Source organism: Chlorocebus sabaeus, chromosome 27, assembly GCF_047675955.1.
Source record: "Chlorocebus sabaeus isolate Y175 chromosome 27, mChlSab1.0.hap1, whole genome shotgun sequence".
Classification (NCBI taxonomy): Eukaryota; Metazoa; Chordata; class Mammalia; order Primates; family Cercopithecidae; genus Chlorocebus; species Chlorocebus sabaeus.
The window spans coordinates 39,522,331-39,594,419 of NC_132930.1; positions in this window are offsets into that span (position 1 = coordinate 39,522,331).

A 72,089-nucleotide genomic window follows, 5' to 3' on the forward strand; every position below is an offset into this window, starting at 1 on the left:
GGCAATGCAGAGGCAGCAGCAACAGCAGCACCTACTCATGCCAAGCACTGTGTTAAATCCTTCACAAGGATTATGCCGTCTATGCAAAAACCCAATTAATTGATGTGGACGAAATAAGAGCCCCAAAGATGCCCACATCTTAAGTCCCCAAATGTATACATGGATTACCTTACATTTTAGAAAGAGACATTGAGAATGTGATTAAGTTAAAGATCTCGAGATGAAAGTGTTCTCTGGATTTTTCTGGGTGGGCCCAATTCATAAGGACACATGTCCTTATAAGAGAGAGGCAGGAGGGTCAGAGTCAGAGGCAGATATTGGGGTGAAGTGTGGTCATCAGCCAGGGGATGCTGGCAGCCTCTACAAGCTGGAAAAGAATAGTAGTAAATGGGTGAGCTTCCAGAAAAAACCAGCTCTGCCGATCCAGTGTAGACTTCTGACCTCCAGAACTGTAAGATAATACACTTGTATTTTTTTCAAGTCACTAAGTTGGTGGTAATTTGATATCGCAGCAATATAGTAAGCTAATACATGGTATGATAAAGTCATCTTCATTTTAGCAGTGAAGAAACTAAGTCTCAGTGGGGTTCATTTGTCAAGACCATAACAATGCTAAAAAAGTGGCAGAACTAGTATCACAATCAAATTGTTCAAATTCGCTGTCCAGTACTGCTACCGACAATTTTTGTTGGCTGAGTTGAAAGTAGGTTCCTGTCAATTCCTTTCCCTTTCCTTTCTTGGCAATCCCCTTTATGCCATAGTTATCCCCATAAATGTGTCACTCTTTACAAAATAAATGAGAACACAGAGATCTTTGACTTCTGCCAAAAAAAAAAAAAAGAAAAAAGAAAAAACCTAAAGGAAGGGGGGAAATCACAGGTTATTAACATCTCAATGAGATCAGAAAATTTGAGTTTAAAAATTAGATTGGGTGATAAAAAGCACATTCTTCATAAATATTTAACTTCCGTCAGCATGACAGTAATTAGAGAGTTGAGCTGAGCGCACTACTGGCAGCGGGCTGTCCCGGTTTCTAAAATGGAAGGCCTCCTTTTGCAGCTTCTATGAGAAACAAATGATAAGAGCTCAAGAAAACAAAACACTGCATCAGCCACCAACATTTTATTTGAAATGTCACCAAAATGATGCATTTTAAATTGTTGAACTCCTAGCAAATCTGCCTTCTATTTTAAGGCTATAATGGACCTGAGGACTATATATCACCATCTCAAACAGTTATCCTATCTCATTCTTCTATATTCATTCTCTATGCCTTTTAGGCAAATTGAATTCCATAATGGCCCTGATTTGTTCATGCCTCCCTGAGTGCACACCCTTTGCTAATGCCCTTCAACATCGACTCTGACTCCAGGTTTGGGCACGTGGTTTGCTTTGGTCAAAAAGTAGAAAGCCTGGACGAGCTTACGAGATGACAAAAGACATGTAGTCTAGTTGCCTGTTGACCCTAGATGGCAGCAAGCTAACTGCCACCCATGAAGGTCAACCATTATACACTATCCAGCCCCAGAAAACCACCCACTGACTGACTACTGACTGCAATGATAACGTGAGTAAGAACAGCTCAGACTAGCAGAATCATCTGACTGAACCCAGCCCAGACTGTCGATGTGCAGAATCAAGAACTAAACATACTTACAGTTTCAAGTCACCCAGTTTTAGATCCACTTGTTATGCAGCAAAGGTTAACTGATCTACTTCCCATTGCATTCAGGCAGCTCTTGTGTCTTCATTTTTAAAATTAACAAAATTAAATAATCCAAACAAAAGAAAACGAACTTACAGCTCATCTTTGCAAACAACTGCTTTGCAGCCACAAATCTATACCATTGCAGGGGAGTAACCTGGTCACAAGCCGTCTCTACCGCTCTCTCTCCATTCCACCATGTCCCCAGCTTCACTTTTACAGCCAGATCTGTTGAAATGGTTGCTATTCGACTTCTTCACTTCCTCCTCACTCTTTGCCTGCTCTAGTCTAGTTCCTGCTCCCACCTCCTCACATCACTATTTATACTGAGTTTTGTTAGAACTCTATTATTTGGTGACAATAATACAGCAGAAATCAGAACAGAAAGCAACAGGGACTCAAACTGAATAAACTAACAATCTAAAAAGGAACATTCTCATTAGGATATAGAGTGTGTCAAATAACCCAAGAATGGAGTCCAGATGAATCTAGCATTTCAGCCACCTCTAGAACCAAATTTTCTTCTCTCCATGTTTTACCTTTGGGTCTTTCCACATGTTTCCTTCCCTCTTTTCTCTTGCTGCACACTGTCTCTTTCTTAAACTGAAAAACAGAAAAAAAAAAATGATGTCAGTCAGTAACAGATGAATTGCATCATTCTAGTGCAAAAGAACAGCCAGACCTAACTGTCATCTTTTAATGGAATCCACATTCCCTGAAGACCTCTTCAGTTGGCCCAACTTGAGAAAGACACCCATCTCTGTACTGACCAGCTGTGACCAAGATTTGGAGTCATATTCTAATTACATGGAATCTCTCTTGATATCCCTATGGATAGAATTGGGGGAGGGAGGCATAGATCTTGGAAAAGCAAATCTCAGCAATGTGGTGGGTACTAAGTTGACAAAGGAATAGGTATCTACTGTCATTCACCTCTTGGTTCCCAGCCTTGTAGTCTTTCCATAGACATAGTTTCAAAACTTCCATACCCTATATGATCACATCTTCCCACTATAGGTTTTATTATAATAGCGGGTCTCAGAATTACAACTTTATTCTTATTTGTATAATTACACAATTAACGTCTCTCTGTCCCACTAGTTTATATTTACTCAAAAACAAGGGCAAGTTTGTTGCTTGGCTAAGGTCCTGGCCCATCATAAGAACCCAGTACATGTTTGCGAGTGACTAAACAAACAAAAAAGTGATTTTAAGATTTGGAATCCAAAATTATGTCATTCCTCAAAAAAGGGATAAAATATGGTGGATCTGGGCCATTGTATTCTGGCTCTACAATATATTATCTCTTTTGTGAGGAAAAGAGAGTGAGACATCAAAATATTGAATAATTCATCCAAGTTCACACAACTAATATGTGGTAGAGTTTGGACTTCCATCTCTATATTTTTACATAAGAATCTCTGCTTTTGACTATTCCGCTCTACAGATTTTTCTAAGCATACAATGGTGGGAGGAAAGCAAGATATGGCATTAAACTTCACCAAAAAAAAAAAAAAAAAAGAAAAAAAGTTGATGCAGCATGCACTGGTCATTGATCTGGAGAATAAATCACATTCTGTTAAACAAATATAGCAAGGTGAATAACAGGATGAATGGAGCACATGAAGATGAATTCTCAGAATCACCTCTTTGATTGCAGAGTGAAACTCATGGTCAGTCATGTGGTTGCACATGATTCTGCCCACGAAGAGGATTTTTTTTTATGTGTATACCTTTATATCCTTGTACTAGAAGTCTTTATTATCTAGCATAGAATCTTCCCCTGGTCTGAACCATATTCTAATTGAGTGTCCCTTAGAAAGAAGACTTAGGAAGAAAGACAAGTTGAGGGATATAAGCAGGAGTCTTTTGGAAAGACATGCTGGTTCACATTTTCTTAAGTCGTCTGATTTCTTCCGGCTAGCCCTAACCCACATTTCCGTCATCACCTCCAGTTACCTGGGGTCTCAGATAACAGCAGAAAATCCTTCTTTTTATAAATGTATGTTTCTGATATCCGATTAGCTTATAGCATCTAATTTAAAAATAACCATGCACATAGTATGATGAACTGATGAAATACCTTTAATCATTAGTGTCAATGCACACATCTGAGATGAAAAATCAGCAGGTTAGCTTCACCAATGAGTTCACTACAGTGGAACAATTGCAAACTCGCTAGTCCAGAGTGAATCCATTCTCATTGCTCTCACTACTCATGACATTGTGACTCTGAACATCTGCTACTTATAATACTGCCTGTGGCAAAGGTATGGTGCTGTGATTAAGAGCATGAAGTTTAGATGCAGAGTATGTGAGTTAAGTGCTAACTCTATGCTGGGGCTTAGAAACCAATAACCCAGGATACAGTGCTTGGTAGATGCTGAATTGTAAAAGAGACCTCAAGGTCTCTCTGGCTCTGCCCTTACTGCTCACCCACTGTCTCTCCCTAAGCATGGGATAAAGTTGTTATCTGAAGTTTTTGTGTTTACCTAAGGTCAGGATCTACTAAAGAAGAAAACAATTACCCCTGTCTCTTCCCTGAGTGTTCATTAACTGAACTGAGCTCGTTCACTCTGCAAGCCCAATAGACTTTGCCCCAGACCACTGTATGCTCTCAACCCATTGAATTCCCCTCAAAATCATTTACTATCATCCTAAAATCATTCACATTTCCCCATGTATCACAGAGGATATATCACCATCTGTACCCCATTGAAATATGAGGTAATTACCCTGTAATTCTCTTTGTGCACATGGTAGCAATATATGGTAAAGACTTTTCTCTTATTAATCTGTCTTACTGTGAGTTTGTTTTTCAGTGAACTTTCCAAGGGTGGAGGGGAAATTCTGTTGGCATCAACATCTAGTACCCACTGACTGTGTGACTTTAAATAAGTTACTTGACTGCTAGGTCAAGGTTCCCCATTTATAATATGGGTAATAATAGGATTATTGTCATGGTTAAAAGAGATTAAACAGTGTGTACCCTTTTCATAATGTGTGATATATGATAGTTATCAATTCATATATTTGTTCAAAATACTCTTATTACAAATAATAAAATCCAACTTTAGCTAGCTGAGACAAAAATGATTTATTGTAATGATACAGGTTTATAGAAACCAAGACTAGAAATAAGATAAAACATGGAAATAGTTGAATGTAGAAACTCATATACATTCTTCTTGCTGAAGACAGGCTTTCTCTTTGCGATGGTCTGGATGGAGCATAAATGGCCACAGTCAACCCTTTCTGGTATACTTCTCAATTCAAACAGCAGCCAGACTTAACTATAATATTCATTTAATTCTCAATTGCCAGTTAAGCTGTTTCATTGGCATGGTTTTGGGTCAGGTGCTTAGCCTTGTTTCAAGGCACAGTGGCCAAAGGATGGGATGCAGTTATACCAATGGACATCTCCCAGAGTAACCACATAGATGGAGTAGGGAGGAGAGGAGAGTTTCAAAAAGGCACAGAGGGAAGGAAACTGTTCCCAGTAAAGTGGAACATTAGTTTTCTACCAAGACTCTGATTTAATATCTTTGTGGCAGAATCTAAAAAACAGTTTTTAGTCTTCATTTATTTGGCTTATCAATAATGGCTGACAGGAACAAGTCTCCTCGAAATTTTGTCTTTCTTTGGAGGCTGTGACATCCATTCCTCGTTGTTTCTACTCTTTCATTGCCCTTTCTATGTCTACATTCTGTATACTTCTCTCGTTGATCCTATAGTTGAATATTGGAGTTTCTCTAGACATTTTTTACCCTGGGTATGTTCATCTTTGTGTATTTTTTTCTGGGTGATCTCAGTCACCACCAGTTTCAGAAACCATCTATATACTGATGACTCCAGCTTTAGATCCAGACCTTCACACTCTCCACTCAACCTTTCCACTTCTACATCCTCATAAGTATCTCAAACTTGACATGACTAGAACAGAACTCAGGGCTTCCCTTTTGAATTTGCTCCCGATCTGTTATTCTCTCACTTGGTATTTTATGCATGCCCTCTAGAAATAGAAATAGGCATAAAGGAGTATCACTGACTTTGTTTTTTGTTTGTTTGTTTGTTTTGGATCTGGTTGGACAATCAATTTTGCTTGATGAGCAGAAGCTATCCCTGGTAATGGATTATCTTTGTCTGTCTCAGTTAAAGACATTTTTGCATAGCCAGCACAATATTTTCTTGATTCATTTCTTAAATATGAGCCACCATTGAACCAAAGCAAGCCAGTGTTTTCTATTGGCATTTCTTGAAGATCTTGCCTAGAGGGAAGAAGTGGGATGGTCAAGGGTTACAATCATGAGGTATCTCATTACAAGGGAGAGGCAAAAGGAAAAAGGTAGTGAGGTTAAGGCTGCTACAGTGAGAGATGGTGACATGAGAGGGAGATCTTAAAAGAAGCTCATCAGAGGTGAATCTACTCAGAATAATGCTGAGAGTGATGAGAGTTTAGGAGAGCTTCTGCGGAATGTGGCACTTGAACAGTAAGCGGAGAACCCATAACAATTTCCTCAACTGTCCCTGAAAGCAGTGCTGGAGACGAAATCACTCTCGTACATGGGGGTAGGCTGCTAGCCACCATGTCTCGTCGCTGGCTGTAATATCCCACTGGTCTATTTTTATCTCCATGCTTTGGGACCAGGGCCTCCCAAGGCATTTTCTTTATTTTCATGTACAAAGAGGGAGAAGACCAAGTTGTAATTGAGATGTAAGACTTCTATTTTAATGAGACTCCCATTTAGAGTCATTTTAGAAAGATGAAAGGGAATTCCTTAAAATCACAATAATAGCTTAGCAGGGAAGAGTCCATCAAATGCCAAAGAGATTGTTCATTTGGGGTCTTTAAAGTGTATCTGTGTCTTCAAAGCTGAGTTGTTGGCTAATACTGTAAGTAAATGTGAGAGATGTGAAGTCTAGTTGAGTATGTATGGACTGTAAATTTACATGAAAATCCCTTCACAAATAAACGTTGAGCTGTGATGTTCAGAGGTGCTGAGGGACGTAAGTCACACAGCTAGTAAAGTTCAGAACTGGGATCCGAAGCACTGGCCATCTAACTGCAAGGGAGACATGTCCAACAAACACTGAGGTCAGAGGCAGGATATTCACAGGAATGTCTAAGCCATAGTTGAGAAAATTCTCCAGCCCCTGCACCTAGCAGAGTGTGTTTCTTAGTAGGAGTTCACTGCTTGTGTCCGGAGTGAATAGGAAACCACTGGATCCTGCAAGTCTCTGAAATCCACCATGGCCGCCCAGTGATCCCAGTGAAGATAGACATGGAGGATCCCACAGGCAGCTGTCAGTCTGGCGTCTGGAGGGAGCGATCAGTTAGAACTCTGGGTATGCCTCTTTTTTAACTTTTTAATTTTTAACTTTTTTATAAATTTGTGGAAAACAAAAAGGAAACCACTTTTGCATAGGAGATCTCAACACATTTTCTAAACGTGCCTAGAAAAATAGGCATGTGATTGTTGGGACCCCAGATGGATTTCTATTAGGGGAAATAAATATTAGTGCTTAAATCATACTATTTGAATTCTGGGGTGAGAGAGTTGGAAGGTATTCTGGAAATCATCTAATTGAACTATCTCCTTGTACATTTGTTAAAACAGGCCAGACAAGTGAGACCTTAGGACAAATGTGTGTAGAGAAGGTACTGTTGTGCCCAAACACCTTGTACCCCAGGAGATACGATGCAAATTTCACCCCTTCTATCAATTTTGTTGGAGCAAGTGATTTTTTTTTATATTCCCTCATATGCCTAGCAAAGAAATCAAGTTTTAAAGAGAGTTATATTTTCTTTAGTTTTGCTTATTTTAGTTTTGCTTATTTTCTCATAATACATCATAATAATTAATATATATTCATCAAATCAAAAGTAAAAATGTGTGAAGATAGGATGATAATGATGATGCTAATAATAAATTATCCTTAGTCCTTTCGCCCGAAGATAGTCATTATTATGATTTGGCTGTACATTTTCTTCGACTCCTTTTAAAGGCATAAGTCCAAAAGCATAGCTTAAGAGTATGGGCTTTGGTTTGAGGCAAACAAGACTCAAATCCTAGCCCCATACCTAGCAGCTGTCTGACTCTGCTGGAAGCATGTTTTGACAAGGTTAGGGTATTAACAGTACCTGTGCAATATGGCTGTCAGGATTAAATATTGAAATTTTATTTCAGTATGAGGTCAAAACATACAGAGTTCTTAGTTATAGATTTTGTATATATGCTATATAATCTACAATTAAAATATACAACACATTAATATCTATAATATAAAATCATATATCTCATTTATGCATGTCTAACAGTACAGTCAATTTGATGCTCTACTTCGAGTTGTCATTTTAGGATAAGAAATTTTCATAATGTAACATTCACATTCAAACATCATTTTTAGGGCTAAAAATAAAAGGATATGCGTAATCAACCCTCTTTGTTGACATTTAAGCTCTTTCAAGATTTTTGCAATTATAAATAATGTGATGAATATGTTTATATACTCTCTTTTTAAGGGTATATTTTAGAAATGGAACTATTGAATCAAATATTATGGATATTTATAAAGCTTATGATACATATTGCTGGATGCTCTCCCAAGGGGTTGCAACAATTTACACAAAAATTAGCAATGCATGAGATTTTATCATCTTTCAGCACACTTGAAAGCATTTCATACTGACATTTCAAAAAAATCTTTGCAAATGTATTTAAGCAATGAAATTTCATTGTGATGATTTTAATTTTGCATGACTTTGATTACTGGTAGATTTAAACATATTCTCATTGTTTTTTAAACAAATGCACTTCTACTACGGAAGAGCTATTCTTTTCTGATTTATCTGTAAACTTCCAAGTACATTTTCTTGATCTGTTTGAGCTGTCTATTCATTATTGATAAAGCTTTCTGCCATATTTGTTATAAATATGCTGTCTCAGTAATAAATTTGCATGATCATTTTATATACCATAGGTTTGTTTTGATTTACATTAAAAGTCTTCTTTATTTCATCCAACCCTTTTTATTTCATGCACCCCTTCTGGGATTAGAAGGAACTTCAGCCCCTACAGCAGTAATTTTCAAAGTATGATCTTTAGATTTCCATCATCAGAATGATCGGATGTTCTTGTCAAAATAGGCAGGAGTAACTCAGAATCTCTTAGGGTAAGCTAGAAACCTGTATTTCTGAAAGCTCTTTGTGATTCTTATTTTTGCTAAAGTTTAAAAACCACTGCTCTAGAGATTTGAACTGCTCTTCTCCCTTAGTTTTCAGAAAATATATTTAAAAATGTATTTAATGGTTATTATGTTAGTAGTTTTAAGGTGGTATGTGATTGGTGGGTGGTATGTGATTTTTTTATTCTGAAAAGAAGAGTTAGTTCATGAATACATGTAACTTTATAAATGAATTTAACAATTAAATTGTTAAATAAATATATTGATGTATTGATTACTAAATAAATATATTGAATATTTTTATATTACATGTAAAATTGTTAATGTTTAGGGAGCATATTTCTGATATTTATACTTTGCTTCATCTCTCTTTCTATACTTGGGTCAAAATCATACGGATTTTTTATTTTGTAGCTTTATAGTATTTTAATATCTGATAAGATTAATTCTCCCACATAAGACTTCTGTTTCAAAAAAATTCTTTGCTATTTTTGCATACTTATTTTTTACAAGATAAATTTGGATTAATCTTTTCCAGTTAAGTAGACAATCTGTCATGATTTTGATAGAAAAGCACTCTACTTTAGAGCTATCTGAAAAGAAATAACAGTTTACAGTCTTTAAGTCTTCTAACTCAGAAATATGATCTACATCCTAGTGATTCAAGTGTTATCTTTTATTTCTCAGTAATATTTTATAGTTTTCCACAAATGGCCCTGCATATTTCTTGTTAAAAATGCTCCTAAGTATTTCCTTCTTTTGGTTGTGGTTAATGGAATATTTTCTGATGAAATTTTTAAATACATTTTTTTTCTGAACATACATGTGTTATTTACTCAGTTTACTGAGTTTTCATTGATTATGGCAGTTCTTTGGATAATTCCTTTGGGTAAAAAGCATCTGTAATAGTAATCTATGGCTGCCTGGCTAGTCACTTCAAACTGTGTGACTTTAGACACAACATTTATTATCTCAAGATTTCTGTGGGTCAAGAATCTACACAGTGCTTAGCTGGGTTCTTTGGTCAATGTTTTCTTTTTGTTTTTAAACTTCACTCCTATGTTCATTGCAGCACTATTCACAATGACCAAGATCATTAATTTGCCCAAGTGTGTGTGTGTGTTTTTTTTAATTTTAGCTTTTATTTTAGAAAGAAGGGCTATATGTACAGACTTGCTACATAGGAGTATTCTATGATGCTGAGATTTGGAGTATGGGTCCTGTCACCCTGGTAGGTAGCTTGTTAACCCACTCTTCTCCTTTCACCCTCTACCGGTCAACTGTGCCTATTGTTCCCAAACTTATGTCCTTGAAAGGCTGTATTCAAGATGTAGAGAGGGCAGCTTGAGTCATCTTGAGGCTTACCTGGAGGATGAAGTTCTTCTAAGCTCATGCACGTGGCTTTTGGCAGTACTCAGTGCTTTATGGGCTGTTGGAAGCCCTTTGTAGCCTGCTAGCTGCTGACTGTGAGCCAGCTTCAGTTTCCTGACACGTGGACATCTCTGTAGGCAGCTTGCTTCATAAGACTGAAAAGAGTCAGAAAGAGCAAGAGAGAGAGAGAGAGATTGAAGTCACAAATTTTATAACTCAACCTTGCAAGTGGCATTCTATCATCCTTGCCATATTTTGGTTAGAAGTGAGTCACTGGGTTAAGTTCAGCCCATACTGAGGGGAAGTGATGCACAAGGAAGGAAAACCAAGAGAGTGAGAATCATTAGGTATCAATCCTGAAACTGTCTGCTGCAGTACATTTTGAATAATTTAACAAATCAACAATTCCTACTGTAATTTTAATTCCAATTAATTTACTACATCTACCACCAGGTAATCACAAAAGTAGTTCACTCTCTTAGCGAAGACTACAAAATTGGACACCTCCATATAAGAAGGCCACAACTGATTGTGTGAATTTTGGGTTGCTCTTGTAAAGCTTCTAGGCTGGACTGAGCATGACGTTCTCAGACCCAGAGGATGGTCAGTCATAAAGTTATCACTTTGGACCAGGCTAGTCCTATGTATTCATACCTTATTCCATCACACAGTCCCAGATAAGGAAAATGAAAGTCAGGGTACATGGATGGAGAATTATATATAAAATTATAGTGCATGTAAAGGAGAGAATGGTATTTTGCTCCCCAATCTCCAAACCAGAGTTGGATTTTACTTTATTAGTGAAGAATTAAGTTGCTGTCTCTTTCATTTATTTTGAAATAGAAAAATGAAAGTTCAAGGGGTCTCTCCAGCTTTCAAAAGTTTGCAATCCAGGACTCTATAGGCACTACAGGAAATGACACTAATCACTTAAGGGACTTCTTCGAAACTGAGTGCTTTATTCCATCTTCAAGGAGAAAGAAATGGAGTCAATGATTCCCTCTTGCAACAATAGACATTTTGTCCTGCACTCAGTTGAAAGGAGAAAATGAAAGAAGTGTTAAGTGAGAATTGACAAGTGCTTCTGCCGGACTACCAAAGGAAGGTGATAATGAACTCCCGAGTTTTTACAATGTCTCCCTCTATGATCATATCCATACTCTCAAGATGCATGTTTCCTCAACCAAACACAGACAATAAGCCCTAGATGTTTCTTTTTCTCTTGAAAATTAGGAGGTTGAGTTTAGAAATAATGAAAATGACTTGAGTTAGTAGCAAGACTGTGCACTGGAGGGAATACAACATAGGGTCTGAAATTTACACCAGGGCTTGAATCCAACTAATCCAACTACTTAACTCTAAAGTCACGGTGCATATGACCTTGAAAAAACTCTGCTTTTCTGACTTGGTGGCCCCCATATTCTTCAATGGTAATCCCTTGCTCTTATTGAGAACTAACTATGTGCCAGGCATTATTCCTTATTCTAGAGATATGGTAGTTAAAACACACACACACACACACACACACACACACACACACACACACACACAATGTCCTGTTAAAGAGACGTAAGTGATAAGATGTGTAAATAAATTCAGTAGTGATATGTGATAAACTGGGTTACTGTGATAGCCCTGGTGATCAAGAAAGGCTTCTCTAAGGAGCAGAGTAATCTGTATATTTTATAGATGGGGAGACGGAAGCCAGGAGAAGAGATAGGAAGAGGCTGAGGTAACACAACTGGATGTTAGTGTAGGATATTCCACATGCAGAGTTATCTGGGGGCTGTGTTGATGCATCAACCTCTGACCTGTACCACTGAATATATTACCGGCACTTTTGAGTCCAGCTTTGCCCAGTTCTGGATCCAAAGAAACCCTGATCTGGATGGACATTGCCTGACTCCCAGCGGAGCATTTTCTTATTCTTAGAGTTTTAACAACTCCCAGATCCTACAGAGCGCCAGTCCAGAGCATGCAGGAAGTAGAAAATGGAGTGAGGGCAGTGGAGAAATAGACTGGGGACAGTGGAGCCAGGCATGGGAAATCCTGCTGCCCTCAGCCCTCTCCCTTCTCATGCACTCTCCCCATTCATCATTCTGACTCTCAGACCTGATCCAGTCACCCTCCTGCATGGCTGGTTCCGCCTTCTCATCGAATAAAGCCAGACACCCTCCATGAAGAGGTAACTTCGTGACCTGCGCCTTGGTCACCACTCCATCTTTCACTACTGCTCTTATCCCAACTCCTCTTGTAACAGCCTGAAAAAAATTAAGCTTGTTACCATTTCATAAATAGGCCATGTTCTGTCAGCCTCTGAAATTTCACGCTTGTTTTTTCTATGTGGTTTCAATATCCTTTTATTCCCTGATCCACTCAAAACATGCCTATTTATCCTTTGATCATCAATGTTGACATCACCACCTCTGGTCAGCCAACAAGGATTTCCATGGCCCAGGCCAGGTGCTTAGCTCAGCTGTGTGTTTTTTGCTCACTGCATGCTTAGCTTCACCGTGGTGCCTGTCCCCTTGCACCCATGCACTGGCTTTTGTCTTTTCATGTCTCTCTTCCTCTCTCATTAGACCATAACAAAGTCTCCCAGAGCCAGGCACAGTGGCTTGTGCCTGTAATTTCAGCTACTCTGGAGACTGAAGCAGGAGGATCACTTGAGGCCAAGTGTTTAAGACAAACTTGGGCAAGATAGCAAGATGCTGTCTCTAAAATAATAATTAATTTAAAAGCCGAGCATGGTGACATGTTCCTGTAGTCTCAACTACTCTGGAGGCTGAGGTGTGAAGATCGCTTGAGCCCAGGGATTCGAGGCTGCAGTGAGCTATAATCACACCACTGAACTCCAGCCTGGGTGACAAAGCAAGCTCTTGTCTCTAAATAATAATAATAATAAAGTATCCTGAAGCAGGGACTATGTTTATTTCACTGTGGAATCCTTAGAGCCTTACACCGTACTGCAATGGAATGAGCACCAATACTTATTTGTTGAATAAACTGATGGATGAATGTTTGAATAGAAAACCATAGATGGAAATCATTAGGTCTCCTCAATATTTTAGGATTTTTCCCCTTTTTGAGATAAAATAAGCAATCAAAATTTGATATGTTTAAGGTGGAAAACATGATGTTTTGATATATGTATATATTGCAAAGTTATTACTACAAGCTGATTAACATATTGATCTACTCACATAAAAATTTATTTATTTTTTGGTGGTGAGAACATTTAAGATCTACTTTCTTAGCAAATTTCATGTACACAGTACATTATTATTAACTACAGTAACCATGCTATACATTAGATCTCCAGAACATATTTTTTATGGTTTGGATATTTGTTCTCTCAAAATCCATGTTGAAATGTAATCTTCAGTGTTGGAGGTGAGTCCTGGTGGGAAGTGCTTGAGTCATGGGGTGGATCCCTCATGAATGGCTTGGTGTCCTCCCGTTGGTAATGAATTCATGTGAGGGCTGGTGGTTTAAAAGAGCATGGCATCTTTATTAGTCTGGTCTTACATTGCTATAAATACCTGAGACTGGGTAAATTATAAAGAGATTCAATTGGTGTATTGTTCTTCAGGCTATACAGGATGCAGAGGCAACTTCTCCTTCTAAGGAAGCCTCAGGGAGCTTTTACTCATAGTGTCAGAGTAAAGGAGCAGGCATCTTAAATGGCAGGAGCAGGACTGAGAGAGAGAGGGTAGGTGCCCAGACTTTTAAGCAACAAGATTTCATAAGAACTCCCTATTGGTGATGACAGCACCAAGAGTGAATGTGTTAAACTATGAGAAATTGTCCCAGTGATTGAATCATCTCTGAGCAGGCCCCACCTATAGTATTGGGGATTACATTTCAGTATTACATTTGGGTGGGGACACAGATCCAAACAATATTATTTCACCCCTGACCCCTTCCAAAGCTCGTGTCCTACTCACATTGCAAAATACAATCTCCCAATGGTCCCCCCAAGTCTTAACTCATTCCAACATTAACTCAAAAGTCCACAGTCCAAAATCACACCTGAGACAGGGTAAGTCCCTTCTGCCTATATGCCTGTAAAATAAAAAACAAGTTAGTTACTTCCAAGATACAGTGGAAGTATAGGAATTGGGTAAATAGTCCCATTCCAAAAGAAAGATATCATACAAAAGAAAGGAGCTACAAACCCCATGCAAGTCTGAAACCTTAAAGCTCCAAAATAATCTCCATTGACTCCGTGTCTTTATCTAGGGCACACTGGTGTGAGGGATGGGCTCCTGTTAACCATCACAGCTCCCAAAGTCTTAGGCAGCTCTGCCCCTGTGGTTTTGCAGGGTTAAGCCCCTGTGGCTGCTCTCATGGGCAGGTTACAAGCTGCTGGCAAATCCACCATTCTGGGGTCTGGAGGATGTTGGCTCCCTTCTTAAAGATTTACTAGGCAGTGCCCCAGTGGGGGCACCAACCCCATATTTTCCCTTCATACTCCCCTAATAGAAGTCCTCCATGAGGGCTCTGTTCCTTTAGGGTGCTTCTGCCTGGTCACCCAGGCTTTACCATAATCCTCTGAAATCTCGTAATGCTATCCCTCCCCCCTGTCCCCACCACACTACAGGCTCCAGTGTGTGATGTTCCCCTTCCTGTGTCCAAGTGTTCTCATTGTTCAATTCTCACCTATGAGTGAGAACATGCAGTGTTTGGTTTTTTTGTCCTTTTGATAGTTTGCTGAGAATGATGGTTTCCAGCTGCATTCATGTCCCTACAAAGGACGTGAACTTATCATTTTTATGGCTGCATAGTATTCCATGGTGTACATGTGCTACATTTTCTTAATCCAGTCTATCACTGATGGACATTTGGGTTGGTTCCAAGTCTTTGCTTTTGTGAATAGTGCCACAGTAAACATAAGTGTGCATGTGTCTTTATAGCAGCATGATTTATAATCCTTTGGGTATATACCCAGTAATGGGATGGCTGGGTCAAATGGTATTTCTAGTTCTAGATCCTTGAGGAATCACCACACTGTCTTCCACAATGGTTGAACTAGTTTACAGTCCCACCAACAGTGTAAAAGTGTTCTTATTTCTCCACATCCTCTCCAGCACCTGTTGTTTCCTGACTTTTTAATGATCGCCATTCTAACTGGTGTGAGATGGTATCTCATTATGGTTTTGATTTGCGTTTCTCTGATGACCAGTGATGATGAACATTTTTTCATGTGTCTGTTGGCTGCATAAACGTCTTCTTTTGAGAAGTGTCTGTTCATATCCTTTGCCCACTTTTTGATGGGGTTGTTTGTTTTTCTCTTGTAAATTTGTTTGAGTTTTTTGTAGATTCTGGATATTAGCCCTTTGTCAGATGAGTAGATTGCAGAAAATTTCTCCCATTCTGTAGGTTGCCTGTTCACTCTGATGGTACTTTCTTTTGCTATGCAGAAGCTCTTTAGTTTCATTCGATCCCATTTGTCAATCTTGGCTTTTGTTGCTGTTGCTTTTGTTGTTTTAGACATGAAGACCTTGCCCATGCCTATGTCCTGAATGGTATTGCCTAGGTTTTCTTATGGGGTTTTTATGGTTTTAGGTCTAACATTTAAGTCTTTAATCCATCTTGAATTGATTTTTGTATAAGGGGTAAGGAAGGGATCCAGTTTCAGCTTTCTACGTATGGCTAGCCAGTTTTCCGAGCACCATTTATTAAATAGGAAATCCTTTCCCCATTTCTTGTTTTTGTCAGGTTTGCCAAAGACCAGATGGTTGTAGATGTGTGGTATTATTTCTGAGGGCTGTGTTCTGTTCCATTGATCTGTATCTCTGGTTTGGTACCAGTACCATGCTGTTTTGGTTACTGTAGCCTTGTAGTATAGTTTGAAGTCAGGTAGTGTGATGTTTCCAGCTTTGTTCTTTTGGCTTAGGATTATCTTGATAAAATATCTAGGAATCCAACTTACAAGGGATGTGAAGGACCTCTTCACAGAGAACTACAAACCACTTCTCAATGAAATAAAAGAGGACACAAACAAATGGAATAACATTCCATGCTCATGGATAGGAAGAATCAATATCATGAAAATGGTCATACTGCCTAAGGTAATTTATAGGTGCAATTCCATCCCCATCAACCTATCAATGACTTTCTTCACAGTATTGGAAAAAACTACTTTAAAGTTTATATGGAACCAAAAAAGAGCCCGCATTGCCAAGGTAGTCAGGGTTTAAAGATTGACTATCAGACCTAAGGGGAGAACGCAGAGACTAATAGTTAAAGTCTAGCTTTAGAGTTACAATGTTCGATGTTCATTTCCTAACTCCATCACATACAAAGTGGATGAATCTGAGAAAACAATTTAACCCCTCGGTGCTTCCATTTCCTGCTATGTCAAGTGAGGAAAACAGCTCCCTCCTTGCTAGGACTGAGTGAAGAATAAAAGAGTTGATTGTGTGTAAAATGATTAGCATGCTCTTGGCTCAAAGTAAATAAGGGATAGACACAGAACCTCCAACTCACCAAAGGCAGGCATAGATAAAGGTGTGTGTATGGAATCTGTAGCATGAGGCACATGTGAGCCCACTGGGCTCAGTCATTCCTGCACCAGGGGCAGAGTGACCCTCGGTCACATCCAGGTGTGAAAGAGCTCTTTGTAATAGCAGAAGGGTCAAACTTTTCTAGCTATGCTGGGAGGATAATGGGTGAATCTGAGTGTGAGCCAAATCCTTAAGAGGCTTCAATATTATCTGCTTCCAAGTAGCTCAGGATAGGCCTTAATCCTATCTTTCTTGAGCTCCTCATTCTCAGCCAACCAACAGAAGGGAAATTCCTAACCCTTACAAAACCAAAATCCATCATTTTGCCAGATTAATAATCTTTGTTTGTTTGTCTGAGTTCTAAATTCCCAGGACACACTATTTCCATGCACATCATTACCAAATGTAAACATAGCCTCTGTAGTAATGATGTTTCTGGGTCTGTGGTTCAAGCCCCTTTATCAGGGAGGATTTTCTCTTAGGCAAGATGTGGTCAGTTGTTACCATGTTCACGTGAATTACCTTCCCGTGTTTCTGCACCCTGGGATAGTCAAATGAATTATCAGGAAGTATCAGTTTATAAGGAAGATGTTGTTTGATTATTACATTATTTATTTTCTCTCTACTTTGATTGCATTTATCTGCAATTTTCTTTACCCCACTCCCCATCCCTATCTTCTAAGTAAAAAGACAAGACTTCAGGGAATATAGGAAATTACTTGATAATGTGGGAGGATTTGGTACCAAAATTTTACTTTTTGCCTTTAATATTACCCAAGTCAGCACTTGAAGGCTTTGCTGCTTAGAAATTCCTTCCACCAGATACCCTAAATCATCTCTCTCAAGTTCAAAGTTCCACAAGTCTCTAGGGCAGGGGCAAAATGCCACCAGTCTCTTTGCTGAAACATAACAAAAGTCACCTTTGCTCCAGTTCCCAACAAGTTCCTCATTTCCATCTGAGACCAACTCAGCCTGGATTTTATTGTTCATATCACTATCAGCATTTGTGTCAAAGACATTCAACAAGTCTCTAGGAAGTTCCAAACTTTCCTACATTTTTCTGCCTTCTTCTAAGCTCTCCAAAATGTTCCAACATCTGCCTGTTATCCAGTTCCAAAGTCACTTTCACATTTTCAGGTATCATTTCAGCAACACCCACTCCTGGTACCAATTTACTGTATTAGTCCATTTTCATGCTGAGAAGATGGGAGGGATTTGTACCAAAATTTTACTTTTTGAGAAATTTAGCTAACCATAAATTCCTCATCCAGTTGTGTAATAAGTTAAAATTGGTTCCATAGTCAACAGCCTTCATGGAGACAGCGCACAAGCTAGTCAAGGCAACATGTCAAGCAGTGTCATGAGGCTGCTCACTCACCCCTGGAAAAAATAATACTGAATGGGAAACTCATCCTGGGAAGCAAAGAGGCTCTCTCAAGGACCCCTAAAATCAGAGTTAATGACATCAAACAAACATAGTGTATTAGTCTGTTTTCACACTGCTGATAAAGACATACCCAAGACTGGGAAGAAAGAGGGGATTAATTGAACTTACAGTTCCACATGGCTGGAAAGGCCTCAGAATCGTGGTGGGAGGTGAAAGGCACTTTTTACATGGTGGTGAGAAGATAAAATGAAGAAGATGTAAAACTGGAAACCCCTGATAAAACCATCAGATTTCGTGTGACTTATTCACTACCATGATAACAGTATGGGGAAACCACCCCTATGATTCAAATTATCTCCCATCAGGTCCCTCCCCAAGTCTACGGACTTGGTGCCTGGCATCCCAGCTGTTCCAGCCAGAAAGGGGCCAACGTAGAGCGCAGGCCATGGCTTCAGAGGGTGCAAGCCTCAAGCCTTGGCAGCTTCCATATAGTGTTGAGCCTGCGATTGCATAAAAGTCAGAAATTGAGGTTTGAGAACCTCCACCTAGATTTCAGAGAATGTATGGAAATGCCTGGATGTTGAGGCAATGAATGAGGAAATGCCTGGATGTTGAGGAAATGCCTGGATGTTTGTTGTACAGGCAGGGCCCTCATGAAGAACCTTTGCTAGGACAGTGTGGAAGGTAAATGTGGGTTCTTAGCCCCAACACAGGGTCCCTACTGGGCCTCCTAGTGGAGCTGTGAGAAGAAGGTCACTATCCTCCAGACCCTAGCATAGTAGATCCACCAACAGCTTGCACCATACACCTGGAAAAGTCACAGACACTCAACACCAGCCTGTGAAAGCAGGCAGGAGTGGGGCTATACCCTGCAAAGCCTCAGGGATGAAGCTGTTCAAGGCCATGGGAGCCTACTTCTTTCATCGGCGTGATCTGGATGTGAGACATGGAGTCAAAGGAGATCTTTTTGGAGCTTTAAGATTTGACTACCTGGCTGGATTTTGGACTTGCATGGGTCCTGTGGCCCCTTTGTTTTGGCCAATTTCTCCCATTTGGAATGGCTGCATTTACCCAAAGCCTGTACCCTCTTTGTATCTAGGAAGCAACTAACCTGTTTTTGATTTTACAGGCTCGTAGGTGAAAGGGACTTCCCTTATCTCTGATGAGATGTTGGACTATGGACTTTTGAGCTAATGCTGAAATTAATTAAGACTTTGAAGGACTGTTGGGAAGACAGGATTGGTTTTGAAATGTGAAGATAAGAAATTTGGGAGAGGCTGGGTCAGAATGATATGGTTTGGCTCTGTTTCCATCCAAATCTCATCTTGAATTGTAACTCCCATAATTCCCACATGTCATGGGAGGAATCTAGTAGGAAGTGATTTGGATTATGGAGTTGAGCCTTTCCTGCACTGTTCTCGTGATGGTGAATGAGTCTCATGAGATCTGATGGTTTCAAAAAGAAGGGTTCCCCTATACAAACTCTCTCTTTGCCTTCTGCCATCATGTAAGATGTGACTTGCTCCTCCTTGCCTTTTGCCATGACGGTGAGGCTTTCCCAGCCACGTGGAACTGTAAGTTCAATTAAACCTCTTTCTTTTGTAAATATCCCAGTCTTGGGTGTGTCTCTATCAGTAGTGTGAAAACAGACTAATACAAACATGTAGGAATGGGAAGAAAGGAATATCGCAATATTATAGTCAGTGTCTCAGGAAGACTTCTTCAGCAGGGTGGCATTTTAGTCAAGGCATAGGGGGATATGGCAGTAAGTCCTGTAGATGTTTGTGGGAACAGCATTCTACTCAGAGGGAACAGTAAATGCACAGGAAGATACAGGGCATATTTGAGGAGAGCAGGGGGAGACCTGTGTGGCTAAGCTGAACAAACAAAGGGAAGGGGCTTGGAAATGGAATTGGAGATGGCAGCAAGAGTATCCAGAGCCTGCACAGTCATGAATTAACTGTTTTATTCATTCATTCATTCATTCATTCATTCATTCATTCATGTATCTATTTATTTTTGAGACAGGGTCTCACTCTGTCACCCAAGCAGGAATGCAGCGGTGCAATCATGGCTCACTGCAACCTCAACCTCCAGGGCTCAAGTGATCCTCTCACCTCCATCCTTGAGCAGCTGGGACTACTGGCTTGTGGTACCACACCCAGCTAATTTTTAATTTTTTGTAGAAATGGGGTCTCCCTGTGTTGCCCAGGCTGTTCTTGAACTCCAGGACTCAAGGGACCCTCCTGTCCTTGTCTCCTAAAGTGCTGGGATTACAGGCGTGAGCCACCATGAAATAACTGTTTTTCACAACAAGTAAGATAGGAGAACCACTGCAGTGTTTTAAAGGATGACTAAGATGATGTGGTTTGTATTTTCAAAGCATCACTCTGTCTCTTAGGTAGACTAGAGGAGAACAAGCTCAGGAGCAGGGACTTGCAGCCCTGATCCAAGCAAGAGACGACAGTGGCTTGGATGAAGGTGGTGGCAAGGGAGGAGCTCTGCAGTGGTCAAATTCTGGATATAATATAGTGACAATTCAATGCCCATTCACTGAGTTGTTGTTGCAAGGAGTACATGAGTAACTATGTAAAACATTTCCAGTAATGTCCTAAGTAAGTGTTACTTGTGTTTCTGCCTATGGATAGACGCACCATTATTGGTGATAACACACTACAAAATTTTCCTAGTACAAAACCAATAGTTTGATCTCCCTTTTTCCCTCTTAACCTTTCTCCCTCTTTCCCTTCCTTCATTCCTTTCTTTTTCTTTTTTTTTTGGGGGGGGCGACTCTTGTCACCCAGGCTGGAGTGCAGTGGCACCATCTTGGTTCACTGCAACCTCCGCCTCCTGGGTTCAAGTGATTCTCCTGCCTCAGCCTCCTGAGTAGCTGGGATTAAAGGCACCTGCTGCCATGCCTGGCTAATTTTTGCACTTTTAGTAGAGACGGGGGGTTTCGCTATGTTGGCCAGACTAGTCTCGAATGCCTGACCTCCGGTGATCCACCAGACTCAGTCTCCCAAAGTGCTGGGATTACATATTCCTTTCTTACTTTATTTACTTCTCCTTCTTTTCTTCCTTTCCTCTTTCTTCCCCTTTCCCTTCCATCTTTCATATGTTAATGTATCCATTCAAGGGCAGATAGTTATAATGATTGATCATGTGGGTGTGGAGTCATACAGACTTGGATTGGCCGTGCCATTTAACATCTGTGTTACCTTAAGTAAGATTAAGATTCTCAACTTCCAGGAGCCTTAGTCTCATTATTTCTAAAGTGAGTACAACAATGGCATCTACTGTAGGTGGTTGATTTGAAGATTGGGGTAATTCACAGAAAACCCATAGTCTGGGGCTTGATGCTATAAATTGTCATTAAAAGCTGACTTTATTATTTATTGTTGTATCAAGTCTGTATTGCCACTAATAACCATTCTGTTTCATATATATAAAGAAAGGGTGCAAAACATATTTACATAGCCCCAGCTCTCTACCAGCTCAGAACTAGAGGGGCCCAAGGAAGCAGCAGAGAGCAATAACAGATAAGTCATCTAGAACAGCAAAGCAGGTAAACATATGGTGTGCTATCCAGTGGTATCGAATCTAGCCCATGAATTTGTGGAAGCCTTTCTGCTGGAGGAAGTAATGTTTAAACTCAACCCTAAGGGATTAGTTGAAGTTAGGCAGAGGTTTCCCAGCAGTTTAGGCAGAAGAAGAAACGAGAACAAAGATTCTGAGGCAAAATATGGCATTATCCAGTCAGAAGCTGTAAGCTGTTCCAAGAGAGATTACTAGAAAATCCTTCTGACAATCAGGTAGTTTTTTTAAACTAGTGAAATGAATTAAGCATTTGAACATCTTAAAGCTGGATTTCTTCTTTCACAATTATTATCTTTGGCCTCAGAAGGAACTCATGATTATAACACCTGTCTTAGCTAACGTCCAAATAATGATATCAATTAGAGGGAAAGAAAAATAAATTCACCACTCTGCCCCACAGCCTCTCCTCCTGTGCCCCAAACCTTCACAATTTTTGTTAACAGCAGCAGTATCACCCAGCAGTGAATGAAACTTACTTTCTTTGACAGCTCCTTTTCCATGTTCCCTGGCTGTCCTTCCCATGCAAGTATGTGCTTGCATACACACACACAAGCAAACACACATAAATTCACCCAGCTAGACACAGAATTATGTCAATTGTGTCTCCACTGCATCTCCTTTTTCTAGCTCCTTTTAGTACTATTGCTGGATTCATATTATGACATCACTCAGCAAGAATATTGTAATAACCCAACAACTCATTTTCCCACACTCCTGCTCCTAGAACAGGCTAGTGGTTAGAAGGCCATTGCTACTAGATTAATCTTTAAATCAAGGGTCAGGAAACGTTTTCTATAAAGGGTCAGAAAGTAAATATCTTAGATTTTATGGGCCGTGGTTTCTGTGTTGCAACTACTCAACTCTATCATTTTATTGCTAAGGCAGCCACAAACCCGATATGAATGAGTGGGTGTGGCTATGTTCCAATAATAGTTTATTTACTAAAACAGAGGCTAGATTTGGCCCTGCTCTTAAGTAAAATTCTTAGCAACACCCCACAACGTCTTCCCACCCATACCTTCTGTAGTAATGTCCCCAACCTGAAAGTAAACATACTCACTACCATTTCTCAGTTATCATTTCAATCACTTTTCTTCTGGTGTCCCCCACCTTCTCACTATGTCTTTACCTTTCTGCTTCACTAAATATTCTCAATCTTCTCAACAACCCCTATTTGGGTGTCTCTCCTGCCAAGTTGCCTAATTACACTCTCATTGATCTTTCAGTTCCATATCTGACACTGTTTTCTTCTCCCAGGAATCTTCTTTATACTGGGAGTTCATCTCAGAAGGTCAGGAAAAAGCTTTTGGGCATGAATGTTCTTACTAGTAGATTTCAGTAGGAAAGACCATGTTGTCATCTTAACAGAGACTTAAGACCGCTGCTCTTGACCCACAAATTATTTGACTCTCTTTGCATTGAGAAGTGGGGTATTTGAATTGAGAAGTTGGGTACTTGATCTTCCCTCTTTGACCACAGGATATGGACAAAAGAATCTGTGACAGTTTCTAGGCTCTGGATTAAGAGAGTGGAATCTTTCACTTTCTGCCTCTTAGAACATTCTGTCTGGGAACTCTAGACACGTTTAAAGAGTCTGACTTTTCTGAGACTGGCTACCGCACTGGAGATGCTAGGTGTTATTGCTCAAGTCAGCAGTCTTAACTGAACCCAGCCTTCGAGCCAAGCCCATCAAAGCATGAGCCATGTGAGTAGAGTCACCTTGGACTCTATAGCCCATCCACCAGCCAAAGACATTGGAATAACCTCCATCAGCAGCACAGGGAGCGGGATAATCACCCCTGCCCAAATTCCTCACCAACACAATCATGAGATAAAACAAAATGGTTGTGTTATTAAGTCATTACATTTTTTTGGCTGGCTCATAACACACAATAAATGAGCACAATGTAGATTTCTAAATGAATGAACCTGTTGTCCTCAACACTTTCCCCAAGCCAGTAAGTTTTTCACATTCCTGTTTATTTTGTCATTGATCTCCCTCCTGCCCAGAATGTGCTTCTGCTGTGATTATTCCCATGTAGTTTTCTCTTTATTGTCTATTAAAAGGCTAATATTATTTTCTATCCATGTATAATATCACTTCCCCCATGAAGCCTTTTTTTATTTCTGCAGACAATTATTGACTGATTCTTTAAAGTTCTCCAGGTACATGATTTATAGATTCATCATTGTAGCAGCTGACTTGTTTTCTGAAATTTCTTTTAATGTAGCTGCCTTCCCTAGCTTAGGTTTTGATACAGTTGTTGAAAATTAGTAGCCACTTAATAAACCTTTATTGAATGATTCAGTGCCAAAGCTGGGATTTGCACTCTGGTAGTTGGCATATTAGGTTAAAGGTATTGAAGAAAACATAATCATTTACTTAAAAATCTAACAAAAACTATCCCTATCCCCATCTTAAAAGAAAAGATAAAATGGGTTTTGATATTTCCAACATATAATATATGTCAGAAAAAATATGGAAGCTAAGTTTTGCTGTAATAATAAGTAAACCCTAAATTTCATAGTTTAAGATGGCATAGGTTTAATTCTCACTCATGCAACAGTATAACACAGATTAGGCAGCTCTCTTGGGCAAAATATTCTTAAGTGATTACCCATGTATTCAGACTTGTATCTTACAACTCTGCCAATGTTGGAGCTATTTTCCTACAGACCAACAGACAGAAGAAAGGCAGTATGGAGAAACATGTACCACTGTGAATTGTCTGAGTCAGGGTGACATAGGGCTTCTGCTCACGTTCCATTTGGAAGACCCTTAATTACGTGGTCTCCACCTGCATAAAAAGAAATCTGGAAAATGTAGTCTTTCTGTGTAACCAGGAAGAGAAAATCATGTGGCAAACACATATTGTCTCTCTTGCAGAGGCTGTATTGGTTAGCTTGTGATGAGAAACAACCCCAAATGTAAAATAATCATGTATTTATTTTTCTTAAAATTATTTGAGTCCGCTGAGCGATCCTTCAGGTCTGTATTGCATCATCTGGGACTCGATGGTCTAGATTAGTAGTTTCCAAATGAGCCAATTTATATACTTTCTTTCAACACCACCAGGGGATATTTGGCAATACCTGGACACAGTTTTGTTTGTCACAACTGGGGGATTTTATTGGCATCTGGTGTATAAAGGCCAGGGATTCTGTTAGTCACTCTACAATGCACAGGACAAGACCCTGCAAAAAAAGAAACTTCCGGCTCAAGATGTTAATAGCAGGGAAGTCGAGAAACCCTAGTACAGGATGACCTAACTCAGATGTCATAGGCTGTTGAATCTAAGGAGGACTCAGCTGAGAGGGGTGGACTCTCTTCTGTGGGGCTTTCATCTTCCAGTATGATGACAAAGACTTCTTTACATCACAGTCTCAGTGCTCTAAAGAGCAGCAAGAAATAGCAGTTCTAATATGTACGCATTTTAAAACATCTATTTAGATCTACTTTTCAACATCTCATTGGCCAAGGCATTTAATTTCTTGAGGGGAAAAGCTGAAAATGTGGACCACTTTGCAAGCTAAAAGAAAGATCTTGTGTGAAAGTTGTAGTTCTGTACTGTACTCTTAAGCGCTGTATAATAAATATGTGAAATAATTCAATGCATTACAACAGTGTATAATTCTTATCTCCCCTTTACACAGAGCATTCATAGTAATTTGTAATGGTTTAGACTGTGAGGTATGATGTCAAACTGCCTGGGTTCAAATCCCAGCTCCATCATTTTGTATAGAACACAGGGTAAGCAGCATACTTTCTCTGTACTTCTATTTCCTCATCTGTAAGCCAGAAATAATGACAATAATAACTCCTTTTGAGAAGGTATCATGAGATATTATATGTAAACTACTGAGTACTCTCTGGGATATAGTAAGAGCTTAATAAATAGCATGTATTAATTGTTGGTAAGCCGTGTTATTTCTCTGATTTTGGAAGGGACCCCAGAGGGGTTCTAACTCCTTTGATAAAATGGCGGACTTTTTTCCTTTTCTCCTATTCTGTCCTAGATCACAGATGAAGAAGTGGCAATAATGACTCTTTATTTTTAGCTTGTGATGATGTGAGCACTGAGCCATCATTATCATTCAAGTCTCTTGTGATTGAAACAGACTAAAAGGCACCTATAGGCACCTATAGGCACTATTAACCATCTGAAAACCATACACGTGGATGGGAATTAGATGTGTACTCTGTCATGTTGGAGGACAGAATAGATCCATTGGGTTAGAGCTATTAGGAGTTTCAGTTTTACTAAATGTTAAGGACAAACTTGTTAACAAACGGCATCAACCAATGGATGTGCTGCTCTAGCATCTTAAGTTGGTTTCCCAGAAGCAGTTCCTGATATGACGACGTACATGTACATCATTCTCCATGTAAGTGGAGAATGGAGAAACAGAAAATAAAATGAAGACAGAAAAGAGACCAAGGAAATCTATCATATCAAGTATGCAGTATCAACCCCTGGAGAGTGACTTGGGCTCCATCCCAGAAGGGAGCCTTGGAAACAGTGAAAATAGTGATAGTCACTCTCAGAGTCTCTGAATCAGAGCAAGACAACTGGGATATTTATACTCCTGCCCTCATCATTGGTTAAGTCATGAGGAGGAGTTGGTATACATTCCCAGATACTTCTGGTTCTATGCATTGTTATGTATGCAGGCAATGAGGGTCCTGGTAATCTGAGGGCAGCCCTCTAATTGCTACTGTTGGGAGCAGAGGCACACCAGAAGCTGGTAGACGCCAAAAAATAGTGAAAGAGGTTTTCAGGAATATCCTTTCAGCACTGAAATCACCAGCTCTGCTTTGTCTGTTTGTTGTACTCAATTTCTGGAGAGATCCAGGCAGAAGCTACCAACTTCAACACCTATTTTGACACCGAGAGTCATTTAACAAAGGCTTTCTTTAGAATAATACATTACTATTGCTTGGTTTTGCTTGGCAACCTTTGAAAACAAAGTGCTTAAAGAAAACCTTCCCCTAAATACCTAAGCCTGGTCTCCAGTTGACTGTTGTCTGCCTGGGCCTTCTCTATGGTGATTCTGTGGGCTCTGACTTCAGACAGACTTGGCTTCTTAATCCTCCTTTGAGCTCTTTGGGCTGAAAAATTTTGAGTAAATCACCTAAAACCCTTGTTCTTCCATGACTTCACCTGTAAAATAGAACCAATAATACTTACCTCTTGGGTCTAATAAGATTTATCTACCTAGTTCACAATAGGCATTTTTGTAAACACTGTATGCATTTCTTTATTCTAAATTTGAAACAGGAAAATTGAAGACAGAAAGATTAAGTTGCCTCTCAAGTCACTTAGGGAGAATAGGGATTATGAGTGTTCTACTGACTGTTTCCCTAGCACAGTTTGTAATGTATCATTTTATATGGAAAATGAGATAAAGCCAACTAGAATGTAGAAAAACAATAGATGAAAACCTAGCACCATTGCTGATGTCACTACTGTTGTGGTGGTTGCTGTTGTTATCATCGATCTGTCCTACTTCCTAGCTATTGGACCTTAACGAATTGCTTACTTAGGTTATTTGTGCCTCGGTTCTCTCTGATACAAAACATGAGCGCTGGGCTACATGGGCATAATGTCCCTTCCAGTTCCAACTGCCCACCATTCTAAAAGGTTTATTAGTCCGTTTTCATGCTGCTGATAAAGACATACACAAGACTGAGCAATTTGCAAAAGAAAGAGGTTTTATTTTATTTTATTTTATTTCTTGAGAAGAAGTTTCACCCTTGTTGCTCATGCTGGAGTGCAATGGCGCAATCTCAGCTCACTGCAACCTCTGCCTCCCGGGTTCAAGTGATTTTCCTGCCTCAGCCTCCCGAGTAGCTGGGATTACAGGCACCTCCTACCATGTCCTGCTAATTTTTGTATTATTAGTAGAGATGAGGTTTTGCCATGTTAGCCAGGCTGGTCTCGATCTCCTGATCTCAGGTGATCTGCCCTCCTTGGCTTCCCAAAATGTTGGGATTACAAGCGTGAGTCACTGCACCCAGCCACAAAGAGGTTTTAATTGGTCTCACAATTCCACGTGGCTGAGGAGGTCTCACAATCACAGTGGAAAGCAAGGAGGAGCAAGTCACATCTTACGTGGAGAGCAGCAGGCAAAGAGAGAAGTTGTACAGAGAAACTGTGTTTTTTTAAACCATCAAATCTTGTGAGATTCATTTACTATCATGAGAACAGCATGGGAAAGACCCACCCTCATGATTCAATCATCTCCCACCAGGTTGTTCCCACAATGCATGGGAATTATGGGAGCTACAAGATGAGATTTGGGTGGGGACACAGAGCCAAACCATATCGGGGTAAAGATGAAAAGAAAGCATTTAGAGCTTAGGAGCCTAAGTGCAGTGATGTGAGTGGACTTATGCTTTTGTAACAGGTAGTGAGGCTCCAGTGTCCACAGGTGGAAGTGAGAAAACATAGCCGGTTGCCAGTGGAACTTGTATTCTCTGGTGACTAGTTGGATATAGTGTTTATTTGTTTCTTTTTAAGATTATTTTCAATCCTGAGGTTTGGAGATTTGGTAGTGATTTTAAAAATTATAATTCTAATGAAGGTTACCTGTCAGGTACTGAGTATATAAGAAGGAAAAGCAGCCACAAATCAAGCAGAATATTGTTCAGGAAGCTACTTTTCCCACAAACACCGGGAGGTTACAATACCACAACAGAATAGCTCTTTGAAATACTTCACTAAATTACTCTGTTGGGTACCCCTTATTAAGCAATCTGCTTCAGAAAGTTCTTTATTTTCCAGGACTGGCAAAGTCTCACAATTTCATTATGCTGGGAGACTTGGTGTTGTCTCTTTTGAGAGATTCATCTGCCTGGCGAGTGGCCCATATTACCTTCCTTGTTGGGCCTTGATAAGTGTCTCTGAACTAAGGGAAAACAATTTGTACAACTCTTCCAGTCAATTGGAGGCTGAACTGTGGGATGGAACAAAGCTCTGTTCCATCCCACAGTGCCAATTTGCCCTTATCAAGTGCAACAGAGAAAATGTGGTGGCGCGTTACTGTGAGAATAGGAAAGCACTCCCAACAAAACGACAAAACAGTTATTGGACTCGTTTTATCAACCCAGGGCTAGCTCTGCAGCAATTTTCATACAATTACGCCACGTTCGAATCGCCTCACCATATGGCCGGGCATCGATCATTTTGCTGTGATGATAATTTAATATGTAATGTGGACGTTTGCTTGTTTTGTTAATAAAATTTTCATTTTGGTGTTCTGATTTCATCATAGAATGTCATGAGCATTGACAGATTTTTTTAATAAAAATTGTTAGCATTTGTAGAATAAAAATCCCTTTCACAAATGTCATGCTATTTGCACTTTCATAGGAAGCCTGGAGAAGCTTGGGCTGGCATTATTTAACCACAGGAACGGAAAGACTCCCTGAGACTGAGCAGTTCCTAACTCGCCCGAAGTTCAAACCAGAGGTAACTTGAAGGCCAGGCTTCAGTCCAGGGCAGTTTTTCAGTGTGATATCCTTTCCATGCTGGGACTCAGTTATTCCTTAAGAAGTGTACTTTACAGGGATCCTATTGTTCAATATTCTTTTCAATACATCTCCACATATTGGGAAAACACAAGTGTAATTAATAACTAAAAGTCCTCCTGCCCATGTTATGAGCTCTTCAAGGCAAATCACATAGCCTGGAGGCCAGAGACCAGCTCATGTAGATAAAGATAAGACAGCCACTGATGAAACATAAAGAGGTTATACAAAAGGCTAAACTGGATGACAGAGATGCTTTTGTTTTTAAATTGTCTTTTCCAGAACTTCTAGGATTCCATGCAGTTATCTCAGAGCCCACTGCAGGTGCTGAGGAACAGGATTTGGGGCTTTCTACTCTCTCCCTCAGAGAATGTGGTTCCACTAACACCTGTTTTTAAACATAGGATTTGCATGAACATTTTCCACTGGTAAGAAGATCTACTATAGGACAAAATTTTTGCAACAACTGGTCTAATCCAATTAACTCTCTTTTTAAAAATGAAGAACTCAGATCTGCAGAGGCCGTGGGACCTGCCCAAGGAGAGAAATCTTTTTCCTGCAAGAATATCTCATCTCCTGACTCCCAGTTCCATTGACAGGGTTAGCATGGAGACCTAGCATCTCAATAACATTGATTTTAGGTGCACTTTGGTTTTGCACAACAGATTTATCTAGAGGACAGGAGTGCAGAGTTGCTGGAAAATACATAGTTCATAGTGAAGCAAAAGAATCTCTACTTTGAGGGTTGGAGGAGAGTAATTCCTAAGTACCAGTTATGTCTCTAAGGACATTTTCTTCACTAACCTTTTGTTATTAATTTTAATTTATTATTCCATGATTGATTTTCATCTGTCTGTCCATTCCTACTGTCCTTAAGTTACCTGGTCTCTCTGCCTTCTGTCTTGCTCACATCAAAATCATTTTACTTGCAATTACTAAAAATATCTTTCTGACATGCAAACCTGACTATGTTTCTTTTCTGCTTGGAACCTGTTTTTTCTTGGATATGGCAACATCCTAATATCTAGGATGGCTCTGCTCCCCTTATTTACAGGTCTCTGGCCAGGTCTCCTGCTCTCCAAGCTCTAGCTATAACCGTTGATGTTTTTCCTCTGCATGCTCATAACTGCTTCACACATAGACACTCTGGCATAAGCAATGTCTCCTGTCTAGAATGCCCTTGATGTTCTTTTTTTACCTGGAAAACTCAAGTTTCAAGATTTATCTTAAGAATTGCATATTTCAGGAAACTTTTTGTTCCCTATACCCAGCATGTGGTAGATATTCTTTAACACATCTTTATCTAGCAATTTCCAGATTCTAGTTAAATCTGCTCCTGGGAACATATCTCCCATTAGTGAACTTTTACAGGACAACGACTTTTTTTTTTTTTCTTTCTCAATCTTCATAGCACACAGTGCAGGGCTTGGCACATAATAGGCACTTAATAAATGATTGTTGAACTTATATACATCTAGTCCTCATCTAATATATTAGTTAAGACTCTTCAGTTTTAGGTTAATAATTTTTTTAAGAAATAGTAGCTGAAACAAAGTAAAGTCAAAAGAGCTCTCAGTGAGGGTGTGCAGGGGTATTTTGTAATATCCTTGAGGGGAAGTTTAATTGGGCTTTATGGGGGTCAGAATACCAACAGAATGAAGTCCCTTCCTCTCTTGGGGGCCTCAAGTTCTCTCAGTCCTGCTTCTTCCCAAGAATCTGATTAATCATTTGCTTGATTTCTCTCTGAGGGTCACCTTTATCTGCTTCTAAGTGCATATGGAGAGAAAGAATCCCAATAGCCCTAGCTCAACCTACCATCTGAGCTCAGCTTGAAACTTCTGAGTCTTGGTTTGAAAGGGAGAGAACATGACTCTTTCTACTAATCTAACTAAGCACTGCCTATGGGTCAGGGATGGCCTAATATGGTTACGAATGTGGAGGTTACATTTACCCACTGATTTGCTCTGTTTGAAGAGAAAGAGCTGCAGGCTGCACAGATATCTCCAAAACTAACAGCTCCAAGCAAGTGATATGGACCAAACGTAGGCATTCTAGAGCAAGACAAGCATTTCCCCAAGTATCTGCACAGAATATTAGTTCCACAGGGTGATAATAGTTGGTAGGAGAGAAACAATGGTGCAGTTCAGCAAGTCTGAAAAACGCTTAAACAAACTTAAATCTGTTTCTTTACTGAAAGGCTTCTCAATGACTTTGTCATGAAAATATGATTTATGAAATGGAAAAAAGAGAATATCATCTGTTGCATTCTCTGGACTTATTTGTCCAGAGAAACATTTTTTTTCTCCCCTGAGAAACACTTTGTAGCATTAGGGTTCTGTGGAATAGACTTGGGGAAGACTGAAGTAATCATATGCTAATTATCTCACTTCATTGGTGGATATACATACTAATCAATATGTTATACTTCACCAATTTAGAGTAATGGCATTTCCGGAACTGTGTTTAAGAGTCTTTGAGGGACTTTAAATTCGTCTTCCTGTTTCCTCCTTCCAGCAATTTGGAATCGTGATTTCCCCAGTGACGATCACTCAGGTGGAATTTTCTCTCTCCATTCAGCTGTATGCCTAATTAAGTGACTGCTATGTTTTTAACAGGTTTGACTTAGGATGTGAGCACTACTCCTTCTCCTGAAGTTGTTTTGGTAAATAGAATTGTATTGGGAAAACAGAAGCCATAGTTGTTTATAGGGACACATCTGAAGACATTTACATAATGTTTCCATGTTAATGATTGGTTCAGACCCATTCATTGAGTACTTATTGAGTATTTGCTTGATTCTGGGCTCCAGACTGGGCATTGCTGATTGCAAGACGAGTAAGTCTACAACCTAAGCTAGCATAGCTCAGCTTTTAGTAGAGGAGAGAGACATATCTGCAGATAACTTCTGAGTGTGATAAATGCCTTGGTAGATGAAAGAAAATGATAAAGAGCTAGCAGAGAGGAGAGAAGGATTTACTCTGGGAGAGGCTGCAGAAAACATTCTGCAAGGAAAATGACATCTATTCTCTGTTTTGATGAAAGAATGAGTGTTCTTGATGATAATAAGAAAGGAAAGCTTTTTATGCATGAGACAGAAGAAAAGTGAAAGACAAAACCCTCAGTTATGCTAACAATGAAGTGGCTGGCAGAGGAAGTTAATCCAGGCCAGGAGACTGAGAGGGAATGACCAGAAAGTTGGGAGAAGAACAAGGAAGAAGGATGTCCAAGTAGACAAGGTAGAAGAGGGTTTCAAGCAAAATAATAATAATAATAACAATGAAGACAGGGTCAAAAGGATCAAATACTGCTGTAGAAAATCCAACAGGATACCAAAATTGGTTCTAGGTTAATATTACCCAAACTTGAACTTGAGTACAAAGACAGCAATTTGGGCTCCCATCAACTGTTTCCATTATATGTCACCAATGAAAACCTCACATTTATCCGTGATAGAATAGTGTAGGCTGTTATTCCTGAGTACGTGCAAACTTACATGACACAAACATTTCAAAGCCTGAGAATAAAGGGAAGGGATGGAAATCAAAGGGGTCTTTGATTTGACCTTTGGTACTTGATCTTCCTTCAAAAAACACACACTGGGTGTTAGGAGACCTACAATTTATATTGGATCCTATGACGAAGCAACTGTGTGAATGTAGGAAAATTATTTCATCCTCTGGACCTGGGTTGCCTGTTCAGCACTGGAGTTTGGCTGGATCTCTATGGCTTCTTCCAGAGAATCAAAAGTCCCTGTGATGCCTTATGCGGAGTGATGGGGACTTTATACTCTGCTATATACCAACACTTACAATGTACTCTTTCTCCCTCCATCACAGTTCAAAGGGGAAGTAGAATTTCAGACAGATACTGAAGATATCTTTACACAAGGCTGAACCGAGTTGGGTATAACTAGTGACTGGAGAAAGGAGAAAAGGCAGGAGATTTTTTTTTTTCTCCCTTACTGATGAAGAGGCCACTGTGACTTGCTTACTTGCCTCAGGCAAGTTTCTTCAGTTTTGCATATTATGTACACATTGGTGCATAGCTGATTGCCCCAAAACTTCATGGCTCAAAGCAAAAATACATAGTTATTTTCTTTCACTACTTCAGAGGGTCAGGAATTTGAGATCAACTTTTCTAGCTCAGATTTTTCCTGAGTTTATCAGATCTTGGCCAGGGTAGTAGTCAAGGCTTAAGTGAGTCTAGAAATCCATTTTCAGTCTAGCTGTCTCATGTGGCCCCTGTTAGAGGGAAGACTGAAGTTTTTACTACTTGAACCTCTCCTCTAGGCTATTTGAGTGCATCCTCAGGACGCAGTGGCTGGCTTTTTCCAGAGTGAGCAATTGGAAAGATGACCTAGCCCCAGAAGTCACACGTTGACCTTTGCTGTATCCTATCAGTCACATGGGCCAGCCTGGATGCCCCATACACCAGCATGAGTATCCTCAGGAAAGCATCACTGGGGGTCACGACTGCCTACCACACTCTGTACACTTCACCTTTTCATGCTAAAATGAAGATGCTGACGCTTAGTTCTTTACATCCATGCTGCAGAGAATATGCCCATTCAGGAGGCATTAGTTGTTTGTCTCTTGTTGTCCCTCTCAAAGCAGTGTGGAATAACTGGTATTACAGAGATACAGGGACACTGCTCTAGGAACAAGCAGGAGGAATTCCCCTCTGGTTGGGGAATGGTTCCATGAAGAAGATGGAGTTTTTGCACTAGACCTTTGGGGATATGTAGAGTTTGAATAGTCAGAAAATATTGGGATGGAGTAGAGTGGTGGGAAAAGTCATTCTAACTAAACACTGGGATGGGCATGAACAGAGACTCAGAGGTAAAGGAATATAAAAATTGTTTGGGAAAGTTGAGCTTTCCTGAAATGGCGGGTCTGTGTGTTTGTGTCTTTACACAACATGCCAAGCCAGGCAGAAGAGGAAACAGGAGCATCAGGGCTGGAAATGCAGTTAAAAAAACCTACTACACAGTCAGGATTCTAAATGCCAGAGTCAGGATTAAAGGCAGAACTCGTTTTCTGAGCTAATCTTCCTTTTTGGAGATGATATGTTGAGTAAGTGCATTCCCAAACTTTAGTCATTTGCATGTAATGACTAGAATGTAATTGTAACTTTTCTCATATACAAGTGTGTGGTGGGCAGCCCGTAAGATGTCACCTATGACCCCTGCCTTTTGGTAACTCCCTCCTTCACGCGGGTGGGCTGGATTTAATGGCTCACTTCTCATGAATAGAATGAGCTGCATGTTGTGAGCTGCCTGATGGCGATGCCTATGTGGCAAGGTACTGACGTCTTCAGCCGACAGCCAGCAGAACACAGAGCCCTGCAAGCAACCATGTAGAGAGAGATTGGAAGCTGAGCTTGCAGGTCTCAGACTGGAGAAGAGGGCAGAGGGGGATGGGCAAGCCTTGGAAGGACAAAGGCCCATCCCAGTGGACACTGACACTTTGATACTAGCCCCATGAGAGACTCTGAACTAGAAACATCCACCAAGCCACGCCCCACACAGATTCCTGGCGCACATAAACTGAGACAATAAATGTGCGTGAAGTGGCTAAGTTTGGGGTAATTTGTTATGGAACAATCGATAACGAATACACATGTGCCACCCAGACAATGATTTACTTAAGACATCTGTCTTCAGATCATTTGACTTTTTAATATAAATGTATTTCTTTAAAAAGGAAACTTTATATTTCAAAGTAAGAGATTGATATCAATTTCCATAAACAGGTTAGTGTGTGAGACCTAAAATCAACTCTTTAATGCTAACTACTGTGTTTACTAACATTACTAATAGTCCTTGAGAGACATGAGCTGATTGAAAGACACTGGGTTTGAATTTCATGTTCCCCTCTTGTTAGCTGTGTGACATTAGAAATATTTCATTAATGACTTGAGGCTTTTCTTCTTCATTTCTAAAAGAGATAATTTGACTCGATTTTCTAGTATGTTTCAGGATTAAACAATTACTATGAAAGCACCTATAAATAATAATGATGATAGTAATGATAATTGCCATATTTTATAATCTTTAACAATGCACCAAGTGCCTCATTTTGCCGTTCAGGAGAAGTTTCAGAGAGGTTTAGTAACTTGCTCAGGATCACAGTTAGTGCAGTGGTGAATGAGAATTCGAATCCGGATCATTTTCATTGTGAAGCTCTTACTCGTTAGTGTTACAGATTAAACACCACACGCAGTGAGCAACATTCGAATCATGTTGGTTCTTTTTTCTGGCTTAGAAATGAAACTTTGCAGTTTTCCTGCCTCTACTTTCATGTAATATGGAACTTTTTTTTTTTCTTTTCTTTTTTTTTTTTTTTTTGAGACGGAGTCTCGCCCTGTCTCCCAGGCTGGAGTGCAGTGGCTGGATCTCGGCTCACTGCAAGCTCCGCCTCCCTGGTTCACGCCATTCTCCTGCCTCAGCCTCCCGAGTAGCTGGGACTACAGGCGCCCGCCACCTCGCCCGGCTAGTTTTTTGTATTTTTTAGTAGAGACGGGGTTTCACCGTGTTAGCCAGGATGGTCTCGATCTCCTGACCTCGTGATCCACCCGTCTCGGCCTCCCAAAGTGCTGGGATTACAGGCTTGAGCCACCGCGCCCGGCCGTAATATGGAACTTTTGTCTCTGTCAGGTTCAACTCTATTTCTGGGACCACTCACTGTTTACTAACGAGGTTGTTGTCAAGATCCAATTTTTCTAGGTTCATAGCAGCTAGTCAAACATCACTCTAGGTCAATTGGGGCTGTCTGTAGTAATGATAAAATCTATGCCTTCAATTTCTTAATTAACTAAATACAATGAAGTCTTAAAATTGATCAAAGCAGAGTCTCCTGTGGAATTAATTAGAAAATTATGGGGGAGGACTTGATGATTAATCCAGACTTCATAAACCTACTGGGAATTTTATAAAAGCTCCAAATAAAACACAGACTTGTGTTAAAAATTAATTTATAATGTGATAACCACTTCAGCCTTTTTCGTGACAGAGTGGGGGGTAGAGGCCGGCAGTGTTCCAGCCTACATCTCAGGATGCTGTCTGAGGAGTGCTGTCACTGACATTCTGGGATAACACTGAGTTTTGAAGAGTGTTCAGTGGCATTGCCATGGGCAGACAGATGGAGGTCTTTTATAAACTCCATTAGCAGCCTTCCCCCAACAATGCCTGCAAACATCACTACTGACACTATCATTTTCCACGAGCATTTTGAATTTTTTTCTATCTTACGGAAGTAGAAATAAAAGCATTTTTAGAAGACTTTGCCATGTATATGTCCTGTTACAAAGCAATATGCAAAATAAGAATGCTTAACATGGCTGCAAGAAACATCCCACAGCTTCTTCGCTGCAAGCCAAAAGCACCCATGCACACCCATTCCATACAGGACCCTGCATCTGGCCCTCTGGAGGGGTTATGGCTAAGGTACCTGTTTATGCCTTTGTATTAGTCCATTCTCACACTGCTGATAAAGACATACCCAAGACTGGATAATTTATAAGGAAAAAGAGGTTTAACGTGCTCGCAGTTGTACCTGGCTGGGGAGGCCTTGTGATGACGCAGAAGACAAAAGGCACATCTTACATGACCGCAGGGAAGAGAGAGAATGATAAGCAAGTGAAAGGGATTTCCCCTTCTCACTCAAACCATTAGATCTCATGAGACTCATTTGCTTCCATGAGAACAGTATGGGGAAAACCAAACCGCCCCCATGATTCAATTATCTCCCACCAGGTCCCTCCCACAACACGTGGGAATTATGGGAGCTACAGTTCAAAATGAGATTTGGGTGGGGACACAGCAAAACCATATCAGCCTTCCAGGAGCCCACGGGTAAGCAGAGGGTTTGGACATGCACAGATAAATCCAGGAAAGTGGGTTTGATGTTCAGACCAGCAATTGTGTGGAGCCATGGTAGCACGTAGAAAAATGTGATTATTTCTATCCAGGGGCCTGGAAATCTTCCCTGAGGGACTGAGGCTGGAGCTGAGTTGTGAAAGAGGAGAGACTGTCACCAGGCAAATTTAAGAAAGTGGCGTAAACCTTGGCTCTAGGACAAGGGCACATCCAGCACATTAAGGGAACTGTACGGGTCCATGATGTCTGGAGTGCCTTATTTTCTTGGGTCTTGACACATTAGAAGTGATAATTTTTCTATAATAGCACTTCTGTTATGTTGGCTAAGGCAGAATCTTTGTGATAGTGAATTAAAAATGCAATTAGTAAAAGAAACGCAATTAGCTATTTTACATTGTGTTCACATACGCAAATTAAAAAGGAGACTTGATGTAATTATGTAGAAGAAACAAAGGTTAATAAACAGCAGGTTGGGCTATCATTATCTGTATATTCCTAGGGAAAGGTAGTGTCTGCATCAGTAGGGTAAGAGAAAAGAAGGACTGCATGTCAGCTACTTGGCTATGTGACTGGATCACGTTTGGCTTGGTCAGATTCCAAAGCTCAAGTTTCTTCCTTTTCCCTCCACTTTGTTTTATTATTATTTGAGTTTTTGGTCATTTCAGGGCATTGTAATTCCTGGATTCGAATGCTAACATATGAAAATTTATTAATGGTTATTTTTGGTTTCATGTAATTTAGCTAACAACATACTTCAACAATATGACTGTCAACAGTCATAGTACAGTGTGTACAACTTAGATTATCTGATTTTCATAATCTTAGTTTTTAAACACCTGCCCATTAATTCAAAGCACAAAACTAAGCCTACTAATCATTACTTTTCAAAATTAGAAATTACCAACATTTACAATGGATGAAACTGAACAAATTATATTGTATTACTATCATGGAGAATTAAGCAGCAAATAAAAATATTGTATTAGAAGAATATTTAACTTACCCACCCCCAAAATAAAAGAATTTGCTATGAATGCCTTTTTTTGACTTTTTACATATCAGGCAAGCATTATTAATAGGAAATTTATTATTATTTTAACTAAGCAGATTTAATAAATACTCCACAAAATTTTTACATTCCTTCCTATTTGAAATAGGGGCCTTTTGCTTTAAGAACAAAGTACAATAAATAGTTCTAAATAATAATACCAATGCATGATTAATGATCCTCTCATTTATACACATTAGGTGAATAAATGCGAGGATGTTTGTAGCAAGAGTGGCAGTGCAGACGTGGGAATGAGCTCCGGAGCCAGCATTTACTCTGAGACACCTTTTATTTTCAGCCATGGTTTCTGCATTTACTTTTGTCACTTTTTCTTTGCCCTTTGTGGCTCATCTTTTTTTGCGCAGACTCGTGTGGTGCCCCATCTGCCGTGATTCACCCCATTCTAATTATGCAGCACACATCCTGTCGCTATGAACCACAATTTTATCGGTTTTTATAATTAATCAGAGCCTTGCAGATAAAAGATGCAAATGCAACATTTTAAAAAGAGATGTTATTGCTGAAAGCAACTCACACAGGCCTGAATGCATTCGATACTCATGATGATTTGGGAGAGAGGGAAAATTCACATATTTAACTATCTGGGTTTCCTGGAAGGCTGCTTGGCCCGAGGCAAGAACAGTAGCCTTAGAGTCAGGTCACTGCAGTTCTGCCCTTTACTAGCAAGGGGACTTCGGCATGTCCCTTAACCTTCCTGACTCTCAATTTTTTCTTCTTTATAATGAGAAATAATCCCTGGTCTTCCTCCCAGGTCTGTGAGCCTGTCACTTCCTACTTAACTGAGTCACTTATCCCTTTTGATTCAAATGAACCATCAGTTTGTTCAACAGCTATTAGTAAGCACCTATTTATATGAGGCCTGAGATTTGGAGACCTGGAGTCCAGTTATAGTTCTGTTACTGAGCAAGTAAGTCAGGCCTGATATTTCATTGTCCTATGTTTCTACTTTTGTAATTAGCAAACATTTATATAATATTTATAATGTATCAACCACTATTCCAAGCACCTTATAAACATTGATTTAGAATCTCCATTTTACAAATAAAAAGAAACTGAGGAAGAGGAAAGTTCAGGAACCTGCCCCAAGTCACATGACTAGCACGTGTTGGAGCTGGGATTCAGAGTCTATGCAGTTAACTATGGCACAATGCTATCTCTCAGTGATGTCAGTATACCTTCCTTATTGCCCCCAGTATGGGACAGTAGAATGAGCACACTGTTCGTGATGGAATACCTCAGGTACTAATTAATTCCTGCCTCGATAATCATTATTTGTGTGACCTTGGTCAAGAAACAGACATTTTTGGTACGGGCGCAGTGGCTCACGCCTGTAATCCCAGCACTTTGGGAGGCTGAGGTGGGCAGATCATCAGGTTGGGAGTTCAAGGCCAGCCTGAATTATAGTCACTGCATTATATTGTACACCTTCAGTTCAAATTAGCCTGGCACGGTGGCAGGTGCCTGTAATCCCAGCTACTCAGGAGGCTGAGGTAGGAGAATCACTTGAAACTGGAAGGCCAAGGTTGCGGGGAGCCAAGATCACGCCACTGCACTTCAGCCTGGGCAAAATAGTTAAATTCTGTCAAAAAAAAAAAAAAAATAAGAGGGAAAAGGAGAAAGAAAGAGAAAGGAAAGAAAGAAAGAAAGAAAGAAGAAAGGAAGGAAGGAAGGAAGGAAGGAAGGAAGGAAGGAAGGAAGGAAGGAAGGAAGGAAGAAAGAAAGAAAGAAAGAAAGAAAGAAAGAAAGAAAGAAAGAAAGAAAGAAAGAGAGAGAGAAAGAGAGAGAGAGAAAGAAAGGAAGGAAGGAAAGAAGGAAGGAAGGAAGGAATGAAAGAAGGAAGGAAAGAAGGAGAGAGGGAGAGAGAGACAGAGAAGGAAGGAAGGAAGGAAGGAAGGAAGGAAGGAAGGAAGGAAGGAAGGAAGGAAGGGAGGGAGGGAGGGAGGGAGGGAGGGAAGGATAGAAAGAAGAAAGAAGAAAGAGAGAAAGAGAAAGAGAGACATTCTCGGTCCTCAAATTTCTCACCTATGAACTTTAAATGATACCTCCCTCACTGAATTTCTAAGTGGATTAGAAAACATCATATCTTTGTAAAGTACCTGCTAGTGCAACCAAATCTATATTGGGCTGCTTGAAAACCCGGCTCGAGACAAAGACTGGTGGGAGGAAAGGCAGGTTTATTCTGAGAACCAGCAAACCAAGAAGATGGTGAACCAGCATTCTAAAGTACTGTCTTAAGTCAGCACAAAATTCAGGCTCTTTTAATGTTAAGGTCAGGGGGAAGAAAAGCGGGTTGGGATCAAGGGGTGACCGACAACCACAGATTATCTGGATGGCAGCGAGATCCAAGGAGGTTAGAAACTTCTTTGTCCTTGGTCAGGTCACAATGTTTCCATAAATCTTTAACAAACGTATTTGTTTACATGCTTCGGTGTTAATCTCAGACTTAGTTTTAAAAACTACATGATTGTTGTTTTTGCATAGTATCTCAGTGCCCTAAAATTACTGCAGCCTGTGTACAAGAATGGGTAAATCCCCTTAAACAAAAATGGAGGTAGTTATGTTCATTCTTTTGCTACGTCCGTTACACTAGGGTATTTGAAACATAGAGAAGACTCAAATGCCTCTCCCATTCCCCTTTCAGGGGATAATGGAGATGGAGGAGAGATAGGAACATTTCAGGGGAAGGTCTGCAGCATTGCTAATAGTCACTGCATTATATTGTACACCTTCCACCTGCCAGACACTTGCGTAGGCCATCTCCAATTTCCATGAGACAGCTCAGTAAGATTTGTACATGTACCCCCATTTACAGCTCAGAAGATGGAAGCTCAGAGAGGTTCAATAACTCACCAAGGTCATAGAGAGTACTGACAGAAGAATTTGTCCATGATGGTTCCTATGCTAAAGCCTCAACTCTTGCTGTTGTTCTGTTTTCTGTTAAATGCCGTGCTAATGGTGACCTAGCAAATCCATAAGCCTTCTGAGGCCAGAAACTGTATTTAATCATTTTTTTGTGTGTCTTCCATTCTAGACAGCATCATGAATGGGATAAACATGAAGATATTAATAGTTAAATAAATGAGTAGGCCAGGTTCGATGGCTCATACCTATAATCTCAACACGTTGGGAGGCTGAGGCGGGCAGATTACATGAGGTCAGGAGTTGAAGATCAGCCTGGCCAACATGGTAAGACCCTGTCTTTACTAAAAATACCAAAATTAGCTGGGGACATGCCTGTAGTCCCAGCTACTTGGGAGGCTGAGGCATGAGAATCTCTTGAACCTAAAAGGCAGAGGTTATAGTGAGCTGAGATCTTGCCCATGCACTCCAGCCTGAGCAACACAGCAAGACTCTGTCTCAAAATAAATAAATAAATAAAATAAATAATAAAGTGAGTAAGTAAACACATCAAAGACGCTGGGCACGCCCACCTTAGACTCTACTTGGTTTCTCAGGTGAGTAGAAGGCAGGGCCCTGAGCTGACCATAAACCTCTCTTGGGCCATCTGGAATGGGTGTGACTTCCACACCAGAATGACAAGCCCCACCAACTGCAATCTAGAAGCCACCTGATGCAGCAAACGAGAAGGGAGAGAGGGGCTGACTGACTGACTCCCAGCAAAGCTGGAGCCCCATCATATTCATGCTGCCCCCCAGCTCCCGGCTGTCAGATCCTCCAGATAAGTGATAAAATACGAAATTTCCGACTCTCCTTACCGCAACACCAAAACACTTATATTTTAATATTGAGGCCCTCTGGCCTCCCGCCAGATCAATACAGCGTGATCTCTCACAGAAAATCACTTCAAAATGATGCCCCACTGGCAAGGTAAGCAGCTGATCAAATTCTTTGAAGATCAATGGCTGTACCCTCGGGAAGGGAGGACGCCTCGTTTTCTTACTGCAATTTGAGGATTGTGCTTACCCTTGCAAGGAGGGTACCTTTGAATGCGTTTGTAGGTGACTTTTGATCTGGGTCAAAAAAGGAAGAACTTTGCAAGGGAAGGCAAAATAGGCTGGGAATTGCAAGAACAAGGAATACCATGTGCAAACACACAGGTGAGAGTCTGAGCACTGAGAGCAAAACTGGATTTACTGAGCATCTACTTTGTGCCAGATACTATGCAGGGAGGTTTACATCCTCAACATAATGCTGGAAGGTAACTATTTTTCATCCACATTTTATAGAAGAAAACATCTGAGGTGTAGAGAGTAATGTTAAGCAACTTCCCTGAGATGACTTATCTCTGCGTTGACAGAGTGCTCGCATGCTGGGTTAGCTGATTCATAGCGTGCCCTTTCCAGAAAGACAAGCCAAATACAGAGTCTGGCCTTTTAGCTCTCAAGTTCTGTTCTCAGACACTTCTTTATGGGAGGGCATTTTTGCTTGTTTCTTTGTTTGCTTTTTAAGTGACAGTTTTACAACTTGGTGAGTGGTGTGATCTGGAGTTACAAGTTACAGGAGATTTGGAAAGGTTTATTTATTTGTTCATTTATTTAATGTATTTGTAATTTTTGTAGAGACAGGGTTTCTCTATGTTGTCCAGGCTGGTCTTGAACTCTTGGGCTCAAGCAATCCTCTGCCTCAGCCTCCCAAAGTGCTGGGATTACAGATGTGAGCCACTGGGCCCAGCTAATTTAAAAATATTTTATTTAGTAGGAGAAGTGGTAGTGCCTATGTTCTGTTTGCAGCCCTTGGAGAAGATGGCTGCTTTTATGGGTATAGGAGGGGACAATGTCAGAGGTTGAGATGGAATTTTAGTAGGACACATCATATTAGATATCTGCCTCTGAGTGTGAACTATGTCTCCATCCAGTAGGACATTATTTTTTCATTTATTTATTTATTATTATTTTTGAGACAGAGTCTCACTCAGCAGCCCATGCTGGAATGCAGTGGTGTGATTTCAGTTCACAGCAACCACCGTCTCGCGGGTTCAAGTGATTCGCCCGTCTCAGCCTCCAAAGTCGCTGGGATTACAGGCACCCACCATCATGCCTCGCTAACTTTTGTGTTTTAGCAGAGACGGAGTTTCACCATGTTGGTCAAGCTGGTCTTGAACTCCTGACCTCAGGTCATCCGCCCACCTTGGACTCCCAAAGTGCTGGGATTACAGGCATGAGTCACTGTGCCCAGTCTGTTTATTCATTCTTTACTCTTCAAATAAGCATGTAGGCCAGGCACAGGGGCTCACGCCTGTAATGCCAGCACTTTGGGAAGCCGAGGCAGGCGAATCACTTGAGGTCAGGAGTTTGGGACCAGCCTGGATAACACAGCGAAACCCTGTCTCTACCAAAAATACAAAAATCCGCTGGGTGTGGTAGCATACACCTGTAATCCCAGCTACTTGGGAGACTGAGGCAGAAGAATCACTTCAACCCCAGTGGTGGAGGTTGCAGTGAGCTTGTTGCACTCCAGCCTGAGCAACAGAGCAAGACTCCATCATATACACACACAAAAGTCTTTTAATACACCCTCGGCACCAAATATGGTGCACTCACTGGGCACTCACCTGACAAGTGACCTTCTATCAATCCCTAAGAGGACTTACTCTCAAGAGTTTAGCGCAGCAGGCAGGAAAATGAGTCCACGAAAGTGAGAATGCCTGAGAGGGTCAGAGAAGGAAGTAAGTGATGGTGCCCTGGGTATGGTTTCAGCAAAGAGGAGCCCACAATGTGCCAGAAAGTTTTCGGAGGGAGTGATGGACTGCTTGCCATCTGGCTTCAGAGCTGGGACAAGGCCTGGGCAGCAGCCTGAGGACCTGGGAGTACATCAGAAGCTGGGGACAATGACTCCAGGCTGAGCGCCTGAAAAATGAAAGGTCACCCAGGGTGTTTCCGGGCGCAGAGGCCACCTTGGGCTTTCTGGTTTTGAAGAAATTGGCTTCTCTTGAGTAACAAAGTTCGGGCTTGTCAGTTATAATCCATCTTCTAAGGCACTGGTTCTGGTTAGGATTTAGGGACTCAAACAGATGCTCTATAATGTGGCTCCTCAAAATCAGTTCCAGTTCATTTAAAAATGTTTTTTATTAAGCGCCTATCCTTGTATGCAGGAGGCCTTTTGTAAATGCACACCCTGCGTGATACAAATTTGACTCTGTTCTCCAAGTTATTGCCTCAGTCTCTCCAACCTCCTTTCTTTGCTTCTGATTCTCTCTCTCTCTCCCTCCCACCTCTGTCTATCTGTCACACAAACACATACACACACACACTTATTTTCAAATCCAATTTTCTCTGTCTTTGTTTCTCTCTGACTCCCTCTGCCCCTCATAACCTTTCTCCTCATCAGTCTAATCCTAAAACCAATTTGCTAGGGCTACTAGGATCCCTGTGCCAGGCAATGGTCATAGCACAGTGGAAACACTCCTTTGCATGTGCACCGGGCTTTACAGTTTATAAGGCAATTCTTACTTTTGCATCAGTTTTCTCCATTAATTCTTGCTACAGCCCTGGGAGGGAGCGATTCAGCCCTCTTTCAATTCAATCTGTGCTTAGAGAGTCCACCAACCACGTTTCTTGAGGCCGCTGTCAACGTGGATATGCCTAATGAGTTAGACATAGTCTCCTCTCTTTAGGATGCCTTGACAACCATCCAGAAATTTGTGAAAATCCAGATTCCAGGACTCTTGCATGGGATTCTCAATTAGCAGATGCAAGGAATCTGCATTTTAAGGAACTCTCAGATTATTCCAATGAAGGTGACCTACACTTAGAGAAAAGTGCTTGTCTTAGTCTATTTTGCATTGTTAGAAGACCACAGACTGGGAAATTTATAAAGAAAAGAGATTTATTTGTCACAGTTCTGGAAAATGGGAAATCCAATATTAAGGTGCCAGGATCTTGCCAGAGCCTTTGAGCTGTGTTGTGCCGTGGCAGAAGGTGGAAAGGTGAGAGGGCACCCACATGAGAGTGCAAAAGGAAGGGGGTTGAACTCGTCCTGTTATCAGCAACCTACTCCTGTGAAAACTAACCCACTCCTGAAATAACAGCCATCATTCACTTATGTAGGCAGAGCCCTCATGACTTAAGGAGGATTAAGTTTCCAACACATGCTTTTTTGATGGAATACCTTCGAACCATAGCAGTGGTCTAATGCAACACTTCTGCAACCTTGACGTGCACAAGGGCTGCCTGGGATGTTGGTAAGATGCAGTTTCTGAATCAGCAGGTAGGACCTGCATTTCTGTGTTTCTAACAAATGCCCAGATGATATCAATGCTTCTGGTCTAGGGGCCACACTGGGTATAAGCAAGATCCAGTTATTATTTTTCTCCTATATTTGCAGATCTGGAAATCATAGCGATAAAGCTGAACTCAAGGGGTCATGTTGTTTTACTACATGGTGCAGGGATTCCTTATGGGAGATACAGGAAATGAGGAGAATCTGGGACTTTTGCATTTGAATCCTGTAAAAGACACAGGATGGAAACAGGGTCTAAATTTTTCAGCCTTTTGGAAGTCCTGCTCACTCATCTCTTCCAATTAGACTGGCCCACTCGCCTGCTATGTGGGCCCTCACCACTGTCTTCTTTCCCCGGGACTGGCCATCACTTCACTCCGTAGGAAGCCCAGGACCATGGAATGCTTACGGCAGATAGAAGCCCAAGGGCCAGAGTTAAAATACTGGTCCTGGCAATTCTAATCATGTGAATACAATATTGAGAATATTAGTGATTAAGTTTCATTGCATTTCCCTGAACCTTAGTTTTCTCTTCCATAAAGTGAAGATTATCTCTGCGTCTCAGAACAGCATAAACATAGACATGGAGTCAAGAAATAGGGTGGGTAGTAGGAAGCTCTTAACGTGTAGCTCTTACCCATGTAAGAGAGGTGAGGGCAGAGGTCAGAGCCCTGGCCAAGCTGCTGCTGGAGCCAGGAATCGAACTCAGACCCTCTGCTGTGGGTCTTTTGCTCTTTATTGTCACTTGTCCATTCACTGTTCTTCATGAGCTCTTGAAGGGCAGTGACTGTGAAGATTCATAATGATGAAAGCACTTAGCCAGTTTGGGGGCACATGAGAAATGATCCATAGAGTTAGAATCACCCTTGTCATCGTTACTAATATGACTTACCTAGTTTTCATATGTGGCACCTGGCACCCAGCTCCATGGAAGCCTGCTGCTGGGGCTTGTGTGGTAGCCATAGAATCAGATCAAAAGATGTCGAATGTCTTCAGGGCCTATTTCCATTTAATTTCTGGGCATTGAATGAATTGTCCTTGGAGCCGTGTATTACTATGTAGAATCTGATTATCAGAATCTGAGCAGCCTCTTTCCTGACACCCTGGAGACTTGCTTCTTTTCACTTACATCTGTACTGTCAGCCTCTTCCTCATGGCTGGGCAGCTCTGCCTGGGGCTTGGACCCGAGACTGCAGCTGTCCTGTTCCCAGAGAGTGGTTTCCTTTCCCTGGCTCCTCAGCAGGCAATCTTCTGGCCCAAGTGGAGCTGATGCCCTGCTCTCCATGTCTACTGAAATATACCTAGAATAGAAGCCACCTTTTTTCCCCTTTTTTAGCAACAGTGCAAATGCTCAGGCTGGAGTGCAGTGGAGCAATCATAGCTCATGGTAACCTCAAACATGGGCTTAAACAATCCTCTCACCTCAGCCTCCTGAGTAGCTAGGACTACAGGCACACACCACCATGCCCAGCTAATTCTTAAATATTTTTGTAGAGATGTGGTCTCATTATGTTGTTCAGATTGTTTTGAACTCCTAGCCTCAAGCAATCCTCCTTACTTAGCCTCCCAAAGCTTTGGGATTACAAGCATGAGGCACCATGACCAGCTTGGAAGTTACCTTTAGACACAGGTATAGAGGAAGCTGAAGAGAAGATTTCTGTGAATACTTCTATATTTTAACATCTTTCAATTGTATAGTGAGTGTCATTCTAGCTCCTTAGATACTCTTAGGTTCCCCTATGGCAAAATTCAGATGATCACACCCATCTACTAGGGTAATCATGGTGATCAAATTATAATGAAAAAAAAAGTAGCAGAGACTACCAGATGCTCAGACACTGTGCTAAACTCTGAGGATTCTGTCCATGATTTCTAGAAAGAAGGTCTTATAAATATCCGCATTAATAGATGGGGAAACTAAGGCAAGAAAAGTTATGTAACCTCCCCAGGAGCACACAAGTGCTAAATGCCTTTTGGCAATGATCTTCACTCATATTTTGCAGATAATCGGTCTCATTGCTCTTAGAACAAAAACGAAATTCTAGCTCTTTGGTGCCGCTTACAAGGTCCTGCGTAAGTTGGCCCATGCTTGTCCCTGTAGCACCGGCTTTTGGTATTTCTCCATTCTGCTTGAGCCATGATGTTCACTTGGGCTGGAACACTGGTTGTCCATTCTTCTCCATTCATCGTCACCCTTGGACTGGTCATACATCTTTTAGGAACTGTAGAAGCTTAGTTTGTTTTCCATGAAGTCTTTGCTTGAACCTCACTCTTCCAAGTAGAATGCTCCTGACAAGGAATTCTCATCCCCTTCCATGTTTGCCTTTCACTAAGTAGTGAGCTACGTGAGGAAAAGATCTTTATCCATTTTATTTGCAGTTTTACTCCTAGTGCCTAGCAAAGTGCTTGGCCCAAATAGGCATATTTTCAAAAAATAATTGAGTGTATAAATCCTCTGTTATTTTCTCTTCTTGACCCTGTCCCTGGGTACTAAGGTTATACTTCACTTAGGTTATGTGACATAACAGTATCATTCATATATTTGCATAGATGCCATTCATTTCTTCTGAGGATGCTAGAAAACAGATGCTTAGTGAATACATGCTTCAAATCAAATCAGAGAATATTAGATTTAAAAGACTCATTCATGATCATGGAGTTTAAAAATCTCTGTTCACAGATGGAGAGTTGAGACACATTTTTGAATTGATTGATTTTTAAATCTTGAGTATAGACACATAAACACACACGTAGAGAGAGCACAAGCTTTGCTGTCACACATTTCTGGGTATGAATTCTAAAACTGTCATTAATTAGTTTTATGACCTTGTATAATTTATTTAACTTCACTGAATCCCAATGTTCTCATCTGGAAAAGTGGGCTTATAATAAATATTTCAAGAGAGATTTGTGGGAGTTACAGATAGAAAGCATCAACTAGGAGGCTGCTTGTAAAGGTCCTTGAAACTAGCGTTAAGTGTGGTGCAGGCTCAGTCCTGTGGTCAGCCTGGGCAAGCCCTACCCTGCTCTACCCTGCATTAACTGGGTGATTGAACAAGTGACTTAACTCTCTGTGCCTCAACTTTTTCATCTGTCAAATGGAGGTTATAATAATTGTACCTACTTCATAGAATTTCTATGAAAATGAAAGGTCCTTATTGAAAGCACACCACACACACACAGAGAAAATAAACAGGACCTGCTACATTGGAATGCACAGCAGATGTTGGTTATCACCAGGAAAAGAAAAGGGCTTCTGAACTATCTTAGCTACAGGTCTGGCCACTTGGGCACTTGGATGGCTGAGTAGAGGAGTCATGATGAAATGACCCGGCCACCTCGGCTACCGGATTCTGGCCTATTGCAGGAGAAGGTGCATCATTTTTCAACCTGACACCCTTTGTTCATTGACCTAGCAGAAAAATTGTGACAGACGCACTCTCTCTGAGAGACTGATCCTGAAGGAGTCACAATATGTGGCCAGCAGTGGGGAGACTGGACTGCTATTTTGTTTGTGAGTGTTATTGCCATTTCTGTTTCTAACTCAGTGAGAAGGGAGATGCTCACAGAGAACCCCTTGCAGATTTTGGGAGATTGGCCATGTGGAGTCAGTGATGTGGGCCAGGGAGAGATAATGGCTTTAAACTGCTTCCTCCAAGTTGCCCAGTCGAATGCCTGCACCAGGACCACATATGCAGAAAATCCAGGGGTTCTAGATGCCCATTGACTCTCCCAGGCATTCTTTCTCGTCTTTGGGGCTTTCTTTATGTATCCATGTAGTCACACTTGGATTCATTCAGCAGAGATTTATTGGTAACTGCTACATTCTAGGCACTGGACTGCCATAGCAGCAAACAAGTGAGAGTCATCACCCTTGGGAAATTCACAACCAGAGGGACAGTTACAGAGGTGTGTAGGAAGGGCAGTTATAACTGCAAGAGAAAGGAGCACAGATGAGGAGCACAGAATCAGCCCAGGGAACAGGCTGGGAAAAGCTCCCTGGAGGAGGCAGAATGGAATAGAATTAGGTGCACCACCCACTCAAGACACAGGGTAGCCAAAAACCAGAGAAGTAAGTCTTGAAAATAACCTGCCTCAGTTCTCCCATTTAATGGACGAAGACAACAAAGGAAGTCAGAGCAGAGGGATGCTGAGCTGCATAGTGTAGAATATGTAGGTGTTTAGGTATCTAGACATCACAGTTTGAAGTAATTGTAAGTGACTTCCAATGTCAGTGACATTGGAATCTGTTGTCTATCACATCAATTTGATTCATATACAGTGAGTGGTTATTAAGCAGAAGTAAGCTAGTGAAAAGGTAACTATACAAGTTATGAAACACATCTGAGACACTTTTGAAAGTGAAAGGGGAAATCATAATTGTCAGGAAACAACAGGCAGCAAATAAGGCTTGTCTTTGTAAAAAAAAAAAAGAAAAACAAAAAAGATGTATGACCATCTGTGTAATGGTTAACAGTGGGAAGTTGGAAGTCGGAAACATGGGTTCAAAAACACATTTTCTCCACTCTGGATGTGATCTTAGAGGTCAGGCTCTGAATCTCTGGGGAATGTAAGGCTTAAGCATGATCATTTTTCTCCTGTGTTTAGCGTTGCCAGATTTAGTGAATAAAAGTAGACTGTTCAGTGTAATTCGAATTTCAGATAAACAATGAATAATTATTCTAATAAGTATATCCCAAATATTGCATATCATACTTACACAATCATCTCTTGGTGTCTGTGGGGAATTGGTTCCAGGATTCACCACAGACACCAAAACCTATGGATGCTCAAGTTCCTTGTATAAAATGGTGTAGAATTTACATATAACCTACACATATCCTCCAGTAAACTTTAAATCAACTCTAGATTACTTATACTACATAATACAGTGTAGATGTCTGGTAAATGGTTGTTTACTGTATTGTTTAGGTAATAATAACAAAGAATGTCTGTATATGCTTAGTACAAATTCAGTTTTGTCAAATATTTTCATTCTGTGGCTGGTTGAATCCACAAATGCTGAACTCATGGATGCTTGGGAACAATTGTTCTAAAAATATATACATATATATAATATGTGTGTGTATATATAAAAAGAGTTTACATAGAGAGAGTTTTATACTATACATACAGTTATATATATGTGTATAAATTAGTCTAGTTGGTTCTTAGTATCTGTCTATCTACACACACACACATATATGGGTCAACTGTATTAAAAATGCATACATACATACATATAATATGTGTGTATATAGAGTTTATATTATATATAGTTTTATACTATATATACTTATATACTTAATTTTTATGTATAGTTTTATAGTTATATATCTATGTATTTACATAGTTATATATTTATATGTTTATATATCTATATATAGTTAAATATTTGTACATAGTTCTATTTCTAGTTTCTAGTTTTATATATGTTATATATAAAACTATATATGTAAACTAGATATGTTACTATGTATAAAATAGTTGCAAATATATAAATATATATGGTTTTCATATAGTTTTATATAAAAACCATATATATTTTTAGATACATAGTTTATCTGGAATTCAAATTTAAATGGACAGCCTATATTTTACCTGACAACCCTAACTTGGTTCAAACCCTAGTTTTTCCATGTTTTAATTGTGTCACCTTAAAGAGGTACATTAGTTTCTGGTGGCCTTTAAGTTGCTGTGAGAGGATGGATATAAAATTTATAGTATAGTCCCTGACACATGTTATGCACTCAAAAATGTTAGACACTACTAGACAACACTGCTACTACTATGATTATTATTTATTTGACACATATTTTTGAGTACCTACTATGTGCCTCATCTCTAAAATGGAGGTGAGGTGAATCATCTCCTTGAGGAATTATCACTGGGCTTAAATATAATGTGATGAGTATATGATATGGGTTTAGATCTGCATCCGCACCCAAGTATCACCTTGTAGCTCCTATAATTCCCATGTGTTGTGGGACGGAGCAGATGGGAGATGGTTAAATTATGGGGCAGGTCTTTTCCAATGCTGTTCTTGTGATAGTGAATAAGTCTCATGAGATCTGATGGCTTAAAAATGGGGGTTCCCTGCACAAGCTGTCTCTTTGCCTGCTGCCATCCACGTAAGATGTGACTTGCTCCTCCTTGCTTTCTGCCATGATTGTGAGGCCTCCCCAGTCACATGGAACTGTGAGTTCTCCATTATACCTCTTTCTTTTGTAATTTACCCAGTCTCAGGTATGTCTTTATCAGCAGTGTTAAAACAGACTAATAGAGTAAATTAGTACCAGTAGAGTGAGGTATTGCTGAGAAGATACCTGAAAATGTGGAAATGACTTTGAAACTGGGTAACAGGCAGAGGTGGGAACAATTTGGAGGGCTCAGAATAAGACAGGAAAATGTGAGAAAGTTTGGAACTTCCTAGAGACTTATTGAATGACTTTGACAAAATGCTGATAATGATATGAATAATAAGGTCCAGGCTGAGTTGGTCTCAGAGAGAAATGAGGAACTTGTTGGGAACTGGAGCAAAAGTGACTCTTGTTACATTTTAGCAAAGACAATGGTGGCATTTGAACCTACCCTAGAGATCTGTGGAACTTTGAACTTGAGGGAGATGATCTAGGGTACCTAGCAGAATAAATTTCTAAGCAGCAAAGCATTAAAGACGTGACTTGGGTGCTGTTAAAAGCATTCAGTTATATAAGGTAATCAGAGCACAAAAGTTTGGAAAATTTGCAACAGGACAATGTGATAGAAAAGAAAATCACATTTTCCGATTTCATCAAAGTCACATTTCATGAGGAGAAATTCAAGCTGGCTGCAGAAATGTGCGTAAATAACAAGGAACCAAATGTTAATTCCCAAGACAGTGAGGAAAACGTATCCAGGGCGTGTCAAGGTCTTCACTGCAGCCCCTCCCATTACAGGCCTGGAGGCCTAGGAGGAAAAAGTGGTTTTGTGGGTTGGGCCCAGGGTCCTGTGCTGTGTGCAACCTAGGTACTTGGTGTCCTGTGTCCCAGCCACTTCAGCCATAGCTGAAAGGGGACAATGGAGACCTTGGGCCATGGCTTCAACCTTCAAGCCTCAAGCCTTGGCAACTTCCACGTGGTGTTGAGCCTGCCAGTGCATAGAAGTTGAGAATTGAGGTTTGGGAACCTCCACCTAGATTTCAGAGCATGTATGGAAACACCTGGATGTCCAGGCAGAAGTTTGCTATGGGAGTGGGGGTCTCATGGAGAACATCTGTTAGGGCAGTGCAGAAGGGAAATGTGGGGTTGAATCCCCACAGAGTCCCTATAGAGGGCACTGCTTAGTGAACCTGTGAGAAGAAGTCACCATCCTCCAGACCCCAGAATGCTAGACCCACCAACAGCTTGCCCTGTGTGCCTAGAAAAGCCACAGACACTCAATGCCAGCCCATGAAAGCAGCCAGAAGGGAGGCTGTACCCTGCAAAGCAACAGGAGTGAAACTGCTCAAGACCATGGGAGTCCACCTGTTGCATCAGCATGACCTGGATATAAGACATGGAGTCAAAGGAGATCATTTTGGAGTTTTAAGATTTGACTGCCCCACTGGATTTAGGACTTGTCTGGGACCTATAGCACCTTTGTTTTGGCCAGTTTCTCCCATTTGGAATGGTTATATTTACCAAATGCCTGTACTCCCATTGTATCTAGGAAGGAATTAACTTGCCTTTGATTTTATAAGCTCACAGGCAGAAAGGACTTGCCTTGTCTTGGATGAGACTTTGGACTATGGACTTTTGATTTAGTGCTGAAATGTGTTGAGACTTTAGGGGATGGTTGGAAAGGCATGATAGGTTTTGAAATGTGAAGATATGAAATTTGGGAGGGGTCAGAGGCAGAATGATATTGTTTGGCTCTGTGTCCCCACACAAATCTTATCTTGTAGCTCCTGTAATTCCCACATACTGTGGGAGAGACACAGTGGGAGATGATTGAACTATGGTAGTGGGTATTTCCCATGCTGTTCTCGTGATAGTGAATGACTCTCACAAGATCCGATAGTTTTAAAAGTGGGAGTTTCCCTGCACTAGCTCTGCCTTTCCTGCCCCCATCCACGTAAGGTGTGACTTGCTCCTCCTTGCCTTCCACCATGATTGTGAGGCCTCCCCAGCCACGTGAAACTGTGAGTCCAATTAAACCCCTGCCTTTTGTAAATTTCCCAGTCTTGGGTATGTCTTTATAAACAGTGTGAAAACACACTAATACAGGATACAATTTGCCTGGTGCAGCATCTATTCAGTTCGTTAGCATGTGAGTCCAACTCACTACTTGCTGTCTCTACTGAGCCCAGATCTGCTTTCTCTATCACAGTCACATATCTACCCTGCAGGAATAGGACTATGGGGAAGTGAGCAAGGCACTTGCCTTAAGAGCAAAATTTAAGCAGTTCCAAAAATCTCAGTAATAGGATACATAATATATTTATATTTTATTTCGATATATTTAATATTATATCTAAAAAGCAAAATTAATGCCAAAAACCCATGCTAAACAAAACGCCATATTTTAAAGGCAGGCAAGACCAGACTCTACACTTGCATGACCTGGTCTCACTTGACTCATCCTACTTCCAGCCCTGCTAGCCCTGTCACAGTTGATTTAGACTTTTCTTCTTGAAAAATGACCTAGAAAAGAAGGACATCCTCTATTGCTGGTGATGAAGACAAATTAAAAAAGGTGTCTGAAAGAGTTTGAGTTCTTTGTTAGAATACAGCATGTACCAGGTTTAGTCCTTTTTAGAGGAAACTTCTGAGACAAAAACATTTTAGTTATCTTACCAATCATTTATGGGAGAAATGGTATTTTTCCTAGTAATATTCCCAAACTTGAGAGGCATTTCTGAAAGTCTTACAGCTTATCCTTGAGAATTTTCAACATTACAAGTACTTCTGTGTTTGCTTTTATCTCAATATATTGAATTTTATACAGAGGAGGTATGTGTAATTTCCTTCCATGGCTATGAGCTTCTAAGGGTCACCTACTCTCCAACACCAAACCTGGCATGGATAAACGTGAAAGAATGTGAAGTGACTCATAAAGTTATACAGAAAGTGAATTGCCTAAAGCTTATGGTGACTAGAAACTTGAAACATTTACTCCCACGTTTCCCCCCTTCTTTTAAAAATATTTAATATTTGAGGAGAGCCTAATAGGATGAGTCACTGCTTCACTTGCTCACAGGCATCATAACATTTGTGTAATACAATTTAATCAAGTTCTCCAAGACTTTGTAGTTGATACCATTAGTACCATTCTGAGACGAAGAGGCAGGTTCAAGGAGATAAACCACTAATCGAAGGTCACAAAGCTGGCAATTCAATTGGACTCCATCCTTTGCCATAACACCATGTGCCAGCACCTCAAGTCCAGAGAAGAATGGGATCTAAAAGTAAACTAATAATGTGGTATGGCTCATCTTCCAAGGCTCAGTTCCAGTATGTTCTATTCCATGAGGTTTGCTAGACACCCACTTGTTTAGAATGACATTAGCCTTCTTTATCATCTGAATTCACTGGCAGCATGTAACTATGGATTTAATTACAGTTATCAGTATTTAAACCAATTTTTTCTTAGTTGGGTTTATGTCACCAGATTTTTAGCCACTCAACGGCCAATCTCTTATCTCATTGTTGAAGAATTTTATCTATTACAATCTCAAATCTTAAATTCAAGCCCAAAAGGTAGAGAGTTCATATATTGAAGGATTTCATTTTAGAAGGTCTTGAATTTATAAATGTAGAAACTAAGAACTAGAGAAGTTAAGTAGATTATACAAAGCCACATAACTAATTTGGTCATTCATATATATTTATTAACTATTGCATGTGAGGCACAATGAAAAGAAGGAAAGAATGAATAAATGAGATCATTTCTGTCAAACACTACCTGGGGCAAAATACAACAGAAAGGTGTAACAGAGAATGGGTGGGGGCTGCACTGTGTTATGTAGGGATGTCAGAGAAACCATTTTGAAAGAAGTAATAGTAACATGAAGACCTGAAAGTGGAGAAACAGGTGATTGTGCAGAGTTCTAGGGAAAATGCATTTTATGAAGCAAATGCAAAGATCTATGGTGAAATAAGGCTGCTGTATTCAAAAAGTAGATGAAAACATTGGGTCTGGAATGCAGGAAGCCACAAAGTGTTGGGGTTTGACACCAATACAAGGGGAAATCATTTGGGGGTTTTAAGCAGGGAAACTGCAGGATCAAATTTACATTTTACAAGAGTAAATGTCGTGAACAATGGGGAAGCAAGACTGAAACAGATACCAACTAGAAAAGCATTTTATTATTAACTGAACCAGGTTTGGAACATAGTATTTGGGCTCCTCGTCCGTCCTCTGTCTGTCTTCATGTGTTCCTTCTTGCTGCTCCTCTGGTTTTCTCTTCATCCGAAAATATCTCTCTGGGAGCATCTCTCTCCATGGATAAGGCATTTTACTTTAGAGGTAACCCTGGTGAGTACATGAGATTATGCTTTTAGTGTTTTTGCGTTGAATTGGATTTAAGATGTATTTCTGAAAAAGAGGTTCTGAACTGTGAAGCGTCACTGTGCAGGATGTTCAGCAAGCCACTGCTCCTTAAGCACCTACACTGCTTCTTGGTGTGTCATCTTTCCAAAACAAAACAAAGAAACAGGAGCAAGTGAAGCTCCTATGGGGCTTATTTCTCTAGGTTTCTACCCCTCATTGTCCTTAGTAGTACAATATTTACAGACCAGCCAGTCAGTGAAGTCGACTGAAGAATAGAGTGGCCACACTGCCCTATGCACGCTGGCTAAAGGTTATCAGTATGTTCCCTCATTTTCCCTAGAAATGCTAAGTGATTTCCCACATCCTTCTTGACGTCTTCCGTGTCGAAGGGCTAGCAAGTGTGGATGCATTGTGTGGATGCATTGGGAGGGGCTCCAGCTGCCAACAGCCACTGAAATTCTAGGCAGAGATTTTAACTGACTCCAAGGAGGAATTACCAGCTAATATTATTATAGCTCCCTTTTGAAAAACGTATTTTTATAGCCTCATAATATGCATAATTTTGATTAACTCTCAGCATTAACCTTGTGTTGTTTAAACTTGTAACTAAGCCCTCTGAGGGTGGGGACCCTGGTGTTTTGCAAGGAAATGATCAATGGAGAGAAATGGGAGATGTGTGGGTCTCTGGTTGGCAGTAGAGATCCTGGAGCCAGCAAAAGGTTCCCAAAAAAGTTAAAGGGAGTTCCCAATCAGAATGGGCATATCAGAAAAAAAGTAGGGGAGAAAGACAAGTGCCTGGATAATGAAATGAGAAGAATAAGAGAAAGAGATTGATACATGATCAAATCCAAGCCCACTCATAACATCTCATTTAATCTGCTCAGTAACTGGGCAAGGACAGATTTCCTGTCCTTGTCCTGCAGATATGACATGGGAGACTCTGGGATGTGAAATTGACTGTTCAGGTCATGCAGATGGCAAGAGGCAAGGGCAGGCTTTGAATCCAAGTATGCCTGATGACATTGTCTTGTCCTATGAAGGATTTATGATGTAAAAAGAATGTACAGGAATTAAAAGCAATGCATCCTCTGTGTAGGACCATAGGTAGGAGAAACTCTCTGGAACTCCTCCTTTCAGGATGGACAGGCAGGGAGCTCAGGAATGAGGGACCTCAAAGCCTTTGATTGTCCCTGCCTGTGCAAGTAGCTGGGGCTTAGTGAAGTTTTCTGGGAGGCCTGAGAATCTTCTATTTCTAGGAGTTCAGAGGTTTCAGAGTAGCTTGTTAACAAATTTCCGTTTCTCTAAAGCGTTTGACTGTTTGATTTTTTTTAAGTTACACTTTCCTAATCCTTCCTGACAGAAACTATATTAAACAAGATTCTTCTAGTTACAAATAACAGAAGTTCAATTCGAGAAAAAATTGGGAATTTATTGACTTTTAAAACAGAAGGTTGAGGAGGTTAAGCTAGCATCAGGTACAACTGCATTCAGATATTCAACGGTCACCTGGATGCAGGCATTCAATAGTCAATTGGATGCACGCATTCAATGGCCGCCTGGGTGCAGGCACTCAGTGGTCACTTGGATGCAGGCACTCAATGGTCACCTGGATGCAGGCACTCAATGGTCACCTGGATGCAGGCACTCAATGGTCACCTGGATGCAGGCACTCAATGGTCACCTGGATGCAGGCACTCAGTGGCCACCTGGATGCAGGCGTTCAATGGTCACCTGGATGCAGGCATTCAATGGTGTCATCAGAATGCAAATAGTTTCTCCCTCTCTAGACCTACATGCTTAGGTGCAGAATTCTTTTTTGGGCACACATTTTTAAGGAAAGTTATGGCTACTGTGGCTCTCATTGAGTCCAGAGAGAAAACATTGTGTGTTCCTCAATAACACTAACACACTTTGTAATGTCTCTCATCTACATGGGTTGTATCATATGTCCATTGATAAAATAACCAATAAGGTCAAGGGTGTAGAATTCACTTATTTACCACGTCTGCCTACAAGCCCACACCTGGACTAAAAGTCCACACATGGCCTACAGGCAAACATCTGATCACAAGATGACTCTTTGGCCACAAGCTTATTGCTGGAGCTGGGAGGTAGGAAAGCATTGGATGGACTTGAGGACCTCAGATTAACAGTCTGTGGGAGAGAAGGAAGGGCTGGGTCGATAAAAATTAGATGCTAGTGTCAGAAGATAAAGTAAATAATACTGGAAAGAAGTACAAAATGAACAGTTGCCCCCTATAGGCCTCATTTTATCCTAATCTGCATTGAGCCTTTTTAAAATCTTTGCTCTTCAAAGAGTGGTTTGTGGACTGGTAGCATCAGTGTCATCTAGGAGCTTGTTAAAAAGCAGAATCGCAGGCTTCACTGGGGCACACTGAATCAGAATCTGCATATTAACATGATCCCTCTGAGAGCCATGTGAATACTGACGTTTGAGAAGCACCGATCTAAACTTTGTCAAGCACTATTTTATCAATGGACAAATATTCCTTAGGTAGGAAAATGAACCTCAGTTTGCTAATGAGGAGATTTTGATTCCGAAATACAGGCTCTGTCACTAAGTTTAGTAACTCTGGGCTGATTATTTTTTGCTTGCCGTCCTTTGCTTCTGTTTTCATGTCAGGAAAGTGTGGGATTTGGATTGGAAAATCTCTGAAATTTCTGTCAGTGTCTGACCTTTCAGAAGCTAGTTTTCCTAGGTATCAGAAGGGAGGTAATTTAAGGATTATAAAAACCATAATAAAGGGTTTTCTGCAACAGTCAAAAAAGAAAGATGCATTCAGAGGTAGTCTTTGGAATACAAAATCAAGATTTCCAATTTAGAATTCAACCAAGTTCTACACTCACAGTTTCAAACTGTGAGTCCAAGGAACGTAGAATTCCAAGGAGGCGACAACATGTTGAAAATTCTTAACCTGATGGTATGGTTCTAATAGGTTCTACAGGAACTCAGATAAAATATTCTTGTACCTGCTACAAGAATCCAGGTAGCCGTTCTGGAAGAGGCAAGTTATAAATTTTGCCTGGAAACTACATAGGATTGGATTCTGGGAAGCCCAAATAAAACTCCACAAAGCTAATGCTTGCCTCTTCTCATTCTATTAATTGTTCCTTAGAAAATAAAATTTAAAAAAAAATCAACAACAACTCCAATTAAATAATAGCAGCTACCACTTCCCGTGGTAATTAGAGAGATAGATTGCACGTAATTAATCCGGAGCCCCCAGAAGCTACTTTCACCCTTTGGAAATCGGCTCTCAGCCGTTCCCTTTGCAATGGAATGCTGGAGATTTTTAGTTGTCTTTTATGTTCAATGTGTTATTAATAACCAAAACACCTCTGTGTAAAACATTAATTGCCTGTCTGCCAGCTTGCACCTGAATTTGAATACTTGGTCTATTGAAACGAAATCCATTATCATGCTTTGCTGGGTAACTGACCTCACTGGCAGAGCTTTAATGGAATCCGTGATGAATCTGATGCACACTCTTTATCCCATATGGAGGATTTGTCAATATAACTATCGTCCTCAAGAAGAAAAAAATACATTTTAAAATAGAAAGCAAAGGAAAGCAGGCTCCATCCCACTTGTGGGATGCTACTTGTTTGTGAGCAAGCATCCCAGGGAGCAAATTAAAGAGATAATGACTTTGGTAAAACTTGACTTGAAATGGAAGTTTGGAAGGGGAGCCCTGTTAATAGCTTGTCACTGCCTTTGTTAGAGGAAGCCCAGGGGGAAATGGAAGAGATAGCAAGCCAGTGTGCTCATTGCAAGTCTAGCTAAAAAGCAGTGAGCTCTGTTGAGAGTAGATCTTAAGGGTGCAGAAAATTTATCCTGGATGAGCTAACCCAATGTCATGACTTGCAGCATTATTTATAAATGAATGACCTTCAAACCCTGAACTCCAGTCCTCACCCCTCACTGTAACTCTCGAGCATCCTTGGCTTTTCCAGTTCATTGTATTACTTGGGGGCACAGTAGCAAAGAGATGGCACATGTCAATCCACAGTTTAAACTCTGTGTAAGTGACCATAATTTAAACCAAAAGGACTATACTTCCAAAGGTTTAGGTAGAGTTCAGGAAAACCAAAAAGGAACAAGACAGAACCCTGAACTAACAATAAGGGGAGCACTTAGAGCCCTAGACCAGAAAAGGCAAGAGGAGAACAGAAGGGGCTACGGTATCTGTAGAAGAAAACAGAGGAAAGAATCATCAGCCGGGTGCTGTTGCCTTTGGAAGACGAATGCAGTTAACCCTTGCGGGCCACACAAGCAAGGAGCCTGGATGATCTATGTCACTCACGTTCTATTCTGACACTTTTTATTGGATAAAACCAACTGGAAGAGACAGAGCATGGAGGTCCATGATACCATGGTCAGTCTCCCAGGATATCAAGCCTGATGAAAAAGATAGGAGAATCAGTTGGAGGGTCAAATAAAATATATTCTACACAGCTGGTTAGTGCATACCTCAAGCCTACCAAACCCCAAATTGAACTCGTGATCTCTTTTTACCATGTCCCAATCCTTTGCCTACTCCAGTCTTCCACATCACAGGAATGACATCATCAGCCACCCTGAGAGCCAAAACCTCAAAGCTACTCTTGAGTGCACCCCCTTTCCCTCACCCCCAACTTGCCTTCTTTCAGCAAGTCCTATAGATTGACTTCCAAAGCATGTCTTTAACTTAGCCCTATCTCCACTGCCTCCATTCTGAACTAAGCCATGTTGCTTTCCCTAATGGATTATTGCAGTGGTCTCCAAGTTGCTCTCTTGCTTTCACTCTTCAGCAAAATCCATTACTGATGCAGAGCAAAATCCAAACTCCTTGTTTATCCTTACAAAAGTCTGTGTCATGGGGTCCTCGCCTATCTTTTCACCATTATTCCCTACTGCTCATTGCCTTAGCTACACCCTTCCAGCTCTACTGGCCATGCCCTGCCTTTCAAGTAGGTCGGATGTATTTCAGCATAAGAATCTTTGTATCAGCTATTCTTTTTGCTTGCAAAGTCTTTTCTGAAATCACACGGCATGCTGTTTTTGGTCTTCAGGTATCAAATTAAACATCATTTTCCCACAGGTGCTGTCCAGACCATCAAATCTGAAGAGGCCACTGGATTATTCCCTGTCATGTTGCCCTGTTTTAGCTTCTTATATATTCATTCATTCATCTGTTTACTTGTTTATTGTTTCTGTTTTTTTTTTAACTTTAATTATCTGGGGCTTTCACCATAATATGAAGCCCAGGAGGTCCATGGCCTGTCCCTCTTGTTTGTGTAGGAGAATAGTAAGAGCTCAGAAAGATATTTCTGATGCAATGTTTGGGAGCAGTGGATATTAGTATACTTTTTCAAAAATATCCAGACTACAAGTAAAGGGAAGGCAAAGAAAGAATTCTGATTTGTGGATACAGATTATGTGAATTAAAATCTGAGTCTATCACTTAAGAGTTAAAAGACACTATGGGAGAAATTAGTGTTTGAGGTGTCTGTCTTTTCATCTGTTAAATGCTGATCATAATGTTACATATTTCATAGGGTTTGAGAGGTTTAAATCAGAAAATGCATGTAAGATTCTCAACAAATTGCATGGCAAAGAAGTTACACTCTAACAATATTGGCTGTAATTTTATATCAAACAACATTTTTAGTGTTGTTAGGGTGAGAACCAAAAACTTACAAAAGAAACACTAAAAATGACTTACGTATTTCAATTGACAAGAAAACTCCATTCAGGGTTATGTTTGTTTCCTTCACCATTATAGAACCAGAGCATCAGATACATAATAGAACTCATTTGTTGCAAATGGATGAATGAATGAGTAGATGATATGCAGTGTAATAGAATGGGAACATTTGTAATTCAAACAAAAGTAATGGGTTCACTAAAATATATATATATATATATATATATATATATTTTTTTTTTTATTGGGCTTCAACTATGTGCTGGTCAATGTTTTAGGTAACAGAAAGACATCAATGAACAAAAAATTGAAACTTAAATTGAGAAAAATAATTCAGGATAGGAAAATAGGGTGTGCTGAAGGGTTCTGCTTTTCAACAGGGTTGTCACAGAAGGCCTTATTGGGAAGGTGACATTTAATAAAAGCCCTGCAGAAAGTGAGGAAGCAAGCTGCACATGTATGTGAAAGAACAATATTCCTGGTATAGAAAGTGTATGTGCAAAATCCCAGGAGTGACAGCATGTCTGATGTTCAAGGGGCAGAGAGGAACCCAGCTAGCTGAGGTGGAGGAACAGGTAGAGACTGAGGCCAGAAAGGTCATGGTGGTCAGAGAGCATATGACTACCAGAACCATTGCAAGAACTTCGGCTTCTACTACAGGTGAGAAATGGATTTGTAGAATAAGTGTATAATGGAGTGATGGCATCTGAATGACACTTGCAAGCACTCTGTGGTTGCTTGCATTAAAACAGACTGAAGAGGTGCAAGTACCAAAGTAGAGATACCAGTTAGAATGATGTGGAACAGAATGAGAACAAAGGCAATGGTAAAACATTGGTCACATTCAAAATTTGCTGGCAGATGAAATAAGGCTGTGAAGAAGAGAAATGTCTGAGACAACACAAGAGTAGAAATGCACATTGGGTTTTATAACCATTTTTCTGAGAGTTCATTTGGTGATGTGCCCAAGTCTACTTTTCTTTTCAAAGATGACGTCTTTGAATTTTGGTTGTTCAAAACTTTGTGAACCCAACTCTTCAACACAGAGTCAGAATGAACATACCATGTGTCTAAGTGACCTTAGTCCAGCATGTCTGTACAGGTATGGCAGGATTTCTCAAAGCATGTTCCTTGTAACATTTTTCCCCATGAAATTTTAAAGAATGTTGCAGGAAAAAAGTCACATAAGTTTCTTAAAGATAAAAAATTAATATTAAAGAAAAATAGTTAAATATTTGCTACCAAATTGATCACAGCCTCTATTATATAATTGTACCATGTGAATTTTTAAAACCATAGTATTACCAGAGTATCATAGGCTAAGTTATTTTCTACCAAAATTTATGTATCAAAGTCCTAACTTCCAGTTCCTCATAATCTGACTGCATTTGGAGATAGCACCTTTAAAGAGGTAACTAGGGTAAAAGGAGGTTATGTGAATAGGGTCCCAATTCAATAAGATTGATGTCCTAATACAAAGAGATTAGGACATGGACACATATAGACACAGGGAGAAGATGGCCATTTACAAGAGGGACACAGGGAGAAGATGGCCAGGGAGGGACACAGGGAAAAGACGGCCATCTGCAAACCAAGGACAGAAGACTCAAAAGAAAGTAAGCCTGCTGACACCTTGATCTTGGATTTCTGGCCTCCAGAACTGTGAGAAGATAAATTTATACTTTTTAAGCCACCCAGCTTTTGGCATTTTATTATTACAGCCACAGTAAGCTAACACAGAGTGTTTTTTTATTCCAAAGGAATGGGAGAGGGAGGGCATTCATCCTATGGGAGGACAGCTCTATGCCTTGGCATTCATAGGAAATTAAGATCCCTCAGGTACCATCAGAGGCAATAGATGGGTGCATGATTACAAAGTCTCTGAAAGGTAGAAGAAGTGGGTCTTCGGTTACCAATGGTAAAAAAAAATCATCAAAAAGCAGAAAATAAAAGCATATCAAAGAGGAAGAAAATAAGATTTCACATAAAACAGACATGTGATGGTTAATATCAACTGTCAACTTGATTGGATTGAAGGATGCAAAGTATTGTTCCTGGGTGTGTCTGTGAGGGTGTTGCCAAAGGAGACTAACCTTTGAGTCAGTGGACTGGGAGGGGCAGACCCACCCTCAATCTGGGTAGGCACCATCTAATCAGCTGCCACTGGGACTAAAATAAAGCAGGCAGGAGAAGACGGGAGAGCAGCCTTGCTTAGTCTTCCAGCCTTCCACCCTGTACTGGGTGCTTCTTGTCCTTGAACATCAGACTCCAAGTTCTTCAGGTTTTGGACTCTTGGACTTACACCAGCGATTTGCCAGGGGCTCTCAGGCCTTTGGCCACAGACTGAAGGCTGCACTGTCAGCTTCCCTACTTTTGAGGTGTGGGACTCAGACTGATCCAACACTGACTTCCTTCCTCCTCAATTTGCAGATGGCCTGTGATGGGGCTTTACCTTGTGATCATGTGAGTTAATTTCTCCTTAATAAACCCCCTTTCTTATATACATATATTCCATTAGTTCTCTCCCTCTTAAGAACCATGACTAATATAAGACACAAGGGATATTTTCTATTTCCTCTGAAGAAAACATGTTGAAGATTTTAAAGTAAAACAAGGAGACCATACCCACCTAAGAATGCACCATAGATTCTTAGATACCCAGAGGTGGTACCAGGCCATGATCCAACAAATGGCTTTCCCTATTTAGCTGTTAAATTAGACTAATTCTACATCCTACTTTTAGAAATTTGAGAAGAATGAATAATTACAGAATCCATGCATGCTAAACCTAGCATGCTTATGATATGCTCTGCCCCTGTTAATTGCATTATATTTTGATAGTTTCTTAAAATAAGACTGCTAGCAAAGTTCTAAAATGGTGTGCATGCATGTATGTGTGTTGAGAGTGATGGGTAATACACTATCAGAGGCTACATTCCATAAAAATCGATTCGTGGGGAAACTTGCGGAAGGGTGTACTAAAAAAAATATGTACAGAAGAGTTTTCTTTCATCCAACTCAGTTGATTCACAGGTCTTTAAGGGTGTCCCATAAATTACCACAAGAAGGAATTAAATACTCTTCCTGAAGTGTTTCTTTTTTATAAGTGTCATGAGCTGCAGAGATAATTAATTTCTTCCCTGTAGACTTGTCTTAAACACCTGATGAGGTGTTACATAAAGAAATTTCATGTTTCATATCAGCACTTTCAGATGGTATCATTAACTACTAGACTAATCGTGAAATGGATCACAAGATAGACATGCATATAGAACTAGTAGAAAGTTTCTAGGAAGAATTTGGCATTTAAAATTGTATGCACTGAATTCCTTTGAAGCAAACCTGAAAATGGGGAGATACTAGCTTGAAGAACATAGCCCAATAGTGAGATAATTTTAATATTCTATTAATTTTTGAGGGCCCTTTCCTCTCAGTATACGTTAATTAGCTCTATATAGACCTCGGCGTTAAGAAATCTTGTCTTTATGCCTCATAAAATACATGCTTATGAATGCAAGTCCCAACTGCTTCTTCCCATTTCTAAATATCTTCCTCTTACCAAAGCCTTCATGGCCATCATAAACCTCTCCCCATCTGTACTATCTGTAGAATTTACATTTGATACGTTCTATAGTATTCGATACATTTCATACTATTCTACAGTATTAATTTTAAGGCTTATTAAAATAAATTACGAGGCTATGGATATAGAAGAGGACTCAAAAATAAACTTTGCCTACTCTTCTGTAAAATACGGATATTATTGCATTCCATGAAGTATTCTTGTGGAAGTTAGAGGGAATGTGTAACAAATACATAGTGTCTGCTGGGCATGGTGTCTCATGCCTGTAATCCTGGCAATTTGGGAGGCCATGGCGGGAGGATTACTTGAGGCCAAGAGTTTGAGACCAAGTTGGGCAATACATCGAGACCCTGTCTCTATAAAAAGTATGAAAATTAGCTGGGTGTGGTGTCCCGCACCTGTAGTCCTAGCTACCCAGGTGGCTGAAGCAGGAAAATTGCCTGAGCAGAGGAGTCTGAAGCTACAGTGATTTATGATCACCACTACACTCCAACTTGGGTGATAGAACAGGGCCTTGTCTCATAGATAGATAGATAGATAAATAGATAGATAGATAGATAGATACATACATACATACATAGACAGAATCAACAAATGCCGCCTTCTTGTTACTGATGATATTATCATCAATCCTTATTATAATCTAATTCATGCTTCTCATTTTGTAAATGAGTGATCTAAAACTTTAACAAGGTCCCATTTGAATGTCATGGAAGAAGACAGACCAGGGTTCAAGAATACTACTTACTAGCCCCATGAATATTGTGAAAGGTATTTGACCGCTCTTCCATACCTTAGAGGAAACCTCAGTTGTTTCATCTCTATTTTGAGGGATAATTTTGAAAATTAAATAATACAACAAGTATAAGCAACCTATGTGGAACCTAGTATATTTTAGACACTTAATAAATGTTAGAAAAGTAAAAAATGAAATTAAAATGACCATAAGATAAAATAAGTAAAAATATTTACATTCGAGGAGCATAAAAATTATTCCTTCCAGGCCTTGGTGAATGATGGGAAGTTGGAAAAAAAATAAGAGCATTCACTGTGCAATTCTGAGCTCTAATAACACTAGGAAAAACAAATTTGATCATTTCACCTAAATAGGATGATGACTTAGAAACTGGAAGAAAGAACAGAGTCCCTTTGGGGAAAAGATTGAAACCAAGGGTACAGGCTGACTTTGACTACTTGAGGAAGTCACCAGTAGTACATATTCGAGGTGGAAAGCAGGGGTAGGGACAGGGCACTCTTTTCTTTAAAAAGAAAAAAAAAAAAAAAAGCAGTGTTCACAATGTAAAGGAGGACTTTTCTGGACTTTCTTATACTTATTTTACAATTTAATATTATTATTATTTAAATTACCCATGAGAAAGGTGGATACATCATATTACAGTGTTAAGACTTCTAAAGGCATTAACCTGGCCCTGGTGAGCTAAATGCCAACCTGCTATTAAGATAAAAGTAAATGAGGTGCTTTGTACTTATGCCGAATCCTAGACTGTAATCAGCAGAAACAAATAGAAAATCTGCTCCAATATACTCTTGTCCTAAGCTCCTCAGCAGAAGGAAACTGGAAGATAGCAAAGCCACACTCTATGAAGTCGTATAATAAGAGCTCTTAAGTTGAGTGGGGTCAGGGTTGCTGCTTACAATACAAATTATGTATTACACAACCTCTGAGGCATCATTCACCTGGTAGTCATTGTTGATGTGTAGAGTTGTAATGCAGTTTTTAGGCCAAATGGAATCAAACGACTTGAGGAAGTAGTGAATTTGTATAATTGGCACAAAGGTGCCATACTGGCTATTCATTGTAGGTTGGGTAAGGAGAAAACTCATCCTAAAGTTAACCAGAAGGTGACATTTTTTGGCTAAAAAATAAATAAATAAAGTCAAGAAAAATGAAGAAAAAGTTAGCAAGAGGGCAAAAAATAGAAAGAAATGATCAGGGTTCTTTAGGCACTGCTTCCCCTCCACAATGCTAGGACAAGCCCAGAGAAGGTGCTACTTGCAATGATGTCTGTGAGTGGAAGGGTGTTGTATATATTTGTAAAACCCGGGTGTGATACCAACAAAGGAAATAAAACATGTTGTCAAAAGAAATTTGATGAAGACAGAAGATCAGTCTAGAGTGTCAGATCAGATGGATGGGTAAAAAATTGAATATTTACTCTTGTTTCTGATTTCTTAATAATCACCATTCACAATGCAAACCAAGACTTCAAGCTCAACAAGATAAATTCAACATGTAAAAGCATGCTTACTCTCCCCAGAAGCTGCAATAAGTGATGGCAGAGGAATATAAACTCCAGATTAAAAGAGTACACAATAGAAGCAGCAGTTGAGGGATATCAACAAAATTTTGGAAGTGGCAACTCACATGGGTTGATGGCAGCTGACTTGGCAAAGCTGAGAAGACTGAGAGCCAACACAGTGGAACTGATGTTGGGGGAGAGGCAAGGAGAGACTCAACAAGAAACAAGCTAAACCCCAAATGAAATGTTTCATAAACTGGGGGCTCCATGTGCCTTAAATGGTTGGACTTTTCTTGGCGATAAAGGAGAAAGACTGCTTAAAAGACGTATGTTTATTGCAGCACTATTCACAATAGCAAAGACTTGGAATCAACCCAAATATCCATCAGTGACAGACTGGATTAAGAAAATGTGGCACATATACACCATGGAACACTATGCAGCCATAAAAAAGGATGAGTTCATGTCCTTTGTAGGGACATGGATGCAGCTGGAAACCAGCATTCTCAGCAAACTATCACAAGAACAGAAAACCAAACACTGCATGTTCTCACTCATAGGTGGGAATTGAACAATGAGATCACTTGGACACAGGAAGGGGAACATCACACACTGGGGCCTATTGTGGGGAGGGGAGGGGGGAGGGATAGCATTAGGAGATATACCCAATGTAAATGGCGATTTAATGGGTGCAGCACGCCAACATGGCACATGTATACATATGTAACAAACCTGCACGCTGTGCACATGTACCCTAGAACTTAAAGTATAATAATAATAAAAATAAATAAATAAATAAATAAATAAATAAATAAATAAATATATAAAAAGACTATACAAGGAGCAATTGCATTCCCCAGTTCACCTGCTGACAAGTATAGTGAGGCAACTGACAGAAGACTTTCTCTTTGGAGAAGATGCCATTGGGTACAGCCAAGAGCAGGAGGGAGGTCCGGATGGAAATAAGGGGATCAGGAGGAGGTCAACAGAAAAAGAAATGAGATGCCCAGGCTCCTGAACTTGCTCCTCTGAGAAAACACTGGCAGTCAGGCGCCTACCACTGTGGCGGAACATTAGAGGACTGTTGCTTGAAGAAATAGACTGAGAGAAAATAAATTTCTATGGATGTTACCACTTGGAAGGCCAGTAGTGAAACGGTAAGGTTGGCCTGATTAATTGGCTGCAGGGTTCCAGTCAACAGTTGCCACAGGCATGAAGAGCTTTCCATCAAAATTTTGAACTCTTCACTTTAAACAAGAACAAGAAGGAACAGACATTTGAAGGAAGACTCTAAGATCAAAGAATGATGTCATAATTAGAAACACAAGTTTTAAAAAATGAGTTTGATGAAAGCAGAAACATGTAAGCAGCATAAAAATCTATCATTTAGATTCTTAGATAAAATAAGATACTGCATATGAAACAAGATCAGGAAGCTGTAAAAATATGAACATTCAAAGAAAAAATTTTATAGGAAATTGAAATGTTAATAGCAGCAATTAAAAGTTTCAATAAACTTACTAAGCAATAAGGTTAAAGAAAATTGCCTGAAAGCATAGCAAAAAGATAAGAAGACGAAAAATGGTGAAGAAAAGTTTGGAAATTTAGAGGATCACAAGAGGTTCTATAACTGATTAGTTTAAGTTCTAGGAAGAAGAAGCAGAGAAAAATGGAAGGAAGTTTTCTAAGGAGAAAATAAGAAATTACCTAAAATTAAAGGCTATATATTTTAATATTTAAAACAGCTTACCACATCCTCCCTCCCTACAAAAAGGAAAAAAAAAAATCTTAGGCACATCATTGTGAAATTTCAGCAAATAGGTTTAGACAACGTCTTGAAAGTTTTCAGAAAGAATGTAGAAGACACACAGAATTCGAAATCAGAATGGCCTCAGACTCCTCCAAAGCAATATTAGAAACAATAGTACAATGACTTTAAAATTCTGACTGAAACTGAATTCTGTAACCAACTAACCTATCATTTGAGTGTAAGAGTAGAAGACATTTTTAAAGACCTCAAATATTTAAGCTCCCAGGATTTTAGAAAGTGAATCCACTGGAGATAATAAACCAAAAAAGAAAAATTCTCCCAAATAAGATAGCCACACAGAGGACAGGTGAAGGGGATCCCAGGAGTGAGGGGGGATCCCCCCAAAATGGCAATGCAGCAGGTCTGGGTGGCAACTGCTCAGACTGTAGCAGAGTGGCTGACAGTGCAATAGGGGTATCTCATAAGAAACAAAACCAAAACCAACCAGCAAACAGTAGTCTGGCAGGTTACTTCCTATTGAGATGAGCCACACTAACTGTTACCGAGTTTCATTATACCTCCCAAAAAGTTGGACAGTCTGTCATAACATTGGGTGTTGAATTAACAGTTCATTTGTTTTTCCTCAAAAAAACATATAAAGAACAAAACAATTTTTAAGTCTTGGGAAAGTGAACTATATGAAGAGAAAATGTAATGAAGTTTGCATAAGCTAAAGACTGTAAGTGCTGAATACTGTTTGATCCGAAACAGATGCTAAAACTGTGTTGAGCAGATGAAGGAGATGGAGTTGGTGGAGGTCTGTGTTTAGGATAAGGAGGGGCATGGTATTTCATCTCCCTCTGTAGCATATCAATAGATAATATCAAAGGCCATAAAGCAAATCAAGGCCAGTCTGCTCTCCTACAACACGTGTCTCCAGAATGAGAATTGCTTTATATGTGTTTTCCACTCGTACATGTAGAGACCTTGTTGGTCCATGGGAGAGTTTTTTCAGTAGTTATCTGGAATTTATCGAAGGTAAACTTTCTTAAAATTTAAGAGGAAAGAATTAGCAATATGCAAAGATCTAAAGAAAAAAAGATGAAAACTTCTATCAAAATGCCTTCCTTCAGGAAAAATTGTGACATTTTAGTGCCTTTAATAATTATTACAATTTTCATTAACTTAAGGTGTAAGGGGAAGCTGAGGAGATATTGATGAAGAGTGTACAAAGTCATTTCTCTCTGTATTAGGAAAAGATTGATGATGAAGTCTACCCCTTGAGAAAGATTTTTAATTTTGATGAAACTGGTCTCTATTAGAAGCAGATGCCCCCAAGTGTTAACATTTTGAAGAGGAGAGTAAGAGCTTCAGGGAGTTAGGCTACACAAGATCCAAGCACCGTGTTGCTGGATGAAAATGACACTGGAGATTTATTTGTGTGACTCATTTTATTACATTTGATATTTAGTTGATGCTCCACATTTCAAAGTTTTGAGTGGTCTGCCCTCAACCCTAGTTTGCTCATAAATCTGTTATTTTTAGCCCTCAACTTCTGGAACCCTCAGCCTTTTAGGTAATATATTTGCCATCATAGCAAAAAGACTTGTGCTTAAAACTATGGAGATAAATACCAGAAGAAACAGCTAAAATAGATTGAAGTATTGTCTTTGGAGAATAGTAATTGAGAATAGGGAGGTATGAGAGCATGAGAATTCTCTTTTCTTTAAAAGCCTACTATGTATAACTTTGATAAAAATACATTTTAAGTACAATAATAACTTCTAATGAAAATGACTTGAGCAAAGAACATCATATGTCTAGGAATATAACACATGAAACTGACATCCCACTTAGTAATATCATTCAGAAATACTGAGCATATCTTAACAAGCAGTATTTAAACACAGAGCTGAGCTCTTAAGAAAGTAAACCAGGGACAAAAAATAAAGAAAGAATTAAAAAACAGGGTTGCAGGTGTGGGTTCAGCTCTCTGGTGGGATGGAGAGGAAAGAAGAGTTGAGAAGTTGCTTTGAAGTCTCAGCAAAGAGAGACATTGGGACTGGGACTCAGACATAAAGCCAAGACCCTCGAATGGCTTTACCACAATTAATTGACATCATATCTGTCCTCACACTTAAAATTGACTTAAAAAAAAAATACTTGTCTATCTTTTATTTTGGCCTGGACTGTATATAGAAGAAAAAAATGTCACCTGAGATTTTTTGTTATAACTCTGCTCTTGTGGATGTTTGAGAATTAAATTTATACTAGCTCCTTCAACTAATAAAGTAGACCAAAATGTGGTCCCAGGCTGGTGATACTCTGGGGCGTCTGGCAGCGACAAATCCAATGCATATGTTTACCAAGGCCACTCAAGAGACCATATGTAATACCCAGCTGAATGTGGGTTCACAGCACACAATTACAGAATCCGCAAAGAAATAATCCAATTTTTAGCATTTCAACAAATGTTTATCAAGACCAATTCTGTGCCAGGCATTGATCTTGGCATTAGGATAACAGCAAAGAAGAAAAAATTTTTAAAAAAAATTTCCTCAGAGTAACGTATAGTCCAGTAAAAGAGACAAAGTGCAGACCCAACAAAAACTTCAACAGAATTAAATTCCCCAAACTTTAGAGGGTAGAACTATTGGATAACCTATGAAATACAAACATTGCTAAAAGAGAACACTAGTGTGTCCATTAAAATAACTAAATAGAAACAAAAATGAAAAATACAATCATTGAAATAATAACCAAAACCAGTTTCGAGTGATGGGTTAAATAGCCAATTTAACAGAGCTGAATGTAGAAACTGGAAAACAAATAGAAGAAAATACTTGGAGTGCAGTAGTTGATATCC